Here is a 71,037-nt window from a genome sequence, read left to right as displayed (position 1 = left end):
AATCCACTTGTCTAAATCTCATTGGCCCTTTACCAGGCAAATCTATGGATGTACAGCAAATCAGCGAGATTAGGAACCACTTAACTGCTTGACTTTACCTCCAAGTTACCTCAACAGCTGTGTTAGCAATTCCCTATATTAATTCCCCTCTGTTGAAATACCAGTGTGGTTTCCCTTTTCCCAACTGCACCCTGACTGGCATACCAGGCATACTGGCATACCAGGCCTGAGCTCTACATTGACACAAAACGCTCAGTCTATCCACCTATCCCATAAAGTCAACTGAGTGCCAGCTACCTGGCCAGTGAGGATGGGACCCGTCATGGGCCCAAGCTCAGAAGCACACAGTGCAGCTCCTGCTTATGTACCTTCAGGGAGGTGAGTGAGCCCTGAGCAATGACCCACAAGGCGGATGCCCTGCTGAGCACGGTCAGGAATGGGTCCAGCAAAAGTCAAGAGTGGTGTTTTCATATCGTGGGTCAACATCCATCGGGTAAATCAACTGAACGCAGAATGTTCAAGCATTTTTGAAAATGAAATCAAGGAGAACAAAATAGCATAGAATAGAAAATAGCAAAGTGCACTGCACATAGTAAATGTGAGTTTTATTTTACCAAACTTTTGTATCAAGTGTGAGTGTGTGCGTGAGAGAGAGGTTATACTACACTGGGTTATAGTATAGAATGCTTACATTTTTTTTTTTGTTTTAGATAGTGATCAAAGAGTTTGAACAAACCACTGGTCTAGAGATCTTCACTTATTATCTTTTCTTCTGGAGACGTGGGTAAAGTCCTAGCTGAATGTAAGTATATTTTATTCTGTTAGTCAAATAAGCATGCACTAAGCAGCTGTTACTGTTTGCTGTTCAGAAGAAGCGGGGCCTGTCCCTGAGGAGTCTATGCTGGGGCGGGGACACAAACCAACAGAGGAGGCTCTATGAGAAAGGGGGTGCCCTGTGGAAGGGCAAGAGTGAGGCTGGATGAGAAGCAAGATGTTTTGATGTGGCCATTCTGATGCTACTTTCTTGACACTTTGATAGGTTATGTACAAGTGTAAAACACTTTCTTAGAATCATTCATCAATGTGTAAAACAGACTCTTATAACTCTTACTCCATTCCTGACTCACCCCACCCAAGGGGTGAGGCTCAAGAGCTGGATAGGGACGTCTGTGTACTTGGTCTATTTTTTTTAAGCCTAAAGATTAATGGTTGGGTTTTAGGCTGAGTCAAAACTGCCCCGCGTCAAAACAACTGTGTGTTTAACAGCTGCTGCAGTCACAGTCAAAATGGCTGCAGGAAAATTCCATGGCCCTTCCCTGTGGGATCCCCTCACACAAACTCTTATTTTTCCACCCTGCCAATTTAAGGTCAGTATGGCTTAAAAGGATGGCATTTGTGTCAGCCAGGCCTGGCCTCCCAGGCAAGAGCTGGGTAAACAGAAGTCCTGGGGAAGACCATTTCTTCACCAGGGCCCGTGGTGGACTTTTCCAAGGGAATGAAAGGTTGCCATTGTACAGAGGAGAGGGGAACGAGAATCTGCTATTCCATGGCCGCCTGTTCTCCATGACCTCATCAGTGTTGGCTCTCTCACCATTTCATCTCTCTTGGAGCTAAGGAGAAGGCCGGGAGGAGACTGGTGAAGGGCACCACCCTACTATGGAGATTGGTCAGGGAAGGGAGCAGGGTGTCAGTGACAGCGCCCCTTCAACCCCCCAGACAAGGGGCGGAAGGAAGGGAGGGGGCAGTAGTGAGCCCCTGACTGTCTTGCCTTGGACCAGATGTGCCCGAGTTTCAAATGCCTACCAGCCAGACCTGATTTTTCTGGCCTGTATTATTCTTCTCAGGAGGAAGCAGCATGGACCTGACACTTGCCCTGTAATTTAGGCACTTCCTGGAAAGCCGTAATTACCTATCACATTGTAATTACCCAGCCGCTGGTAATTACCTATCACATTGTAATTACCCTGCCTGCTCTCTTCCGTTTGGAACCCTTGCTTCCGTGAGTTCTATTCTTAAATTCCTCCTCCGCCCTGAGAAACAAGACAAAGCACTTTAAATGGTTTCTTGATGAACATTTTTCTCCTCTGAGAACCTTTACATATTCCATGCTATCCTTTGAACGTCTGTTTTCATTTTCATTGGCAATAAGATTATTTTTCTAAGTGACTGAAAGGAAAGGAGTAAAGAGTTATTTTCCACAACCAGCAAAGAATAGAACTGAATGCCATCTCTTTTTTTGCTTCTTCAGGAAGAGCCAGCCTGGTAGGCAGAAGGACATGCTACCGTCCAGGTGTTCGACCTTGCATGAGACACCCATCTTTCCTGGGGTTGATTTTCCAGTTGGAGAAATGAAGATTAGACTAAATCAGCATTTGCCCAAGTGCTGGAGCTGTGACACGAGGGAATTTAGGTGGCACAAGAGCAGAGCATCAGATGAGACTTAAGCAGGCACTGAAAGAATTCTTTGCAGTTATCTTTCGGTTCTTTAATACCGGAACATAGAAAGTCTCAGTTTGGTGCTGGTGGGCCTTTAACACCTCTCTAATAACTTTAATCTTCCTTTATTACAGGTTGAGCTTGAGCCTTGGGTCCAAGCCATCTGCTGGCAGTAGCAGCTGGAGTTATATAACTTCATTTTGATTTTACTATTTTAATTTTTTATGCTACCTTCTATTTATTTTAACTGTAACTAGTTTTCTACTTATGGTGAAAATATAGATTCCTTTTCAGTTTTTTTTTTTTCCATTAAAAAGGGCTTTGCATTTTACATTGTAGGGAGGAAAGCAGGGGTTGGGCTAGGGAGTGTGCTTTAAGTAAACCTGTTGGGATTAACCTTTCTAAATATTAGAACGGACCAAGGAAAATCTAAGGCATTAGCAAATTGAATTAAAGATGATCAATTCAAGCATATACCCTGCAAATGACAACTCTGACTTACACTGCTTTGTTATCTATCCAGATACTCAGCAGAAATAAACTAGGTGTAGATAAACACGTCTGACTATTAGCAGGGACAAAAGCCTTTTTCTTTCTTTCCCGTTTTACTTTTTTATTTGAAAAATCATGCTAGTTTTCTTTCTTTATTTATTTCATTCATAAAAGGACTTTGGCACTGTTTGCTCCACAAAAATGTAATCATGTTGTATATGCTGTCCTGCATTTTGCTTTACTTATTTAAAACTACCTCTTAGGGGCTTCCCTGGTGGCACAGTGGTTGAGAGTCCGCCTGCCGATGCAGGGGACACGGGTTCGTGACCCGGTCTGGGAAGACCCCACATGCCACGGAGCGGCTGGGCCCGTGAACCATGGCCGCTGAGCCTGCGCGTCCTGAGCCTGTGCTCTGCAACGCGAGAGGCCACAATAGTGAGAGGCCCACGCACCGCAAAAAAAAAAAAAAAAAAAAAACACTACCTCTTGGAAATTCCTCCAAGTCCACTGCTATAGCCCTAATCCATTCTTTTAGAAGCTGTATGTACCATGTATATTCTATGGCATGGATGTGTCCCAATTCTTTCAACCATTCGCCCACTGATGAACATTCACACTGATTCTGATTCTTGCCCTTCGTAAACAACGCTGCTATAAACATCCTTGTATATGTGTCTTCATATATCCATGGTTTAATAACTAAGGAGAAGACCCTCAGGAGTGAGGTTGCGGGTCAAAGAGGAGCTATATTTTTATTTTAGTAGATGTTGTATTCCCCAAAACTCACATTTCCACCAGGGCTGTATGATAGTACCTCCTTCCTGAATCTCCTCCAGCAATCAATGCTGTACCTTTAAAATTTTTCTTGTCAAATAAACGAAAAGTATTATTTCATTTTTAGTTTAATTTGCAGTCCCTTGATGGCTGGTATTTTGAGTATGTTCTTTTTGCTTCTTGGACATTCTAAACTTCCTTTTCATAACCTTTGCCCTTGTTTAAAACAATTAGGTCATCTTTTACTTATCAATTTGTAAGAGCTGTTATAATATTATAGATATTAACCTTCTGGCCAATTCTCAGGCATTATACTATTCTTCATAATCATTACAATAATTTTATCCAATTCAAAAATTACTATGGAAATTTAAAGTTTTTAATTTACATATTAATTTTGGAAGAATTGATAGTTTATAATATTGCCTTCTCAACTAAGAATGTCTTTAAATAAGATTTCAGATTTTCCTATAAATAGACCTTGTGCTTGTCATGCTAAATTTATTCTAGGCACCATATATCTTTTGCCACCCTTGTACTGAAATTTTTTTTCTACTTCTATATCTATGTGTTTATTGCCAAAATAAAGAAAGGCTATTCTGACATATATATCACCTACTAAAACACTTTCCAAATTATCCTATTAATTCCAGCAGGTTTTTTCCTAGTCTTTGGATTTTCTGGGTGAACTATAACATAAACAGAAAGAAAAAAAGATAGTTTTAATTCTCCTTTTCTAATTGTTTATAGCAATTATTTCATATTCTTGTATTATTGCATTTGTTAGAATCTCCAAAGCAATGTTGGATAGCAATGATGATAGTAGGCACCCCTGCCAAGTTTCTCATTTTAATTGAAATTATCTCAGTGTTTCACTACTTAGAATAGCATTTCCTATTGGATTTTGGTGAATAGTCTGTTGAAATATGTAAGCAGTTTCTTTCTATTTCGAGTTTATTATGAAAATTTTTTAGAACGGTTGTTGAATTTTACCAGACCTTTAATCTATTAATATGAGCCTACAATTTTTCCCCTTTAACCTGCTGATATAATAAATTATGTTGAATGGAATTCCTGATATTTATTCCTAGAAAAAAAATCTACTTGGTCAAAATACATTATTCTTTTGATATTTTGGTGGAATCTATTTGTTACTTTATTTCATTATCCGTAGCAAATACTTATGGATAGCTTACCATGTCAAGGGCATTTTTTAGATCCACGGCAACAAACAAAACACAAAATCTCTGACCTCATGAAGCTTTACCTTTTAGGAAGCTGTTTAAAAAAATTCAGTGACCATCAATAACAAACCATTTATTCTTTGCTCATAGGTCTGTAGGTTGCCTGGTCTTGTGTTTAATTTTCTAGTACACACTCAGGTTTTTTATTGAAGAATATCACACTTACAAAAAAGAGCACAGGGCTTCCCTGGTGGCACAGTGGTTGAGAGTCCGCCTGCCGATGCAGGGGACACGGGTTCGTGCCCTGGTCCGGGAAGATCCCACATGCTGCAGAGCGGCTGGGCCCATGGACCATGGCCGCTGGGCCTGCGTGTCCGGAGCCTGTGCTCCGCAACGGGAGAGGCCACAGCAGTGAGAGGTCCACGTAGTGCAAAAAAAAAAAAACAAAAAGAGCACAAATCCTAAGTGAATAGCTCAAATAATTACATACCCACCACTCAGGTCAAGGTAGAGATATTTTTATTATTTGCTAATATTTTATTTAGAGCTTTTGCATTTATATTAAAAAGTAAAGTTTGGGGGACTTCCCTGGAGGTCCAGTGGTTAAGACACCGTGCTTCCACTGCAGGGGCCGTGGGTTAGATCCCTCGTCTTGGAACTAAGATACCACATGCCACGGCCAAAATAAAATAAAATAAAATAGTAAAGTTTGGTATTCAACTTATACTGGCAAGTAAATAGTACCATTTGTACACAGTTCTCCCCTTCCACCTCCCCCACCACCTTTGCCAAGGCTTCAGTGAGGATGGAGTAGACATGGTCACCCCATTACCGTTAGCCATGTGAGTAGCTTTGACAAGTGAAATGTGAGCAAACACAGCATATGCCACATTCATCCCTGGTTTGACTTGCCTCCTTCCCATGCTATCCTCCTCCTTGAGAAAAACGTTTCCCTGGGAATCATTCATCCCAGAATCAGAAAACATATGGACCAGAACTAAACCCAGACTGTAGCCTGAAGCCAAGCCTAACCAAGCCCAGCCAACCCATAGCTGACCCACAGACCTTAGCCTGTGTTGGAAGCCACTGAGATTTTTAAAAACTTGTTATGCAGCATTATTGCAGCAGAACCTGACTAATACAACTTACTTTATTAAATGAATTAGAAACATTCCAACTTTTTCTATGGCCTGGTTTTCCTTAAAGGTAAGAAAAAACTCAGCCATCAACCTATCTGCTACTAGAGTGCTTTTCAGTAGTAAGTCTTTTATCACATTTCCCATCATGTATGGTAATTGGCCTTTCTACTTCTTCTATAGGGCCAATTTGGGAAATTTATGTTTCCAGAGAAACAGCCATTTTCTGTAAGTTTTCAAATTTGTTGTTAAAAGACTTGCATGTAGTATTCTTTATAATTATTTTTAATCTCATCTGTAATTATGTCTCCTTTCTCATTCTTAATCATGTTTTTTTTTACCCTTTCTCTCCCTTTGGACTAAGGATTAAGATCAAGTGGGTGGAGAGTTTATCTATTTCATTCATCTTTTCAAAAAAACTATTCTGAGGTTTATTTTTCCTTTGACATATTTGTTGTTGTTTCTATATCATTAACTTCAGTTTTTATCTTTTTTAGATTCCCTTTTCTTGATTCCTTTCTTTTATTTTTTAAACTAGAATCTAGTATCTGACTTTTTCTGGTTTATTTGTTTTTCTCATTTGTAAGATGAATACTCAGTTTCTTTATTTTTCAGTTTTTCATTGCTTTTTAGACAGTTTGTTATATATCTTTGATCTTTTTAATCCAAGATAGATGGATAGTTATTTTTTAGAGCAGTTTTAGGTTCACAGCAAATCTGAGTGGAAAGTACAGAGAGTTTCCATATTCCCCCAGGGCCCCTACACACAGCCTCCCTACTATCAACAACTGGTACCAGAGTGCTGCCTTTGCTACGATTGCTACAACTGATGCACCTACAATGACACATCACTGTCACCAACATCCATAGTTTACATTAGGGTTCACTCTTGGTGCGTATTCTGTGGGTTTTGACAAATGTAAAATGACATATATCCATCATTACAGTATCGTGTAGACTAGTTTCACCTCCCTTCCGTCCCTTCCCCCATCCCCTCAGAATTACTGATCTTTTTACTGTCTCCATTGTTTGCCTTTTCCAGAATGTCACATAGCTGGAATCATACAGTATGATCCCTTTCCTATTGGCTTCTTTCAATTAGTAATATGCTTTAAGGTACTTCCATGTCTTTTCATGGCTTGATGGTTAATTTCTTTTTAGTGCTGAATAATACGCCATTTTATGGATGAACCACAGTTAATTTTATCCATTTGTCTACTCAAGGAAATTCGTCTACTTAGTTGCTTCCAAATTTTGGCAATTATGAATAAAGCTGCTATGAACACCCATGTGCAGGTTTTTATGTAAAAATAAGCTTTCAACTCATTTGGGTAAATTCCAAGGAGGGCAATTGCTAGATCGTATGATAAGAGCATGTATAACTGTGTAAGAAACTGCCAAACTACCTTCCACAGTAGTTGTACGTTTTGCATTTCCTATACACATTGTACTTTGCAAAATTGATTTTGGGGTTACAAAGAAAGTTTAGCAAGTATGTGAATTTGCAAATATAGCATCCTAGAATAATGAGAATAGACAGTAATTAGCAGCCTAAGGGATGGGCGTTCTATTGGTGGAAAACAGGGGAAAGAGCTCTGTCCTAATCAAGGCAGCACAGACGCAGGCATACTGCCCATCTCCTGTGGGGGTACCTGGAAGATGCTTTCCTGGTCTGGGTTCCTTGGCATCTCCAGACTCAGGAACAAGGGAATTAAGTCCACTGGTTCAACAACTTCTTAGTTGCTGGCATGAGGGGTCCAGGTGTCTTCATCTGACCCAATGTCAGCCTTCCTCTGGACATCCACAGATCTCTGGGGTGCAAACTCTCGCCAGGCTCCACCTTTTCTTGGACATTTCAAGGCTCCCCAGTATTTGACGAACTGACTGGGGAGAACACCTATCCCTCATTCTTTCCACTGGTACCTACAACTGTTTAGCTTGAGAGAGAGAGATAAATTCATTTGGAAATGGATGGAAAGGGAACCACATTCAAGTTACCGTGTCCCCAGAATCACCTGTAAAATATCCTTTTAAAATGAATTTAGTTTAAAAAGCAGAAGAATTTACAGAAACCTCTTAAGTATATAATATTATGGGCAATACATGCTATGACAGAAATCACAAAGGTGGTGTGTGAACAACAAAGCCTGGGAAATACTACACCAGAAAAATGTTGAATTTTCCTTTCACAGCAGAACTCTACATGACAGAATTACCAGAGTGTTCTTCTAACAAGGTGTTATGTGTTGTTTTAAAGGAAAAAAAAAGCTCACAATCAGAACTAAACTAGTAAAATGACTTCTCCATGGTTAGATAAGCCATACATACAGATATATATACACACTGTGTATGTATCAATATGTATAACATACACATAGACAGAACTTAGGACAGACACAGATAGTTCAAGAAAGCAAGGGGGCAGACTTTATAATGTTTTAGATATAATAGCTGCAAGGACACAGAACCCTGGGGCTATTAGAGAAAGGCTGGACAGCAGTTGTAACCATCACAAGGTACTTCCTCTCTCATCGGGGACCCCCTCCATAGAGGGGTCTGGGCTACTGAGGACCTCAAAGCCCAATATGCCTTTACTACAGGGAGGAATTCCTTCCAAAGTAGGTGCCTCACGTGTTTCTTTTGTTGTGTAATGTTTATTAATACTTGTCCACAAGGCGTGGGGGAGGGAGGGAGGGAGGTCATGGTGGCACCTTTAAGAGGCCCTGCTGGGACACACCACACCCCTCTCAAAGTCTCTCTCTCTCACACAAACACACCCCTTAAACTTTCACCGACCCACATCACCAGGCTGCTGTGAGCTCCTCAACAACAAAGGGTCCTGGCTCATCCTGCGCTGGGTCCTGCCTCCATCTGCGATGGACTTGCCCAACTGCTCAGTGTCTCCTGAGGATTTGGGAGACAACACCCCCCGACCCCCACCCCCACCCCCCCCCCCCCGCCCCGCCAAGGACCTAACACTCCACTTAGCTCACAAAGTGCTTCACCGACCTCAAGAAAGCTTCGCGCCTGAGGAGATGGACAGAAAGGGCTGCTGTGGGTTACCTGCCTTGGCGGGTTCAGGTTCCCTTTTTTTAGGAAGGAGCACAAAGCACAGAGAGGGGAGGGGCGTGTAACAGTAGCTGCCAAGGCCTGCGGGCGAGAGCGGAGAGGGGCGAGGCGAACGCATGAGAAGGTGCTCTGCGAGCCCACGACTTGGCCCCTCCGCGAGGCAGAGCCAGGGCCAGGCTGCGGGCCTCCCAACTCCGATTCGGGGCCCTCTGTGTCGCTGCCCTGTCTGATCTACCAGCCCCGTGGCTTCTGATACTGAGCTCGGCACTCAAGCCAATCGTCGCTTCTCTCTGAGGTCGACGTGCGTGCCAGGGAAGAAAGCCACTGTGCTCTCGGCACTGGCATCGCTACACCTGCGACCTCTGCAAGCACTCACAGACCCAGAGCCCCGCGTGAGCGTGTGTGTGTTTGTGTGTGTGTGTGTGTGTCCATGCGTGCACGTGTACCCCAGCGCATACGAGGCGCTGGCCCTTACGCCGGCCCACCGGGAGCTCCGGGCTCACAGGGATGGACGAGGCCGGCTGGCGCGTGGCCGAGCCCGGGGTCGGGGTGCTCCGAGAATTCGGTTACTGTTGTCGGGGCTGGGCTGGGGGGCGCCTGCAGCCGGCGGGCTGCAGTCCATTGAGAGCTCAGCGGGGCGGCTGGCGCAGTGGTGGCGCGTCCCCCCTCCCCCGCCCTTTGCCCCGCGCACCTGCCAGCGCCGCCCCCCCCGCCCCGCCCCGCCCGGCGCGCCATCTGTCGTCTGAGCGCAATTGTAAGCCGCCGCGCCTGGCGTCCTGGAAGACACCCAAGGGGACCCGGGGCTTAGCCCGGGCGAGAGGCAAACAAGGAGGGTTTATTCCAATCCCGTTTGGAGGTGACCTTGAGCCAAATAGCCAAACCCGGGGACATTCGCCGGCACCCTCCCACTCCAGCTCTGGGCACAGGGCTTCTTTGGGGGCCCCTCCTGCACCCGGACACCCAGGGTCCGCCATCTGAGCCGGAGCCCTCTGATTGGGCTTTCTGGGATATTATCGGACCCGCAGGAGCCCGTCAGCTGGCAGATCGCGCCGGAAGCCTTCCTGAAGAGCCCCTGCGATCCCGTTTCAAATGCAGATGCAGGTTTTGTCTGCAAGTCTGAACCTCCTAGTTTACCCCAATTGTCCAGGCCTCTTGGGACACAGGCTTGAAAGAAGAGTTTCTCTTTTCTGCAACTGCAAATGCGGCCCGTTCCCGTCCCACCTGCCAGCCTGCTGCCCCAGCAGTCTTCTCTTCAGCCACATGTGTTTAATAGCTCACGTCTTCCTTTAAGTTACTGGAAGTTTCAAATACTTTGGCATATCCCGACCAAAACCAAACCAAACCAAACAGACAAACAAAAGCAAAGCTATGGCCGTTGTGAACTCACCTTTTCAAACTACTCACCTTTTCTACTGTTACAACTACTGCCGTGTCCCCCAAAGATTCTAATCATCCACCCTCCCTCCTAGGCACCTCTCAGGCTGCAGCTTGTGGAGCTCACCCTTCTCCCACTCAACCCCACTCCCTTCTCCCCCACACAACCAACACATCACCCCTTTTCATAGATGGAAAACCAAAGATTAAGAGACAGAGGAAACTGTGGACAGATGTGGTCTTTATGGATTTAAAAACAAAAGCACCCACACTCAATTTGGGTTGCTATTACTAGCAGGCATATCCATGCAAAGAGGGGTGTCAGGGCTCAAGGGGGGAGATTTGGGGCTGATCTCTCAGGTGGGGTCTCTCCAGGTTGATACCTTAGTAGGTGTCAGTCTCCTGACCCTGCGGCCAGGAAAGGAGAGTGCCAGCACCCCAAAAGTTTCAGATCCCCAGGAAGCATGTTCACACAAGGCAGGGCAGAATTGCATTTAGAGTGAGGCTGTTCTCCAGAACTTTCAATGCTTCCAGCTCCTAATTCTCCATCCAAAGGAAGGCCTGGAGGGGTGGAATCAGAACTGGAAGTAGAGAGGCGTCTGTGGGATATTACACCTCAGATCTCCTCCCTTGGACAGAACTGGAAATAAAAATTGTGCTTCCCCCTTTCCCATCCCCCAAAACAAATGGATTTTTTAAAGTGTGTTAAGATTGCTGATTATTCCTGGGCTGTGTGTATATGCACGTGCATGTGTTTGTGTGTGTGTGTGTGTGTGTGTGTGTGTGTGTGTAGATAATGTATGCATGTGGCACAGAATTCCAAAGGAACAAATGGTTATTCAGCGAAAAACAATTCTCTCCTCCACCCTGTTCCCAGAATGTCAGTGTTTGATTTCTGCTTGGCCCCAGGAAAGCTTCCGTCTCAGCTGCTGGGCTCCTGTCTTGCCTCCAGCTGTGGGACCGAGTGCAAGACTCTCCTCTCTGAACCTTGGCTGCCTCCTCAGCAAGATGACGGCAAGAACATCTGCCACATGAGGTTGTTAGGACCAAATGAGAATGTGTAAAAAGTGCTCCAGGCCTGCGGGAGTGCTGAGTGCTGGCAAGTCATGACTACTAGAAACAAAGCACTATTCTCACCCCCTCACCTTGTTGAGCAAAGTCCAAGGGGATAGGATTTGAAGATCTTGGATGAGAACAGGAAAGATTTGGCAGCTGGGAGGTTATAGGCTATTCCAATGTGGAGGAGAGCTGGAGTTAATTAAAAATGGGCACGAGAGGCTGAAGGGAGGTGTGTCAGGTAGCTTACACTGCATAACAAACAACCACAAAATACTTATGGCATTTCTTATAAGCATTTCTTTCTTCCTCAGCACTTGCAGGCCAGCTGCAGTTCTGCTTGAGGTTGTAAACTGTGGGCCAGTTCTGTTCCATGTGTCTTATCCTGAGGCTAGGCTGAGGTGTCCTACTCCCTAGGGTATGTTCTTCTGGCAATGACAGAAATATGACGTCCAAGCCAAACTACAAAAGCATAATATCTGCTGACATCTTATTGGCCAAAATAAGTCACATGGCCCAAAGTCAAGGGGGGTTATATTCATGATGAAATAGTGGCAATGGTATGTATTACCATGGAGCAAAGAATTGGGAGCAACATTTCAATCTCTTCTCTCTACATTCCCTTCCTAAGGAACACCCATCCCCACAGCCTTAAATGCTATGCATTTGCTAAGGATTCTTAACTTACCTTTCAGTCCCCAGTCGTCCCCTATGTTCAAACCCCCCCTGAGTTCCCACAACCCATCTCGCCCCAGCATCTCCACTTGCAGATCCCACACATTCTCCAACTGGGACTCCGGGTTCCCTGCCTCCACCCCAAACCTGACTCCAGCAGTGGTCCCCTCTTCTACCCTCTTGCTCAGACAAAAGGCAGAGGATCGCCTTTCACCCACTTTCTCCCTTACCCCCTCTTCACCGCACTCAGCCCATCAACATGATAAACATGCCTCTCCCTGGTCTAAACCCTCAGCATCCTTCACCTGCATGACTGCCATAGCTCACAACTGCTCTCCCTGCTCTGCCTTTGCCCCCTTCAGTCTTCTCTCAACACAGCAATGACAGTGATACTTACAAGTAGATCAGATCATGCCACCCTTCTGCTCCCAACCTCTGATGGCTCGCAGCTCAGAGCAAAGCAAAGTCCTTGTAATGGTCTACAAAGCTTTACATAACCTGCCCTCACTTCCCCACCTCTCCGACTTCACTCCCTAATACTCTGGCCCTCACACATTCTGCTCCAGCCACACTGCCCTCCTTACTGCTCTGCAAACCCTGTCAGGCACACAATGGCCTCGGGGCCTTTGCACTTGCTGCTCCCTCTACCTGGAATGCTGCTCCCCAAAACTCCTACAGCTAATCCCCTTGCTTCACCTTCCTAGGAAAACTTCCCCTGGCCACGTTATCCAAAACATCACCTCTTACCCAAACTTTCAGATCCCCTTTCTTATCACTATCAAACCAGAGATACAATTTACTCATCTGTTTGCTTATTTTTCATCTCTAGTGGGGATAGTGTATTCTGTGTATCATGGCCATCCCAGTTTGCCTAGGACTGTCCCTATTTTAGCACTGAAGTGACCATGCCCCAGGAAGTCCCTGGAAAACTGGATGGTGGTCATTCACAAGGGCAAGGATTGTCCTCTGTTTTGTTCACTGCTTTATTTCTATTCTTGACATATAGCACATTGCCTGGCACTCAATAAATAGTGCTTGAATGAGTGACTGAATGAATGAGCAGCCAGAGTGATCAGTTAAAAACTTAGATCACTTCCCTCCCATCCTAAAAACTTATGTTTAAAATGAAATCTTAAAATGATTGCACTTAAAATGAAATCTACACTCCTTACCATGGCTGAGGAAGGGTCAGCTTCTGGCTGAGGGTCAGCTCTGGGTAGTCTGACCCTCTTCCAGCCTCCTCAAGTCCACCAACCCTTTCAAATCTCTAGAACTTTGCTGTTGCTGCTTTCTTGGCCTGGAATAAATACACTTGCCTTGGAGGCTCCAGCTCATCCTTGAAGCCTCAGTTCAAATGGGGTCCTCAGAGAGGCCTTCCCAGGCTGTCTCATCCAAGAGGCTTCCTCCAAGCCCTGCAGCTTTCCACTCTATTTCCTGTGTACCACTCATCACTAACTGTAATCACCCTTGTTTGTTTATTTGTTTTTTTATTGCCTGTTTCCCATGAGGGCTGGAGCTGTCTGCCTTGTTCTCTGTGACAACACCACTGCCTAGAACATGCCGAATGCTCTTAAATATCTGTTACAACAATACCTTGTGGTCAGGAGAGGAGGACAGAGAGTAGGAAAGATTTCATGCCCAGAGGGAGGAGTTAATTTCACTGGGGACCAAATGGCTTTTATGAGCAATGAAGGAATTCTTTGGACCTTGTCAAGGATGATAATAATTGTAATGAAAATAATATATACTGGGACTTCCCTGGCGGTCCAGTGGTTGAGACTTCACGCTTCCACTGCTGGGGGCACGGATTTGATCCCTGGTTGGGGAACTAGGATCCCGCATGCCACTCAGCGCGGCAGAACGATAATAAAAATAATAATATACCTTTTATTAAGCACTTAACATGGGCCAGGCGCTAAGCACCTTGTACACATCACCTCATCTAATCCCACAACAACTTCATTATTATCTCCATTTTCAGGTAAGAAAACTAAGCGTAAAAGGCACTGTCCATTGCCTACCTAATATCCATTCTCCTAATATCCTAATATCTTCTCTGACACTAGAACTCCAGCTTTTTGTAGGGTGAGAATGTGTCCAGTCCTAGTGATGGATGACACAAATTCTATTCCCTGCAGAACCAGACTCCCTTGCAGCTAAGGGTGGCCATGTAAGCCTATTCTCAGCAATGTAAAATAAGCAGGAGTCTACTGGGGGAGGAAGTGTTCTGAGAAAATTTCTACTTTTCCCACATCCTTCTTCCTGCCTTAAAGTGAAGTGTGGTCTGGAGCCCTGGCAGCCATCTTATGACCACGAGAAAACAGCTCAAGTGTGAAAGCTTTCAGATTAAACATGGCAGATCAGAAAGAGGGAAGCCCTCTGGTTTTCCAGTCACATTGTTTACCATCTGAACCAATGCAAGCAACCTCCTACCTCCAGTCTTTTTGTTACTTGAGTGAAATAAACCCCTATTTGTTTAAACCATCATTAACCAAATTCACTGTTACTTGCAACTGAACACATTCCTAACTAATAGGCTAGAGCTCAGAACTTTGGAGAGGATCAAACTTAGAGAGGAAGAATTCCGTCAAGAGTTTGACTGTGGAAGTTAACAGATTAATGGCTGGAGCTTAAGCTCAGATTTTGTCTTGGTGATTCAAACTAAACAGATCCTGAATACATTGTTTCTGAGGCCACTTAAAAGAGAGAAGGATAAAAAAAAAAAATCACATTCACGTCAGTATGCATATATAGTGAAATTTCCAAAAATGACAGAAGGAATTCTACAAGGAAGGTTAGGAGTAAAAGATGCAAGGCTTTGTCATATTATAAGGTATAAAAGAACTGACATCTCTTAGTTCTATTATGCTCCAGGAACTGTGTCAGAAGTTTTACAGTATTAGCCCATATGGACCTCCCAACTGCTTTGCAAGGCAGGAATTATCATCTCCACATCACAGAGGAGGAAACTGAAGCCCCGGGAGGAAGTAAAGTTAAAACATCTAAGAGCTGTAGATACAAACAACCCAAGTCAGAAATTTGACATGCATTTTAAAGAATATAAATTCACAAGCTGATCCTAAAATCCATATGGAAATACAAACAACCTAGAATACCTAAAACCACCCTGAAAAAGAGATTAAAAGTCGGAGGACTACTGGCAGGTGCATGCCTAATTTTTTATTTTGCGGTACGCAGGCCTCTCCCATTTCAGAGCACAGGCTCCGGGCGCGCAGGCCCAGCGGCCATGGCTCACGGGCCCAGCCACTCCACGGCATGTGGTATCTTACCGGACCGGGGCACGAACCCACGTCCCCTGCATCAGCAGGCGGACTCTCAACCACTGCGCCACCAGGGAAGCCTTATGCTTAATTTTTTTTTTTTTTGCGGTACACGGGCCTCTCACTGTTGTGGCCTCTCCCGTTGTGGAGCACAGGCTCTGGATGCGCAGGCTCTGGATGCTTAATTTTTAAAGAAGCTGCCAAACTGTTTCCCAAAGTGGTTGTATATTTAACTTTCTTATCCACAGTGAAAACACCTGATTTCAGAAATTATTACAAAGCTGTAGTAACAAAAACAACATAGTATTTGTGCAAAGATAAACAAATAAACCAATGGTACAGAATAAAGAATCCAGAATCCAGAAATATACCTATGCATAAATGAACAACCTATTTTTGACAAAGGACAAAATAACGCAGTGGAGAAAGGACAGCCTTTTCAACAAATAATGCTGGAACAATTGGATTTATACATAGACAAAATGAAGACTCAGAAGAGGAGAAGAAGGGGCGCTGGCGAAGGAAAGTCACTCCTTGCACCATTAATAAAAATTAACTCAAAATGGATCATAGACCTTAATATAAGAGCTAAAACTACACAACTCTTAGAGGAAAGCTAGGAGTAAATATACGAGTAAATCTTCATGACTTTGTGCTGGTCATTGGTTTCTTAGGTATAACACCAAAGCACAATCCATAAAAAAATAAGTGGATAAATTGGACTTTATCAAAATTAAAAACTTCTGCTCTTCAAAAGACACTGTTAAGAGCAGGAAAAGACAAGCCACAGACTGGAAGAAAACACTGGCCAAGCATATGTCTGATAAAGCACTTGTATCCAGAATAGGGAATTCCCTGGTGGTCCAGTCTTTAGGACTCTGCGCTTTCACTGCCAAGAATCCGAGTTCAATCCCTGGTCGGGAAACTAAGATCCCATAAGCCAAAAAAATAAATGAATACATAAATAAAAACGAATACAGAATATATAAAGAAACCTCAAATGCAATAATAAACAAAGAACCCAATTTAAAAGGGGGAGAAGGCAATATATTTGAACAGACACTTCACAAGAAGAAATACAGTTGGCAAATAAACACATGAAAAGATGCTCAACTTCAATAGCCATGAAGGAAATTCAAATGAAAACCACAATGAGATATCACTACATGCCTATTAAATGGCTACACTTAGAAAGACCTGCCACACCAACCTTGGTGAGTCTGTAGAGGAAATTACACTCTCATACACTGTGGGTGAGAAAGTTAAATAGTACAACCACTTTGGAAACCAATGTGGCAGCTTCTTTAAAAATTAGGCATATACCTGCCAGATTAACCCGCCACTCCTCTCCTAGGTGACTACCCAGGAGGAAAGGGAATATATGTTTATACAAACACTTGGACACAAATGTTCATAACAGCTTTATTTATTTATTTTTATTTTTTTGCGGGACACAGGCCTCTCGCTGCTGTGGCCTCTCCCACTGCAGAGCACAGGCTCCGGACGTGCAGGCTCAGCGGCCATGGCTCATGGGCCCAACCGCTCCGCGGCATGTGGGATCTTCCCGGACCGGGGCACGAACCCGTGTCCCCTGCATCGGCAGGTGGACTCTCAACCACTGCGCCACCAGGGAAGCCCATAACAGCTTTATTTATAATACCCAAGAGCTGGGGGAAAAACAAAAGTCCATCAAAAGATGAAAAGATAAACAAATCATGGTATATCCCATACAATGGAATACAACCTAGAATAAAAGAAAATGAACTATTGAGACACACAACAGCTGGATGAATCTCAAAGGAATGATGCTGAGTGAAAGAAACCAGACAAGAAAGGGTCTCAGATCAGTGGTTGCCAGGGAGGAGCGGGTGCTGTAAAGTGCACAAGGAAACCTTGGGGGTGATAGATATGTTCACTCCCTTGATGGTGGTGATGATTTCGTGGTTCGTATAGTCAGTCAAAATTTAACACCTTGTTCAGTGTAGTTTATCATATGCCAATGAGATCTCAACGAAACTGTTCTTTTTTTTAGAAAAATTTATTTATTTATTTATTTATATTTTTGGTTGTGTTGGGCCTTCGTTGCTGGGCGCGGGCTTTCTCTAGTTGTGGAGAGCGGGGGCCACTCTTCATTGCGGTGCGCGGGCCTCTCACTGTCGTGGCCTCTCTTGTTGCAGAGCACAGGCTCCAGGCACGCAGACTCAGTAGTTGTGGCTCACGGGCCCAGTTGCTCCGTGGCATGTGGGATCTTCCCAGATCAGGGCTCGAACCCGTGTCCCCTGCATTGGCAGGCAGACTCTCAACCACTGTGCCACCAGGGAAGCCCCAAAACTGTTCTTTAAAAGCACTCAAGAGTGAGCACAGGGTCAGCAGAGAAGCCCTCACCGGATCTCTAGGGCTCCCGCGAGCTCACCCCACCCCCACTGCTGCCCCCAGATGACCAAAGTCTGTTGGCAGGAGTTATGTGTGCGAAAACGATGGCTAGAATAGCTGGAATTCTTCATATAAATTCCAGGAAATCCAGGGACTTCTGGGCACCATATGAAAACATAAGAGGGAAAAAATGGCTCATTTTCTGAGAAAAACGAAGCATATTTTATGGGGTCATGGAGCCTCTGAAATACCACCACCAACCATTTCTCCTGATGCTTGTTGGTGCTGGGGTTGGATGTGGGGAAGAGAAAACCCCAGTTCTGCCTGTCCTTTCCAGCCAGGGTCTCACGCAGAGGTGGTCCTGGCACCCGTCGAGGCTGACGGGAGGGGACCGAGGAGATGGGACTCCTACGGGCATCCGGGGAGGGAGGGCAGGCTGGTGCAGGCCTCCAGGCCAGCAGATGCCCCAAACTCAGACGTGTGGGAAATTAGGCTGTTGGGGGCAGTTAAAGCATGGGGACCCCAGTGTGACCCTGGCGGAGACTGTGTCACCTGCGGCTTTCCCGGGTGCCCAGACCAAGGTGGGGGCTGATCCCAGCAAGGGCAAGCTCTTCTCTGCAGGTGGAGACGCACACGTATGCCCGTGCAGCTGCCCCGGCTGTGGGCAAGGAGCAGACCCCACCACCCCTGTCCTCCAGACCAGATCAAGCTATAATAGCCCAGCTTTCACTTTGTAACAAGTTCTCTTCCATTCAACAGATATTAATTGAGTGTCTACCACGTGCCAGGTGCTCTGGTCTCTGGTAATCCCAGCCCTCATGGAGCTTACATTCCAGTGGGGAAAACAGACCAAATACAAGACAAATAAATAAACACACAGTGTGTCAGATGGCTGTAAGTGCAGTGAAGAAAAATAAAGCAGAGACAGGAGAGGAGGCAAGGGTAGAAGAATGGGTGGTGGGTGGAGCTGGGAGGGAAGAGGTGGAGTCACATGGCATGACCCGCCCTTTTCTCACCTGTGATGGGTTTTCCCCCTGGTCTTAGAGCAGACAAGGAATCAGGGTGAACTTTGTTGTTCCCTCGGCAGCTGTATCCAAGGCCCGCTTGTATTCTCAGCAGCTTCTCCTGGACAGGAGGAGGGCATCATGGCAGCCCCCCTCTCCCCACTGCCCCATCACAGCCATTCCTGGGGCTGCCCGTCCCTGGGCCCAGTGATGAGCTAATTACCCCCAAAACTGAGTACTTTCCTCATCTCTCTACCAAGACTCCTCCCACTAATCCCACCTCCTAAACTCAGAAAAGTCATGGCCCGCAGTCTCTCATTATTTTCTGAGTCGTTACCATGTACCTTCCATTTATTCAGGCCTGTTTCTCTGCCCATGATCATGACACACCAATTCCTATTTCTGTGCCTTTTCTCCCATGCTGCTCCTCACCTGGAATGCCCTCCTCCTATTCACACATTTTTCATACTCAAAGGTAAAGCTGTAACCCACATATTTCTAGAACCCCTCCCTGCCCACATCAGCCCTATGAAGCCCCTCTTCTTGAGCTCTAAGAGCACACAGCATCTGAGCCTCATAAATGAGGCAATAAGATCTCTGCGTTCCACTGTTACCCCCTGCTGTTAGTCTGGTCCCATCCTGGGTGTTCCTCCTTGAGAGTCAAGATCAAGCTGAGCACACAAAAGGTACACCACGGATATAGCTGATTTCTCCCTAAAAACAAGGCTTTGTTTCCTCCAAATTTTCCCCTCTCCATCTGAGAAATGGAAATGGTTTGGAAAATTCCAACATGGGAGTGTTCAGACTTATTTGAGTTGTGCAAGTGGGAAAAAATGTGCTTTTCCCAAAATTAACAAATTCCCCCAGCCTTTCCTCTGAAAGCAATTCACGAACCTCTGAGCCCAGTGTGTAAGCTCGCCAGTTTCTTTTCTTCATCTCTCTGAAGAATGAATTGCCCTCCTGTTTGTATGTTGTATGCACACATGTATTTGTGAGTAAATGAGGAGGATGGAATCAGAGTAGAAATTAACTGATCTTGAAAATGTAGCAAGTGACAAGTGGAGACTGGCGAGCCCTTTGATGCACAGGTCCCTGGCTTTCCAGTGTGCTCAAGAGACAAGTTCTTAACACCAGTATGCTCCCACCCGTCTCTATGCTCCCTCTGCATGTATCCAAATTCATTCATTCATCCATTCAACAAACAGTAATTGAAAATCAAATGTGGTTGGCAGTTTCTAAAATGGCTCCCAATGGTCCCATTTCCTGGTAACTATATTCTTGTGTAATCCCCTCCCCTTGAGTGTGCACTGGACCTAGCGACTTGCTTCTAATGAACAGAATGCAGCAAAAGTGATGGGACATCACATCCAACATTAGTTTACAAAAGACAGTAGCTTCCACCTTGCTTGCACTCTCTGTGGTTCTCCTTGTTTACTCATTCTGGTGAGGTCAGCTGCCCCATTGTGAGATGTCCTATGAGGGTGGACTCTGGCCAACAGCGAGAAGTGGAGGCCCTCAGTCTAACAGCCTGCAAGACACTGAATCCTGCCAGCAACCCTGTGAGCCGGAAGCAGATCCTCCCCACTCAGTTCTTCAGATGAGATTGCAGCCACGGACATGTTGATGGCAGCCTAGTGAGAGATGCTGAGCCAGAGGATCCAGTAAAGTTGCATCCAGGTTCCTGACCACAGTAGTTATAAGACAGTAAACGTTGTCATTTTAAGCCATTAAATTTGCGGGTAATTTGTTACGAAGCAATGCATGATTCATACACCAACAATGTGTCAAGCATTGTTCTTGGTCCTGGGACATAGCAGAGGACAAAACATACACACAACCCTGCCCTCATGTAGCTGACAGCCTAGTGAGGGGAGGCAGATGATAAACAAAGCCTGGTGAAGGGGAATGGGAAATTGCCAGGGTTTCGGGTAAGCAGTAACTGGGGTTGACAGTAGCTGTAGGGTATTTGGAAAGGCCTCCCTGAGAAGGTAGCATCTGAGCAGAGACCAGCAGTGAAAGCGTGGGCCATGGGCTATCTAAGCGGAAAGTGTTCCTTACAGAAGGAATGGTCTAGAATACATTTTTGTTTTGCTTGGCAAAATAACATTTAGAGAAGGAAAGGCTTCTGGCTTCTCGTTTTAGCCTGTAGGAAAAATAACCAAACCCAGGCAGCCCACCAGAAATGCATTCCAACTTTCCTCCTGCTCCAGAGAGAGCTCTGGGTCCAGACAGAGGTAAGCTGTGTTTCTGTTTTGTTTGCTTCCTGTGTCCCCAATATAGGCAGTTACTCACCTTGGCAGGTGGGGCTTCTGTGATTTTAAGAGAGGGAAGGACGCCGCCTAATGCCTCTCCATCCCGCCCTCTGCCCTGGAGTGGCTTTCTTACTTGATACAGAGTATAGGATGTAGGGATTGGGTGGCTGGGATCCCAGGCCAGAGGGATACCATCTGGAGAAGACTTGAACGGTCCCATTCACTTTGAAATCCCTGGGGTGAGCTACCAATTCACATTGGGCCAGACCCCCTGAGGGTCTAAGACATCTATCCAGAGCCACTCCAGCGGCTGAGAGCTGGCTGGAGACAGGGGCACTGATGACCACTCACTTCCATCCGCACAGCCCTTAGGCTTATCTGAGGAATTCAAGGGAAGACCAGTTTACAAAATGTTTTTTACTTGCCCTGTGAAGGAAGTAAGCCAGATAAAGTTGTCCTATTGTGTGTGAAAGTGGACGTCTGGGTGCACTCAGTGATTCTCCTTCCCACCCCACCTGCCCAGAGTGAGGCTGGACACCAGAGCTGCTCAGTGGAGATGGTGATTTGTGAGAGGAGGTGCCAAGAGCAGCTCTCCTGCCAAAATCTGACCTGAGCCAGATCTGATCCCTTGGTCCAAGTCAGAATCAAATGCCTGCCTCTGACTTCTGTCCGACACTGGCTTTGCTTGATGCCTCTCACATCCTAGAAAGAAGGGGTGGACTTTCTCTCCAGCCTGTGGTATCCAGGACAGCCTGGCTCTACAAGGGCCCCACCTTGGCAGCCAAGAGTGCTCTGTTTCTCCAGACAGGAGGCAAGGACAAAATAAAGACCAAATTCCAACCAATAAAAACCCACATTAAGGGAACACTTAGAAAGCAAAAGGAAGATGACCCCGAGTAAAAGCATGGAGATGAAGGAAGGAATAGAGAACAATGAAAAGGGTAAATATATGGTAAAACTAAATGAATATTGATAATATATAAGAACATAATAATAATGCCTTGTGAGGTTTAAAATATATATGGAATTAAAATACATGACAACAAGAGCACAAAAGATGGGAGGGGAGTAATGGAGTTAATTAAAGTGTTCTAATATCTTTGCATTGTCCTGAAAATGGTAAAAATATTAATTTATATTAAACTTTAATAAGTCAAAGGTACATATTATAATCTCCAGAGTGACCACTAAAAAATAATAAAAGAATATGTAACTAATAAGTTAAATGGGATGGAATAATAAAAAGTGTTTAGAAAGCAAAAAAGGAGGAAAAAGAAAGCAAAAAACAAGTGAAACAAATAAAACACTAATAGTGAGATGCTGGATTTAAACTCAAAGATATTAGTAATTTTATTAAATATATTCAATAAATGGGCTAAATGCTCCAATTAAGATCAAAGATTATCAGATTATTTCAAAGGAAGGCTGACTTAGGGAGCATGCACCCTTTTGCCTTGCTCCCCTTAGCCTTAACCCTCTTAATTATTGGGAGACTGACTTGATTGCTGGAGCCTCAGTGGCCATCTTGCAACCACGAGGCTGAGTCTAGAATCTGTGGGCAGAGGATGGATGAGCAGAAAGAAAAAAATAGGCTGGGACACTAAAGATGCTGTGGAGCTACCATACCAGCCCTAGACAACACACCTCCAACTTCATGCTTTATGAAAGAAAAACAAATCCCTAACTTTTTAAAGTTTAAACCACTCTGTGTGTGGTGCCCAATGCTTGTGGCTAAGCACAATTCCTGATATACAAGGTTGAGGATATTACATCTGCAAAACCCTTTGAGTGTCAGATACTAACCTTAAACCAATTAAAACCACTGGGTTGTGTACCATGCAAAACCTCTAATGAGCACAATGTAACTTAGACCATTTGGACCAATCAGACTGCAGGGGAGTTTAGTGGATTGGGGCCAGCCACAGGAATGCCCCATAAGTGCCTATCTCTCATACTCAGAGGGATGTTGCTATGGGGGTATAAGCAACTTAAACGAGTTAGCGGGGGAAAGTGATTTCTTGTAGGCAGCCAACAATCACAAAACAACATGGATATTCCCATGGCAAAAACAAATGTCCATGAGTTCATTGCATCCATTTACCAAATATTTATAGAGCATCTTCTATGTGCCAAACATTGTTCTAGCCAGCAGGGATGCAGCAATGAACAAAACAGACAAAACTCCCTGGCTTCTTGCAGTTTACATTCTAGTGTGGGAGAGAAGCAATAAGCAAATACATAAGTGAAATCAATTGCGTATAGAACGGTAATAAGTTGATGGAGAGAAACAGTGGAGGAAAGAGAACAGGGAATGGGGTAGGTTGCAAATTTTTTAAAATTAATTTATTTTATTATTTATTTATTTTTGGCTGTGTTGGGTCTTCGTTGCTGCACGTGGGCTTTTTCTAGTTGTGGCAGGCAGGGGCTACTCTTCGTTGTGGTACACGTGCTTCTCATTGCGGTGGCTTCTCTTGCTGCAGAGATGGGGTCAAAGTGCGCAGGCTTCAGTAGTTGTGGCTCGCGGGCTCTAGAGTGCAGGCTCAGTAGTTGTAGCGCACGGGCTTAGTTGCTCCGCAGCACGTGGGATTTTCCCAGATCCAGGGCTCGAGCCCATGTCCCCTGCATTGGCAGGCAGATTCTGTGCCACCAGGGAAGTCCAGGTTGCAACTTAAATAATGATTATTCGGTATGATTAGGGAAGGTCATACTGAGAGGTGATGTTTGATAAAAGATCTGAATGGAGAAAGTAGGAGACAAAAGACATGGGCAAAATGTTTCAACCCACTCATGGCAAAGCAAGAGGAAAGATTCCAGAAAAATACAACTTGTCTTCATGGATGGCTTTGGCTGAGGGTGCTGCTTGCTTCGGAACTGCCCTTAAGTCTTAGGGAGGGGCAATCGAGCATATGGGAGGTCCCATTGCAAAGTAGTGTAAGGTGAGAATTTACAGAACTGCTCTGTGGTGAGGGTAATTATTACACGCATTCTGGATGCCATTAGAAAGATCATTCCATTTAATGCTCAGAACAACCCTATGTATGAGATGGGTTCTATTGTGATGCTCGTTTTACACAAGACGAGAAGGAGGTTCATCTTTTGGCCAAAGGTGGCAAAGCTAGTAAATGGGGAGGGAAGCTTCCCTCGTTGATGCCCTCAGCACCTCAGAAACCCACTCATCCTATTTCCAGGGCCGACATCAGGCCGACATTGGGGGAAGGGCCAGGGCTACAGAGAATGCAGAAGAAGTAAAGATAAGGGAATACTAAGAAGTCTTGGCCCCCCTTGGAAGCCTGAACTGAGCGTTTCTCTCCTCCTCTGACTGAAGCATTGAAATGGGTTCTGTGGTTCCAGGGGCCCGGTGACAGCGCAGGTGCAGGGGACAAAGGGCCAGGTCTTAGCATTAAGGGCTTCGCAGCTGCAGAGACCAGGGGCTCTGCCCTCACCTAGGCCCCATCCCACCCCTCGACCCCATTGCCCCACCCAGCTGCTCCCCTGGACCTTCCTTGCTAGGCCCTTATTCCTCATGGAAATGAGGCTGAGGGGCAGACACTTTCTTGGTGGCACTTTTATAGGCCCCGACTCAAAGGGAGGGGTCTGGAATGTGCAGGGGACATTAGCTCTCCTGGGGAACCCCAGCTGGAGCCTGCTCAGTCCCTCTAATCTGCTCGTTGTAAACAGGACATCTCAGCCACCAGGAGTTGGACGCCAGTGTGTGCCAGGACATGAAGATGTCTGAGCCACGGGACGCTCCTCAGGGCTCCACTCCCCCGAATGGAGATAGAGTTCCCAAGTGAATACGCGTGAGAGGAGACCCAAAGTTCTCTCTTTTTTCTCTCCCTCCTGTTTATCAAGTGGTTGGTCCTCACCACAGCCCAGTGAGGGAAACTCCATTTCATAGAGGAGGGGGCTGAGACAGAAATGAGATGGTCACACGCTCAAGATTCTGCTGATGCAAAGCCCTGGTTCTTTTCTCTTTTTTTTTTTTTTTTTTTTTTTTGGCCGCACTGCACGGCTTGCAGAATCTCAGTTCCCTGAGATTGAACCCGGGCCCTCGGCAGTGAAAGCACGGAGTCCTAACCACTGGACCGCCAGGGAATTCCCAGCCCTGGCTCTCAGTCACTGTGATGTGGTCTTTCTCTCCCCTCCCCTCTCCCCAGTTTTCTCTTTCTGATCTTTTAGTCCTCGCTCTGTCTTCTTCCCTTCTTCTTTTCCTCTTTCCCTTTCTTCTTCGTATGCATTGATCCAATAAATATTTATAATTCAACTATTTTTTGCCAGGCACTGTGCTTGGCACTGACAATAAAGCAGTGAAGAAAGACAATCCTTCCTCATCAGGTTTACTTGTCACTGGGGGAAGACTGACAATGAGGAAACAATCTAACGCACAAAATATTAGGTGGTAAGGGAATCGCTGGTTCCATTGTGAAGAGAATAAGAAGCAAGATGTGCTGGAAAGCATGGCAGGTAGGGGTGTTTTCAGTAGTGTGGTCAGGGACAGCCTCTCTGAGGAGGTGACATTTGAGATCAGACATGAAGGAAGAGAAGGGACCAGCCACGGGCAGAGGTGGAGCAGAAGCATTCCAGGTGGTGGGAGCTGCAGGCTCAAAGATCCCAGCGTGAGGGATAAAAGGCCAGGGCGGCTGGAGCACTGTGAGCTCCAGGGAGACGGGGCAGCAGAGCCGAGAGGGGCCACGCAGAAAAGACTCTGATGTCATTCCGAATGCCTGACCAAGTTTTTCAGGAAAGGAGCTACTGTGATCTAAGTCGTGTTTCTAAAAGATCACCCCAATTGTGATGGGGAGAATAGTTTGAAGGGGGCAGTCGTGGAAGCAGGGAAATGAGTGAGGACACGATTGCAGAGCCAGGAGAGAGAGGGCAGTGGTGTGGACTAGGGTAAAATTAGTAGCGCTGGAGAGAAATGGGCATTTACTAGGCACCTCCTAAGTGCCAGGTGCCAAGACCTGAGTAAGACCCGTGTCTCTGCCTTTGTAAGGTGTCCAGTGAGAAGATGGTCATGGGAACAAGCTCACTGGCTGCTCTTCTGAGTGTGGAGAGAGAGGTCTGTACAGGTACAGGGGACCAGGTAGGAGGGGCCAACTCCACCTCAATGGGGATAGGAGGCTATGGAGAGAGCTCAGGGGGCTCTTCCAAACCTGCACCTACTCAGATGCAGATGACAATGCCTGCAGCTGAGCTCAAGGCCGTGCCGGTGGATCGCACTCATGACACCAGTGGTGCCTGTAGAAGGAAAGTAATGGCACAAAGTGTTCAGACATGTCAATGTAAAAGCTGGCAGTGAAGCTATTTAGAAACTTAAAGAATGGAATCCCTCCCAGTAGGCAGTTGACTTTTTCAAGAAGTCGGTAGACCTCCTCCCAGTAATCACCAAGCTGAGTCCTTAAGGATACATTGGGTCTCCCAGGCAAAGAAAGGAGATACTCAGGGCATCCCCAGGAGATGCATGTTCAAAGGAGAGACCAAGAGGAGAGGGTCTGAGGACTTGGGTCGCCGACTTGCTACCCATGCGAGTGAGCCACCTTGGGAGTCGATTCTCCAGCCCCAGTCAATACCTCAGAGGACTTCAGCCCCACCAGTGTCTTGGCTGCAACCTCACGAGAGACCCTGTGCAGCCAAACCACTCTCCCACAGATAAGATTTCGTTAAACTCTCACAAAAAAAAAAAACAACATGAGGTGAATATTATCCCCAGACAGTGTCCAGCACATAGTAGATTTGTGTATTACTGTGGACTAGGCAGCAATAATAAATAAACCCCAAGTTGCAGCAATTTAAAAACCAAGAAGTTTATTCTTTTCTCACAAAAATCCCAGGGCAGGTTGTGTGTAATCTGAAAATCCAATGAATATAACATTGGCTACTGTATTAGTCAGGGTTCTCCAGAAAAACAGAACCTATAAGATGTGTGTGTGGAGGGAGAGAGTGAGAGAGAGAGAGAGAGAGGGAGAGAGATTGATTGATTGTAAGGAATTGGCTCACACAATTGTGGAGGCTGCCAAGTCCAAAATCTGTAGGGTAGGCAGGTTGGAAATTCCAGTAAGATTTGATGTTGCCCCTTGAGTCTGAAGGTAGTCTGGAAGCAGAATTCCTTCCTTTTCTGAGGTTCTCAATCTTTTCTCTTAAGGTCTTCAGCTGATTGGATGAGGCCCACCCACATTATGGAGGGCAGTCTGCTTTACTCCAAGTTTACTGATTTCAATGTTAATCACATCTTCAAAATACCCTCACAGCAACATCTAGACTGGTGTCTGACCAGACAGCTGGGCACAACAGCCTAGGCAAGTGAACACATAAAATTAACCACCACAGCTACCTTTCTCTTAAAAAAAAGCTACTTAGATTAAGTTGCCTTTTATATCAGTGAATTCAATTCAATATGAATTCTTTTTCTATGCATAAAAAACAAACATTTCGGGCTTCCCTGGTGGTGCAGTGGTTGAGAGTCCGCCTGCCGATGCAGGGGACATGGGTTCGTGCCCCAGCCCGGGAAGATCCCACATGCCGCGGAGCGGCTGGGCCTGTGAGCCATGGCCGCTGAGCCTGCACGTCGGGAGCCTGTGCTCCGCAACGGGAGAGGCCACAACAGAGAGAGGCCCGCGTACCGCAAAAACAAAAAACATTTCTGGGGGGAAAATGTGTTGCCATTTGCTTTGCTGAGGAGGCAACATTGATAAAATACGCCAAGCATTTTATTGTGTATTATTTATTTATCCTGCTTGTGTGTTACTGGTCTATTGCCTCCTTATAGACACCTCATACCCCACACTCATGCCCCACTCACCTCCAGACACACACTCACCCTATGCATCAGATGTCTGCATCATTGGCCTGGGACACAGGCCAAACAGGCCTCTGTGTAGCCTACATTGGCATGCTGCAAACTGGTGCACATTCCCGGGGTGTCTATGGACTTGCCAAGGACTATGAGGGCACCAGTGTTTTAACAGAACCGGTTTCCTGATCTTCAGTTTACTTGTACAACCTCTTAAAACTGGCCTACCTGGGAGTCCTGTGATAGAGGTGTCCTGCTGGACTCCTTCCCATCCCCACTCTCAGCCTCACCCTCTCCACAGGGCAAAGCAGTCTCACTCACGTGCATTGCCCCACCCAGGGCCAGAATCCCAAACAAGAGGACATTTAACACACACCCCATCCATATCATTGAGCAATAGATTTCCAACAAAACGATACTTTGTTTAATAATTATTTTTCAAAATGTGTAATATGTTTTGTTTTGATCAATTGTGCACTAATAATAATTGCAATAATAACTCAATTCAGGATAGAAATGTTTAATTCCTAGAGCCTTACAATCACAGACAAGTTTTAAATGTTTCAAATTATTTTTGGAAATTTTTTTATTGAAGTATAGTTGGTTTCCAATGTTTCAGGTGTACAGCAAAGTGATTCAGTTATTCATATATACATATTCTTTATCAGATTCTTTTCCATTATAGGCTATTACAATATACTGAATATAGTTCCCTGTGTTATACAGTAGGTTCTTGTTGTTTATTTTATATATAGTAGTGTGTGTCTGTTAATCCCAAATTCCTACTTTATCCCTTCAATAAAAATATAATCTTTTTAAAGTTTAATTTATATTTTTATTGAAGAGAGGAACAAGGAGGGATCATTAAAAGACTTTCTAGCATAAAAATATACTAGAAGAGAAAAATTTCTGTGGAAAAGAGAATAGAAATACGATTTCAAGAAGAAAAGAACTAACTAGAATTTCTGATTTTTTAAAAAAAGATCTTTCATGTAATTTTATTTCCCTAAAGCATATTGGTGAGTATCAAATTGTGATAATATTTAGAGCCCATATGATACATTTAAAAGAGCAATTGAGCAGTCTTATTTTTAAATATCATTTTTACTGAAAATCACATCAGTTGGAACTATTTAAACTTCTGCTATAAATTTAAGTGTTAACTTAAAAGCATGCTAGAGAGCAAAAAATGTTCAAAAGTGCTTGGTGTATGTGAGAAAATATTTCAAGGCCACTGGCCTAGAGTATCCCTACACATACCAGATGGAGCCCACCCAGCCTCTCCTAGGCCCACAATCATGTAGCCTGGCACCAGGTCATCTGTCAAGTTTACTAGCGGTGGCCATGGGTATCTCTACGGTGGTTGTCACCTCATCTTCATGCTTGGAAGAGCAAGTTTCCCCTGGAAACAATAGCCCACTTTGTCCCAGGCAGTGCCTGGGAGACTTCTTATCTTACTATGAATTAATTCTCATAACAAATTTATGGTTAAATACCATTTTTATTCTTATTTTACACATGAGGAAACCAAGGCTTAGAGAAGTTAAGTCACTTGCCCAAGGTTACCCAGAGAGTTTATGGTCCATCTCCAGCTCAAAAGGAAAGGCAAGCCACAGGCAAAACATTTGAACAGACACCTCATAAAAGAAGATGTATGAGTGCCAAATAAGCATATGAAAAGATGCTCATCATCACTATTCATCAGAGAGTTGCAAACTAAAACCATGATGAGACACCATCATGGACCCACTAGAATGGGTAAAATTTTAAAGGCTGATAATAACAAGTGTAGACAGATGTGGAGCAACTGGATGTCTCATACATTCGTGGTGGGTATGTAAAATGGTTCAGCACTTTGGAAAACAGTGTGGTGGTATCTTATCAAGATACACACACTTTCCACATACCCAGCAATTTCATTCCTAGCTGGTCACCCTAGGGAAATAAAAATGTGTGTCCACACAAAGACTTGTATGTGAATATTCATAGCAGCTTTATTTATAATAACCGAAAACTGGAAACTACCCAAATGTCCACCAACTGATGAAAGGACAAACAAACTGTGATACATGCCCACTCTGGAATATTGCTCATTGATTTAAAAAAAGGAACAGAATACTAATACAGGCAACAAGTTGAAAGAATCTAAAAAGAATAATGCTAAGTGAAAGAAATTAAGCTACATGCCAAAGACTGCTGCTGTATGATTAATGATTCTATTTATATAAAATTCTATGGGAATTCCCTGGCGGTCCAGTGGTTAAGACTCCGTGCTTTCACTGACTAGGGCGTGGGTTCAATCCCTGGTCAGGGAACTAAGATCCTGCAAGCCACGCAGGGCAGCTAAAAAAAATTTTTTTAATTAAATGAAAATAAAATTCTAGAAAAGGCAAAACTGTAGTGACAGAAAGCAGACCCGCAGTTTTTGGGGCTTGGGGATCAAGGGAGGAAACTTCCTGCAAAGCAGTGCAAGGAAACTCTTTAAAGAGATAGAAAAACTCTAAATCTTTATTGTGATTGTGGTTATACCACCGTACACAACTATCAAACTCCATCAAACTGTACGTTAAAAAGGTCGAATTTTGTTATATATTATATATATTCTTATATACGTTATATTACATTGTATCTTACTAAGATATAAGATCTTGTCCAGAAATAATGATAACTGACCTGCCTGACCCACGACCCTGCCTCTCCCTCTTTCTACCATCTCCTCCTCACGGCTGATGTCCTTTTGTTTCTGCTGACCTCAGAGGAAGCACTCTCCCTGTACCCCTCCAAGATCTCTTCTTTGTCCTAGGGCCAGATTCCGTGTCTCTTCCAGCACCAGCCATTTGGATTTGGGCTGCTTTGGGGAGGAGTTTGCCAAAAGGGTCTGAAAAAGCAGGCCAGAAAGCCAAGACCCACTGGGCTTTCAGGAGAGTTTAGCAAAGGACTGGCCTAAATATGGGCTACATTCTTCACTGTCTCCAACTCTGCGGCCACCTTAGTTTCCACCAGGATGATACACTGGACACTCCCAATTGTCTACTGCCTGATACCTTTTCAGACAGTGTAATTTCTTTCAGCCTGTCCTCACCCATGTGGGTGCCTTAAACAAAGATATGGTTTCTTTCCTGCAGATGTTTTTCAGACTCCACACAGGTTGATGCCATCGTGGATCTCTAAGGAAGGAATACTGTTTATGGAGTCTCCCTGGCACAGCTGACTGCTCGTGGAGCACCCCACAGGGCCAGTACCCACACAACACACCCTGAGAGCCTCTTGCATGAACTAAGCCAGATATTGTGATGTTTCCCAAGTGACTCTCCATCCCCTACCCATTCGAACAACAGAACCTTTCCAACAGGGCTGAAAGGCCAGAGACTCGGCCCTCAGGAGGCAGCAAAGCTGCGCCTGGGAGAGGCGGTGTTCTCCCCACCACCCTCTCCCGTGAATGCACCAAGAGGAGAGGGGTCAGACGGGAAGCAAGGACAGCTCCAGGCCAGCCTTCGCCCAGAGACCCAAGTTCGGAAGACGAAGCGGTGTCTGAAGGAGAATCATCCGCTTCCTGGAGCTGCAGCTCTGAAACCCCAAGCCTCAAGTCTTCCTGTCCGATGTCCTAGCTGCAGCCGTACAGGGCCTGAGTGGCAGAGCCCCGGAGCGTGCGTCACGCAGACAGCTCGCGTCACGGAAGCACCCCCAGCCCGGCTTATCCTGGGCGGAGGTACGGGGACCCAGCCCACCACAGCAGGGAAAGCAAGCCCCGAAGTTGTAGAACTAGCTCAACAACCCTGAGCTTGCCAGCTTCCTGCCCCAAGTGCCCACACCAGTCCCGACATGGCGTGGAATGAGCCACCTCGGTGAGAAAAACCAGGAGGAGACCCAGTCCAGCCGAACTGGGAGGAAGCAGAGACCAGCACCTTCACCCTGGCTCCGCCCCAGGCCCCGCCTCCCGGACAGGACAGACTTGAAAGGGAAAAGCCTAACCCCTCAGCGAAAGAAGGCTGGGGAGGAGAGAGCAGGAGAGGAATGTCAACAAAATTCTGGAAAAGGGAAAGCAGATAGATGAGGTTTTAGCTTTCCCCGCACTGCTGAGTGTTCCGGGAGGGAAAGAAGCAAGGTCAGTGGAGCCTCAGACCGTCTTAGCAAACGGAGCCTCCAGCATCTAGAGACTGAAGGCTGTGGTCGGAGCCCTGGGGTCTGGCACAGCTCACTCCCCCAACCCCCTTCTGCTCCCTTTTCTTGTTCGGCTCTCCAAACACAGGAAGCCAGGCTTCCAGCCTCCAGCAGGAAATTCAGAGGATCCTTCACTGGGAAACTGACTGGTTCAAGGGAATCGACCTACATATTATGATATTTTGGGGTCCTCCACATCAGGGCCAAAACCGTATCCCATCCTTTATCTGTGAGACCCACCAAGAAACTGGCTCTGCATCCACATGGGGCTTCCCTCAGCTGTTAACCGCCTCCCTCTTAAATAGGACCAGACAGCCAAGAATCAAAGTCATTTGAGGGAAGCCTTAACTACGAAAAACACAGACCAAAGCAAACAAACAGAAAAAAATGAACTCCAAGGAAACAGAGATAATGTGGAGATGGCAATAAGAAAAACAATTTTCATTATAATCACCACTTCCAGAGGGATAAGAGAAGATCGTTAATTCATGTAACAAGAGGATGATGTTATAAAAGAGAACACTGGGTAAGGAACATCTCTTGAAAATTAGAAATGACAGCAAAATATGGAAGGGTTGAAATATAAAGGGGTGGAAATTTCCCAGAAAAATGAAGATAACAGGAAAAAACATTTAAAACTTAGAGAAGCATTTTGGGAGTTCTAACATCCAAACAACTGGTGTTCCAAAAAAGAGAACAGTTAAACTGCAGGAAAGTAACAACAAAATCATAAGAGAAAATTTCCCAGTGCTTAGGGACCTGAAGTGCCAGAATGATGGACCCATCAAGGGCCCAGAGCAAAGAAATATCCCTGGGAAATTTCAGGACAACGGACATGCTGAGAAAATGCTAAAAGCTTCCAGAGAGAAAACGGTTTCTATCCAGAGATCACTACTCAGAATCACATCATTTTCCTCAATGGCAACACTGGAAGCAAGAAGAAAATGAAGCAACACTGTCAAAATACAGAGGGAAAATTATTTCTAACCTAGGATTTTATACCCAGCCAACCATCAATAGTGTATGAGGGTAGAGTAGAGACACTTTGAGACATAAAATGGTTAAAAACATTTGCCTCCCACAGTTCTATTCTTAGGAAGATGAAGACAAGGGATCCAGAAAACAAGGAACCAAACAGAAGTGAGGGGAGGACCCATGGTGAAGATGAAGGGAGATCTCAGGATGAAAGCTGTTTGGTGGGACTAGAGAGCAGCCCACCCAACTCTCCAGGAGGGAGGACGCCAAGGCCAAAATGGACCTGATTGAACGCCAGTGGGTCTACCCTCACTGAGTAGAATTTTAGGGTTCTGTCTATCCCTTTGGGCACAAATCAATGCTAAATATATAGCATGCCAAGAAAATGAAAAAATGAGGCAAATATTTAACTCCAAGAAAAACAAGAGTTGTACAAGAAAGGAAGTGTACTCATGGCACAGTAGGTGATTCAGCTTTTAGCAATATTTACACAGTCACAATAACATAAACACTGAATAGTAATTTAACCAAACTGTCATGTTTCCATGTGAAGGATGGAGAAGTGTGTATGTGTTTAAGTGTCTGTGTGTGTATGCGGTGAGTAAGAAGTAGTAGGAAGTAGATAGGCAGTACCTAAAACAGAAACACCATGGAATAAAAGAAGATTTTTTAGAAATTTAGGTGTAAATAACAGAACATCTAAAAGACTTGAAAGTGGTTGTCTCTTGGGAATGAAATTTGGTGGGGAGAAGAGTACGACAGGGTGCTGCTTTTTACATTGTACTACTACTTGCCTTTTTAAAATGTTTTTCTTTTCTATGGAGTGTACTTGACTTATAATAAACCATGCTGGTTAAAAGTACACAATTCGATAAATTTGGGCCTACGCACACCATACTCCCCCAAAGTTTCCTTGTGTCCCTTTCTTTGTAGTCCCTCCCACCCAGGATCATTCCTGGACAGGGACCTATGGGTGACTGGAGGTCAGGAACCACCTGTGAATGGCTCAACACCTCCCCCTTCGGTCTGTGTTTCTAGTGCAGGTTCTCCAGATGCCAGGCTGGGGAAGACCTCACAGGCCATCTTGGCCTTTAGCGCTCGACCTGAGGAGCACCTCCTAGTAGAAGCCTGCCTAACTCCCTCCCTGTGCCTCCAGAACTTTCCGTTCTGCAGTGTACTGGCCTCTTTCTCTCCCGTGCCCAGTGATCCATGACCTCCACAAAGATGGAGACCCCCTTCAATTCAGAGGGCCTGGCTTAGAGCAGATGCTCAGGAAATATTTGTTGAATGAATACATGAAATAGAAGACAGAAGAGATGAACGGAAGGGTGAATGGGTGAGTAAATGAAAGGTATTTTCCCAATGATGTCAATGATGTCAGATTGTTTGTATTAAAGATGGCATCTCCTTAAAGAAAAAGGGAAAGCCCAGGAGAGGTTGAAATGCGAGGAAAACTCTGAAACACAATTGGAGCCATTAGTCCATTCTTGGAGGGACCTGGGAAATGCGTGTCCCTGGAATGAAACCTTGTCCAGAACATCCCTGCTGGCCGGCTCTGGGACCCCAGGTCCACCTTGGGAACCCTGGGTAGAGCTGTCCCCAGCAGCCAGGGATGTGTCTCACTAGGGGGCACTCTTCCATTACACTGGCCCTGCCCAAGCAGACACAGAAACCTGCCCCAGGCTCTTTTCTTCAAGGAACCCTGCAAACCCTGGGGCCTCCTCACATTCCCTGCGGCCTCTGGCCAAGAGCAGAGGTTCTTTCCAAGCAGCAGTGAGCATCCACCAAATCGGTACCCACTCAGTACAAAGTAGCTTTGCAGAAAAGACCGGTGTCTGGGGTTACGTTGATATTTCAAAATGATCTTCCCTCCTTTACTGCCTCAAATATGCCAGTTCTGAGATCTCCATCCCCATCACCTTCCCCAGCCTGAGGGCTGCTCAGATAAGAATAAATTGCAAAGTGGACTCCTGCAGTTTACCCGTTTATTCACAATATACACCGGATACACCTGTCGGCAGGGCTGGGCCAGTGGAAATTCTGGGCAGTTATAGACTCCAGAGCAGGGAGGGGAAATGGGAGCAGTGTTCAGAGATCCTGCCCCAGGGGGACTTCACTGCCCACAGGAATCATCCCAGCCTTGGGCCTGCAGAAACATCAGAAGCCAAGGGGCACGGATGGAGGCCAGGGGTTTGAGGGGCGTGTACAGTTTGGAAAGTTAGGACTCCTTCATTTTTTAGGATAACATCCTCTTACCTCAACCATTGTGGGGCCTAATTTCCAAAATGCTCCAACTCTGGAGGAATTAATCCCCCGAAAGACATAGACCCTGTGAAGCAGCCAGTGCCTGACGGAGATTCGGGCCTGATGCCTGGAATAGAAGGAGAGGTGGTGGTGGAAGGAGAGACTTAGGGGGAAACCTGGGGTGGGGGAGGGCCGAGAAGGGGGCAGAAAGTGGGCCACGGGGACTTGCAGAAGGACAAAGAGAAGAAGGTCCCCAGCTTGACTCTTGGAAGTGGAGATGGGAACTTCCATCCCAACGTCCAGGCTCTTCCTGTGAATTTGCTCCCTGCTCCAGATTCTGGTGGGCAGCCTGTGTCCCATAACCTGTCAAAGGAAGTGTCCAGGGGAAGCTGGAAGGGAGGATTTCACAACTAGCAGAGTCTTCCTTTGATGCTGCCCCCCTGAGCCCTGGAGCCCCTCCTTCGCCTATCAACCATTTGGGAAGTAAGGGGACCATTCCCTTCCCAGCTCCATGGGGGACCTGGGCTGCTAGAGTCTAGCTTAGAACTCGCCTTTATTTTTCCTGTTGGGTGCAGTGGGGAACAGTGGCAGGGTCAGACTGAGGCCACGTCACAGGCACAGACCCAGGCCGGAGCCCAGGCCCAGGCCCAGGCTAAGCAGGGATGAGGGTGTGGGTGCCTGGATCCCTTGCTAAGCCACGTACAGGCCTATGAGGCAGCCACACCCCTGGGAGCTGCACCCTCCTGAGCCAAGGCATCAAGCCTGGCTGACTCTGAGAACTGGGTCACCGCTGCATCTCTCCTGGGCAGGATTCCAGGTCCAGCCAGCCACACTCTCACCTGGGAAGAATCATTACCTGCAGGGAGAGGGGGCTAAGGGAGAGGGAGGCAGTGTGGACAGAGACGGACAAAGCTGGGAAGTAGAAAGCACTAGCTTACTAGGCGAGCCTCTCTTCCCCTGCTGTGTGCGTGTGTGTGTGTGTGTGTGTGTGTGTGTGTGTGTGTTAGCCGGCTGGCCAGCCCAGCGCCCACCTGTGCACACCTGCCTCTGGCACATCCGAGCTGTGATGACCCTCTTACCCAACCACCCTGCAGAGCCAGGCGGGTTCCACTGAGGCCCCTGGCCCTGCCCTGCCCTGCCTGCCTGGGAGGCCCTGCCCTCCATCCTTGCAGTGAGAAGGGAAAAAGAAGAAAAATGTGTGTAAATTTCCCATCCAGGTTTCAGGATCTCTCTCCCACTTCTGTCTCCGGAACACAGAGGTACACAATCAGGGGGTCCCTTTTAGGGCTGCAGCAGGCCTTCCCAATCCAAGATGTACCTCCTGACTCCAGCCATCTTGAGCCGGCCCCTTTCTGCAACCATCTCGAGGATGTTTGCCCAGCATTTTGTCCAGTGTCGCCACAAATGCCCCTGAAACACAGAGCTGTACCATGCGACCTTTTCCATGATTTTGCAACCGGAGTGCACATGCCCACACCCACTCTCACACTTCCACCAAGTGTTCCCAAGAAGAATGCTGTCCACAGGGTAAGAGGCCACCTGGGTACCTCTTCTCTGTTTCTTTTTATTTCTAAAATTCCTACCTATTGTATCTAGTCGGGACAGCGGCATCTTGGCCATAGCTCCTCTTGGTGAGGTGGTCCTTGGATGACCAAATATCCCCTAACTTGACACAAATGACTTATTTTCTCATTTGTCTTAGCCGATCACTTCAGGAATACCTTGAAGATACTGCAGGTTCAATTCCAGACCACCACAATAAAGTGAATATTGCAATAAAGCAAGTCACACAAATTTTTTAGTTTCCCAGTGCACATAAAAATTATGTTTCCAGTATACTGCAGTCTATTAAGTGTGCAATAGCATTATGTCTACAATAACAATGTACGTACCTTAATTAAAAAATACTCTATTTCTCATCATCTGAGCCTTCAGCAAGTCATAATCTTTGTGAAATAGTAACATCAAAAATCACACATTTCCATAACAAATATAATAAAAATGAAAAAAAATTGAAATATTGCTAGAATTACCAAAACGTGACACAGAGACAGAAAGTGCTCAAATGCGGCTGGAAACATGGTGTTGATTGATAGACTTGCTCAATGAAAGGTTACCACAAACCTTCAATCTGTGAAAAATGCAGTATCTGTGAAGTGCAGTAAAGCATAGCACATTGAAACGAGGTACTCCTGTGCTTGAAACACAATATTTGGCTTCCAAGTAAATCACACACACATACACACATTCTGGGGGAGGGTTTTATTAAAAATTAACAATGTCCCTGGCTAGTAAACAGCTCTTTGAACTTACCAAGTTTTTTGTCCCAGTCCCTTCCAGTGAATCTCGCAATTGCAAACTCCACCGTGAGGGGAGGTGCAGAGGACCCAGTCAGGGCTGGAAGTCAGCCCTCATTCTCAGGATGGACAGGGGCCTGGGCCTCACACATGGAGGTGTTGAGAGGCCCAGTGTGGTGAGGGTCCAGGAGGATCTGTCAGAGCAGGCTTTCAGAAATGGGGGTTTCCACCGGCACAGATGGACCAGCCTAGTGCAAAGGCTGGGGAGGAAGGGTCCCAGGGGCAGAGGCCAGAATTCCATCCAGAGGGGGAACAGCAGAAGCAGCAGAAGTGGACACAAGGGAGGGCTCCTGGCTGGCAGGGTTGTGGATGGAAATGAAGAAACCAGAACAGAGAGAGGGCAGATGAAGAGAGGAGGGCTCCCAGGGCCTTCCCTGTCCACCTAGGGAACCTGGATTCTGGTGGCTGCGGAAAAGTTCTGGGAATGAGAACCCACAGCCCGCTGGCTACCTGGCTTCATCACTTACTCTCTGTGTGACCCCTAATTTATAAAACACGGGTGATAACAGAAATCCCTGGGAGGATAACTGGAAGGGCTGGATGGGAGGACCAGGCCCAAGAAGCACGGTGCGCGCTTTCCGTAAAGGGCTGCTCCTTACTAACTTCTTCGGGAAGAACTGGACAAAGCGCCTGGCGGCGGGTGATTCAGCTAGTTAAGTGGATCAAATTAACCAGGTTTTTCAACCCAGATTCACCCTTCCTGAAGAGACAGATCCGAAAAGAGCTGGCGAAGGTGTTTGTAAACAAGAAAAGTGCAATTCGAAGGTTGCCGCCAGCGACAACCAGCGAGGCTTAGGGCTGGAAGCAAGAGTCATCTCTTCCCCGGGGGCAAGGTTCAAGCCGCGCAGATGGGGACATCTTTGCAGTCCTCCCTCCCCGTACACAACACACACACACACACACACACACACACACACACACACACACACACACACACACACACACACACACACACACACACACACACCCCCCAAGCCCCCTCACCCCCAACCACGTCCCGAAGCAACACCCAGAGTCCCTCGGGGACATGCGATGTATAGCCCTCTGTGTCGTCCGGCCAATGGAGCTGGCAGAGAGAGGAAGGCAGGGACGTGGTTGGAGGAGGTCAGGGGCCAAGTTGGACTCAGTCCCCAGCAGCTCCGAAGGCAGAGCAGGGGGGTGCAAGCCGGGAAGGGTCGCCGCGAGTCCAGGAGGCCGCGGCCTCCGGGTCCTCAGCGCCGCCTCCCCGGAGGAAGGCGGGGGCGGGGAGGAGGGGGTGGGAGGAGGCGGAGGGCGGAGGAGGGCGGCGCGCTGCGAGGTTATTTGTGGTTCGCTTTGATCCCGAGGGGGAACCTGAAACTCTCACATTCCTGGCATAGCAGCCGCCTCCGGCGCTGGCCGACCCTGGGGCTGCGTGCTGGGGCCCAAGCGGCCAGAGCGTCGGCGCCACGGCCGAGAGCACACCTCAGCCGCCGCGCTGAGCCGAGCCGGGCCAGGCCGGGTCGTCGGGTCTGACAGCGCCGAGCACCCGCGGGCCGCTGCGGTAAGGAAGGCCGCTCGGCGCTTTGGGGAGCGCGCGGGACCGCAGAGACTCGCCCCAGCCGAAGCCCGAGCCCCGCCGCAGCCTGGGCTTTTCCGGGAGCGGGAGCGGAGCGGACCCAGCGTCCTCCAAGGCACAGCGCGCCTTTCCCGGCAGCCGCGAAGCAGGGCAAGGACCGCTCCGCCCGGGGGTGTCTCTCGAAGGCGCGCGGGTCTGCTGGGGCTGGAGGAGGGGTGCAGCCTCTAGGGAGAACGTAGTGGGTGTTTGGGGTCGCGGGTCGGGAAGAGGGGATGCCAGGGGATGCGGATCTGGGCGGAAGACGCCGCTTGGAGCTCAGTTTGCAGCGCCCTGGGGGCTGATTTGGTTAGGTAGGGGTTACAGGTGTCTTTGCCCCCCAACTAGCCCAAGAATTCCTCTTTGTCTTCCTTGGAAAATCCTCTCTTGAGCCACGGTCCGGCTCTCACTTAGAAAGAATGCAGCTTGCCGTCCAGCCCGCTGACGTCAGCGCTGGAGCATTTGGAAAACAAAGAGGGCTCGGGAGGGAGGGAGGGAGGCGGCTCCACGACGCTTAAAGACCTCGCCGGACCACGGGCTACCGTCGTCCACCCAGCTCCCGGCGCAGCGGCGGCCACCGGGTGCTCGTAGTCAGCCAGGAGTCCGGGTAGGGCGGGATGAGGTGCGGTCTGACTAGAGACCCTCGCTTTGGTTCCTTAGGCGAGCGTGAGCCCAGGCAAAGGCCGGAGTTGCGTGCTTGCTTAGAAGAGGGTGTTTCAAAGACCTGGGCGCGCTAGTGCAGCAGGGGTGCACGGCCCGGGTCGCGGGCGCAGATTTTAGTAACGGCTCAGCTGAAAGGATGTGCATCCGAGGGTCTTGACCGGGACAAACGCGGGATGAGAGGCGCGGGAGGTGTTCCCTGCACCCAGGCACACTGTTGGTGGGGAGAGGGCCTGGAATCTGTCTGGAAAGCAGCATTCTCCGGTCCTCCTCGGCTGCAGTCAGCCCAGACAGTGATTAACTTAGGAATGCCCGGTGGATGAAACGCTAGGGAGAATTGATTCAGGTTTGTTTTGCCTCGGGTAGCTCTAGAGTCTTGCATCTCCCCTCCTTGTGTGTTTGGGGCGGGGGGAATGAGGGGGTGCCAGGAAGGATGAATACAGAGTACCCTCCAGACGCATCTCCCTCTCCCCGGTTTTGGGCAGCTGGGAGGAGGGAGTGGAATGGCTGCTCTGCCAGTTGGCCAAGCCCTAACTTGAGCAGGGCACTGGGGCTAGTTTTGGGGCAGAGGAGGGGCTGCGTTCCTCCTACTGTCCTCCTCCCGTGCACACAGGACCTCCGGAGGTGTGGGTTTTGTTTGATCTTCCCTGAATCCCAGTTTGGAGGTCTGTGGTAGAGGAGGCTGTGGAAAGGAAGCTGGGTGAGGTGGGCAGCCTGCCAGGCCATGAGCCACTGGGAGCCCAGGCTCAGAAGGGAACACCTTCCGCAGGAGATACTATCTCCCTGCAGTTTAGGCGCAGAGCCCCCAGCCCCAGGTTCCTGCAGCCAAGAGCCTCCCCGCTCGCTCCCTTACTTCTTCAGTCGGCTCAAGTGGTGTTACCGATGTCAAGATGCTGATGGCCCATCATCCCCTGCGTGCCTAGAGGGCCATCAGGGCACATCCAAGGAGCAAGTGTGTGTGTAGCTGGGGGTGGTAATCATAAAATCGAAGACATCGTGCCACCCTTTCTTTTTACCTGGAGCACGTGTGAACTTACTGTCAGCGTACAGACTATGTGACTGGCCCACAAACCTTGATGGGTGGCACCTTTTTGCCTCATCTCACAAAACCATTGTCCTATTATAGTCTCTCTTCTTTCATCCCTTATTCACCAATCCAGATGCATTTCTTCCTTCTTCCTGTTCACCTTGCAGAGTGACTGCCATAACAGGGAGGGCTCAGCAGAGTAAAGGGTGGTGAGTTAGCTGTGCCAAGGCATGCTTCATCCTAGACGGTCCTGGGGGCTGTTTGCCTAGGGCGTCTACCAGGCTGGAATCATTCTTTATCACCTGCCAATAAACTGGGGCCCTGTCCACCCCTGGACTGGAAGGCTCAGTGGTTAGAGCTGAATTAGGCCTGCGCTAGAGTCACTCATCAGGCTCTTTGATGGGAAGCTGACTGCAGGAGGCCAAGGTTCCTGGTGTCTAGGTTATTGGTGTTTTTCTCTAGGCACAGTAAGTCTCCATGAATATGATTATAATGGCAGTCCTTTGCCAGGGATTTACAGTACACCAGGAGCTCAACAGCCATTGCCTGTTTTAATTCTCAACTCTGTGAGGCTAGCATTATTCTTTCATATTTCCGATGGAGAAACGGAGGCTCAGAAGTTAAGTGACTTGCCTTAATCAGTAGATGGCGGCATTGGCAGTTGAACCCAGGCTTGTGTGCCCCTCCATAGCCTTGCTCTTTACCATCATGCCTTTGACCAGACAGTAATGGAAAGTCCCCCCCTTTCCCATGTGCTCCCACTGAGTGGTCTTCTTTCTCTCCTCCCAGGTGCTCTGGGGCCAGGTGCTGCTGGCCTTTGTCCAGGCGGTTGTGTGCAAGCCCAGGAAGCATGAGGACACTGGAAGACTCCTCGGGTACGGTCCTGCACCGCCTCATCCAGGAGCAGCTGCGCTATGGCAACCTGACCGAGACCCGCACGCTGCTGGCCATCCAGCAGCAGGCCCTACGGGGTGGGGCTGGGGCTGGGGGCACAGGGAGCCCCCAGGCCCCCCTGGAGATCGTGGCCCCCGAGGACAGTCAGGTGCTGCAGCAGGCCACAAGGCAGGAGCCCCAGGGCCAGGAGCACCAGGGCACCGAGACCCACCTGGCAGAGAACAGCCTCTACCGGCTGTGCCCACAGCCTGGCAAGGGCGAGGAGCTGCCCACCTATGAGGAGGCCAAAGCCCACTCGCAGTACTATGCGGCCCAGCAGGCGGGGCCCCAGCCACATATGGGGGACCGGGATCCCCACGGGGCCCCGGGTGGCATTCGGAGGCAGGATGAGGCCCTGCGTGAGCTGAGGCACGGGCACGTGCGCTCCCTGAGCGAGCGGCTCCTGCAGCTGTCCCTGGAGAGGAACGGGGCCCGTACCCCCAGCCACATGAGCGCCTCCCACAGCTTCCCCCAGCTGGCCCGCAACCAGCAGGGACCCCTGCCCAGGGGCGCCCCTGCAGAGGGCCCGGAGCCCCGCGGACCTCCACCTCAGTACCCACACATCGTGCTAGCTCATGAGACCACCTCCGCTGTCACCGACCCGCGGTACCGCACCCGTGGCAGCCCGCACTTCCAGCATGCGGAAGTAAGGTAACTGCCCACCTCGGTCTTCAAGCTCTTGGCTTCCAGCGTAGTTCTCCCAGGGTGAAGAGCCTCCAGAATCCTGGCGAGCTCCAGAGGAAGGCCGATGATACCCTCTCCCTCCCGAGATGGGAGCTAATGCTGGAAGGAAAGAGGGATTTAGCCAGGGTCACATGAGAACTTAGCGGCATCCCTTGCTTTAATTTGGAGGTGGACACCATTGTCTAATTGTCTGTAGCAGTTGAGTAACTAGGGTTTTCAGAGGCTATGAATTACAGCAGGGGGTTAAAGGTTGGGTTTCAGAAAGAACTTGCAAAGACAAGGGTTGGGAATCATTGCCAAGCTGTTTCCAAGTTAAGTGGGAAGAAGGTGGAACCTCCTTCTCTGGAGATTTCTAAGAACAAGTGGACATGTTTGCTTTCTGTGATTACTGGGAGGCATTCCTAACTGTAGGCAGGAAGAAAGGACCAGATGGCCTCCTTAGGGACCTCTCCCCGCTCCTGCACCAGGGCGGGAGCTGCCCTGTCCCTACCATTCATTTCCTTTCATGTTTTTCTGTGTGGTCCATGTGGCTGGAGCCTGGAGTAGGAGAGGATTCTTGGTCCAGGTGAGCCCCTTTCTGTGGAGGCTCCGGAGAGGCTGCTGGGGGGAGGGCTTAGTGTTTGATTCTCAGTGTGAAGGGAAGCCTTTAGAGGATGCGATTTGGCTTGCCTTTTTAAAACGGTTCCTCTGCTGCATGTAGAGAATGGATTCTAGAGGCTAGAATGGAAGCAGGGATTCCCGGGAGGGGCAGGACGCCCAGATAGTTGGCAGAAATAGGGTTCCTAGAAATGAGGCTATCGCTTGGCCCCGCACCTTCTCCTGAGAAGCTGACACACGCCCTTTTCACACGCCCTGCATCTCCCCCGCATAGGGGTCCAGGAAGCCCCACCAGAGGAGCCTGAAGGTTTGCAGACTCCCTCTTCCTCTGATGGCCCAAGGTCCAAGTCTGGTTCTTTTCGTGCCTGCTGAGTCCTCATTTAGTCACCCACTTTCCCACTGTGTGCCCTTTCCCGGGAAAGATGGCTTTCTTAGCTCTCGAGAAATGAGTGACGTGATAGCTTGGAATGAAGGGACCAGAAGATGGAGCCTGTGGGTTTTCGCCACCCTCCACCTCCCAGGCCCCCCTACCTTATCTCCTTTCTCAGGGCTCCGTCCTGGGAGTTTCGGAAGCTGAGTCGTGGTTTCTTCTCTTGGACCAGCCTTATTGAGCCCTGTCAGGAAAAGATAATATCGTGGAAAGGAAGTAGACTGTTTGCAGGAGAACAAAATAAGAGGGAGGGGGAGGGGCGAACAAGGGGAAGGGAGAGCAAGTGTGAAGGAAAGGAGGCTGTATTCTTTCTTGGAGCCAAGTCATCCCCAAAGAATGCCATTTGTGTCTGCCTGGCCCAGGGCAGGGGGAGCAAGTTCAAGAAGCAACCCCAAGATGCCACATTTAGCAGCACAGGGAGAGTTTGCACATTCCAATGGGGACTCTCAGCTCTCACTGGAAGCTCTACCTTGGGCAGTAAGAGAAATACATCTGCCAGCCTCTCCTTTGGCTGATCCGATGAGACTTGCTTTCTGGGAACTGGGGGCAGGGACTGTTCTTATAGCCTAGGGTCATAAGAGGGGCAGGGGAGCCCGGAGTCTGGAGGGGGAAGGATGAAGGGGAGGGATGAGGGGAAGGGCAGGCATAAGTGCTGAGGTGATGGACTCATGTGGGGCGTCTGGGACTTGGGAAAGTTCCTGGTGAAACTGAGGCCATCACCTCTTTTACACTTAGAGCCACAAGGCCCCAGAAAGGCTCTGTGACCCCACAGGCCTCTTACTCTGCTCCTTCCCTTGATGTGGGGCCCTAAGGCTGACGTTATACCAGTAGGACATTGTCCCTAAACTCAGGCTATTGTCATAGTCCTGAGGCAACCACTACGCCCCAGAAAATCCAGTGTTTGGGTCACATTTACTCTTTGAGCAGAGAGTACGCTGCGGTCTCCACTAGGAGAGACGGAGGATGGGCCGTCATTGTGGGAACGCCCACTGCAGGCCCAGCACTCTGCCAGGCAAATGTAGCCCTCACAAACCCCCTTGAGGCTGAGAACCTTACTTTCATGATTAAGTAGAGTCCTGCCGCACCATGGGCTTAAACACTGGAGCCGGAGTTTGAATGCCTATTTTGTCAGACTCTGGAGCCCAGACTCTACCCCTGACATCTGTCTCGCCGCTCTAACCTTAGCCGCAGTCTTCTAAAAATGTTTCTTCAAGGGGTGACGGGACCCAAAATAGGAGGGAGAAGAAGTGCGTGTGAGCGCAGGGCCTGACACCAGGGGCCAGAACAGACACCAAGTGGCCCAGGGGCCTGGAAGTTTGTGTGTTCAGTCATGATGGATGTGACCTCCACACTCAGAAAGAGCCTTCTATTGATGAGAAGGGTCAGGAGTGCACTTTTCAAGATCTCTTCTTTAGCTCGGGTTGCTAGGACTGCTCAGGCTGATCCCCAGGGCCTCGGCCACAGTGAGGCTGGGCATGAAATAAACATGCTCATGTTAATCCCCTCCAGCCCTGCTCCCCTGGCCCTTGAAGGTCTTGGGGACGCCATGTGGAAAGGCCTTCCCCACCAGTCGCTGCCTCACGCTGTGGGGAGGCTGTCTGCCCAAGAAGGCTGGGGCGACTCGGGGTGGCTTCTCGGTCTCTGAGCACCTACTCTTCTGTTCCCCAGGATCCTGCAGGCCCAGGTGCCCCCTGTGTTCCTCCAGCAGCGGCAGCAGTACCAGTACCTGCAGCAGCCCCAGGAGCACCCCCCGCCCCCATCCCCGGCTCCCCTCAGCCAGGGCCTGCTAGGCTCCCTCAGCCTACCAGGGTTGGAGGCCCCAGCAAGCACCCAGGCCTCCTCGGGCAGTGCCCACCTGGCCCAGATGGAGACTGTGCTGAGGGAGAATGCCAGGCTGCAGAGGGACAACGAGAGGCTGAAGAGGGAGCTGGAGAGCTCGGCGGAGAAGGCCGGCCGCATCGAGAAGGTAGGCCCTGCTGGGGCCTCGGAGGGGCAGGGGGAAGAAGGGACCCCGACGGGGCTGGCCTGGCTGGGCTTCTCAGCCGTCCCTCAGCCCCCGCCCCCATCCCTCGTGCACCCTCCCTGGCTGACTCCAGACAGCTGGGGAGCAGCTGGCACAGCAGGCCTGGAGCATGAGCTGTTGCTGCCCAATGGTGATTAGAAAGAGCCCATTCACGGCTCCCTCACACTCACACCCTTCCCCTGCACACACCCCCTCCCATGGACACCTCCCACAGAGAGCCCTTTGTATCCCCCACACAACAGCAAGTCTGTTCCAGGCCAGCCCTGGCCACAGAGGAAGCCCCTCCTCTTGGAAAAAACGAGCGACTTATTGGAATCACAGGCCAGCGAAGAGCACGTGCGGAACCTGCCAGCCGCCAAGTGGGAGGGGCAGCCAGGGCCAGGCTGGCCCTCTGGGGTGGATGGCGGTGGCTGGAGAGGCAAATCCTCCAAGCAGGGGCGGCTCAGGCTGGGGTCTGGTGCTCCCTTCTTAGTGAAGGGTTACCAGCTGTGCGCTCAGCCTTAGCAGGTGGCCCCAGGCCTCCCGAGGCCATCCTGTGGTGTCCAAGATAAGTCCACCCTCCAGACCGTGGTTGGAGTCTGAGTGCCCACTCCTGGGCCCATTGTGCTCAGATTTCTCAGTAGAAGCCAGACAAAAGGAAGATGCTTCTTTCTGGACAGTGGGCCCCAGAAAGCTGCACTTAGTCACGCTGCAGGCAGCCACTTCCAGAGAACCTGGCCTTGGGTTTGCTCAGGACCTTGGGACAGTTGAAGGGACCCTCGCTTGCCTGTTCCAGCAGTCTGGTCCACCTCTAGAGGCTACAGGCTGCAGCCCGTCCCACCAGAACTAGGTGATTTTTTTGCTGTGGCTTTTGATCCTCTTCTCTCTCACCCTTTCTGATGGAGAATAGCAGATCAGCCGGGGTCTGTGGAGGGGACCTTGATGCCACTCCCTCCCTGGGAGCTATCCCCTTCCTTCAGCTCTGCTGTCTGCCTCTTGCAGCTGGAGAGCGAAATCCAGCGGCTCTCTGAGGCCCACGAGAGCCTGACGAGGGCCTCTTCCAAGCGGGAGGCCCTGGAGAAGACTATGCGGAACAAGATGGACAGTGAGATGAGACGGCTGCAGGACTTCAACCGGGATCTGAGAGGTGAGGACGGCTTACCCAGGTGGAGGGGTGGGGAGTGCCTGCGGACAGCTTGATCCCGCTGTTCTAGGGAATAATTCAGAATCTGTCCTCTGCAATAATAGTGTAAATCGACTCAAAGGAGACTAGGCTGAGACTCCTTGGGGAGTCTTGTCTCTGTGTTCTAGACCTTAGGGCCCCTCATGGAGCTCCCACCCATGCAGCCCAGGATGACCTGGAGCTTCCCTATGAGCCCACCCCCAACTTGGAGAATGCAGCCCGACAGATAGGACCGAGGGGACACCCCAGCAGGCGGCTTCACCTGTATTCAAACATTTTTCCTTAAAACCTCTTTTCTTTATTTGAAACAGAGAGATTGGAATCTGCAAACCGGCGCCTGGCAAGCAAGACACAGGAAGCGCAGGCAGGCAGTCAGGACATGGTGGCCAAGTTGCTGGCTCAAAGTGAGTAGGGGTCCCACTCAGGAGCCTGGCCAGAGGTGTGGCCAGGACAGCCCCTCAGCACAGGGAGGATCGGCCTCCTCTATCAAAGCAGTGCTTGGAGCTTGGGTTTACTGAATGTCTACTACACACCCAGCAGTGGACTAGACCTGGGGGAGGGGTAGTTTCTGAAGAGGAAAAAGATCTGGTTCTCTGTGTATTGGGGAAATCAGTGGATCCAGAGGGATAGCTGGGGAGCTGTGGTTTGCTGAGCTGTGGTGCTGACCATCGGTTCGGTGTCCTTCAGAAGCATGGGGGAGGCCAGAGAGCCTTGGAGACAGGTGAGATGAGAGAGGAGGAAGAGCCTGAGTCTCCCAGGGGGTGCCCGGAGGAATGCGGGAAGCTGGAGAGCATGGTGAGGCTGGGCCATAACAGGTGGAGGCACCAGCCAAAAATGGGGCGTAACCAACAGGGCAGCCCAAAGAAGGGGCTCAGGAGGCTCCCCTAAAGAGGGTGGTCAGAGGCTTCTTGAAGAACAGATGAGCTCATTGTTGACTCATCCGTTCAGTCACTCATTTGTTCACTAGCACGGCTGTGCTGAGCCCCTGGCCGGCGTGGAGCACAGCAGGAACAGGTCAGGAAGGTGCCAGGGCAGGGAGGTCAAGAGAGGCAGTGAGCTTGAGGAAGGAGCAGGGTCTTCCCACCCCGGGTTTCAGGCAACAAGGGTGGCCTGGCCCCAGAGGCGAGATGAGGAGAGGTCCCCAGCAGCCTGAGAGAGGGGCTCTGTGGGGTAGCAGGGTGGGGAGCAGGCCACAGGTGAAGAAGCAGCAGGATAGCTCAAGTGGAGGTTCGAGCAGGGAGTTTGGGGGAAGGGGGAGGACAAAGGGAGCCCCGAGCTCAGCAGTAAGAAGAAGCTGCAGCAGTCAGAAGAGACAGAGAGGCAGTTATTTATTAAACTCCTCCTGTATGCTCTTACTACGTGCTATAGTGGTGTTAGGGTGTTTGCAAAGGAGTGGAGTGGGGGCGGCTGGTGTCCGGGCGAGGGTGGCTTCGAGGAAGGAGGAACACAATCAGAAAGCCTGCTGTTATGAAGCTGGATACTTAGGGGGTGTCCAGAAGTGGAGGAGCAGCTTGAGGGCTGAGCTCTGCTGGCAGCACCTCCCTCCTCAAGGAGGGCTCGGCCCTGGACAGGGCCGACCGGAGCCCAGCACTGAAGGGCTGGGGGGTAGGGGTGGGCAGGGGGCAGGCGGGGCTGTACTGGCGGGAGGCGATGACTTAGGGTCTCTGGGAGGTGGGGAGGGGACGGCCCCGGGGGTCCCGTTTGGAGTCCGGGGAGGGCGGGTTTCTGGAAGGGGGCAGAATGGGGCGCCCATTGCAGAGGGCCGACTTTGGGGGCCGGGCTCTGCCAAAGAAAGGAAGTCACCGGCGGGTTTCTGGGAGCGGACAGGGGAGGGGCGAAGGGGGAGACCGGCCTGGAGGCGTTTCCGCTCCCCGGGGAGCGAGCGCCAGGCTGTTCTTGGCTCCGGGCTGGAGCCATTAATCTGGCAGCGGCGGGTGACCTGGATGCCAGGCATTCCTGAGCCCGGGCTGTTCCGCTGCGCCCCGCCCCGCCCCCGCCGCCCCCGCCGCCGCCGCCGCCGCTGCCGCCGCCGCCGCTCCCTCCCGCGCCCCGCCCGCCCGCACTGCGGGAGGAGGGAGGACACTGGGACAAAGGGACTGGGACCTGCCGGTGGGGCCTCGCTTTCCCAGGGGAAAAGGCCTTCTGCTCCCTCCACTGCTCGCTCGCCCTTGGCCCCTCGCCCTGTCTCCCTGATACGCGGCCACCCCGCCTGGGAGCGCCCCCGCCCCCTGCCCGCCAGACAGGCCCAGGGTTTTATCCTGGTGGCTGGGGATGGCCAAGGTCTCAGACTTCCCAGCCCCTGCCGGGGCCTTAGAGGTGTGGGAGGTGGCAGGAACTTCTGGAAGCCAAAGGCTGGGTCCTGGGGATCCTCCCCAAGGGCTGAGGGAAGCCATGCAGCCCTTCCTTGCTCCCAATAGCCATGGGGAAACCAGAACTCCCAGAGAAGATGCCTCTGGTTGATCTCACCTTTTTTCTGGAGTCAGTCAACACTAGTAGGGAAGTGTGGCCACTATCGCCAGTGCCATCTGCTTTTCCTACTAGGCAAGCCATACAGACCTCCAGCTCAGGTCAGGCCCTGTCCTCCCTGGGGAGCTGACCTTGAGTCCTGAGGCCTGGTTGTCCCAGCCCTGTCCCCCTTGGGCAGTTTCTTCCCACTGAGCCTCAGATTCTGAGGCTGTAAGATGGGGGCATCATAGACTGGGATGAGATGCAAACTCTGTAAGCTGTTGGGCTCTGTGAAGCCTCCCAGGATGGGGTCACTACCTCCAGGTCCAAAGTCCCAGTCAGCACTCCCGCCTGCCCCCTCCACTCCATCAGGGGTCAGGCCAGCTTGGGATGAAAGGCTCAATTTCAGTGTTACTGAGCTCTGCCATCTTTTCCCTCCACCCCAAAGAATGAGGCCAGCCTGGACCCAGCCTTCTGAAATCCAGCGTGAACCAGAGCTGACCTGGGTCAGTCGCCTGTGTCCTCCCTCTCTGCCCCAGGGCCCTGAGTAAATGAATCCTCCCTTCTGCCTGCCAGGTCCCAAGCCTTCACTCGTCTGTTCCAGAGCTTGTACTGTCCTATGTGATAGGTATAAAGATTAAAGATGGCTCAAAGATCAAAATTAATTAAAATTAAATAAAATGAAGAATTCGGCTCTTCCCTCACACTAGCCACGCTTCCAGTGCTCAGTAGCCCCGCATGCCTAGTGGCTACTGCACTGGCGGGCACGGTGTAGGACCAGCCCGTTACGACAGGAAACTCCACCGTGCTGATAGTGCTGCCCTAGAGAGTGCCTTTGAGTCCACCAGGCAGGCCCCAGAGCCTCTGCCCTCCAGCAAGGCGGGCAGCCCACACACTCTGCGGGTAGGGGCACCTGGGTCCACAGAGTGAGCCCTGGAGCCCACTTCGGCAGCCCTCTAGGTGTGAGGGCCTCACACCACAGCCAAGCAGCCTAATCCGTCAGAGGCAGGCTGACTTGGGTCCCCATCCTGGCAGCACCATTCACCTCCTATGTTTCCTCCCCTTTAAGTTGAGGGGTCACAAATCCTGCCTCAAGGGACTGTTACTGGAGGCTTTGGTGGAATAAGATGTATAAGTGCCTGGCTCCTGGGGCAGCACACGGTGGTGTCTTCCCCTCTTCTTGATTCTTCCACTTGAATGATGACCACACGACAGTCCACCTGAGCCTCCGTTTTTCTCATCTGCAAATGGGCGTCACAGTTCCTACCGGGTCCAGTCTCTAGTGTCACCGTGAGGCTCGAGGGGAACTGTGAATGTGTTTTGGAAATGGTGACACCTGGCACAAGTGGGCAGTGTTTGGGGCTCTCTCTTGGCAAGACCATATCCCAGCAGAGGAGCAGTGTAGCCCAGTGACTACTGCAAGGGCCCCGGCCTGGCACTCTCATTTACTCATGACTTAACCTGAGCCTCAGTTTCCTGGCCCATGCAATGGGGTTAATAAGGGTACCTAACTCGTAGGTTGTGGGGAGGATAAGATGCAGTCGTGCTGCTGCAGTGGTCAGCCCAGAGCCCAGTACGTGGGGGGCGCTCCGTGGGGCCAGCGAGGCGGCTGCCGTCACTGACCAGGCCCCCCCTCTCCATCCCTGCAGGCTACGAGCAGCAGCAGGAGCAGGAGAAGCTGGAGCGGGAGGTGGCACTGCTGCGCGGAGCCATCGAGGACCAGCGGCGACGGGCCGAGCTGCTGGAGCAGGCTCTGAGCAATGCCCAGGGCCGGGCGGCACGAGCCGAGGAGGAGCTGCGGAAGAAGCAGGCCTACGTGGAGAAGGTGGAGCGGCTGCAGCAGGCCCTGGGGCAGCTGCAGGCTGCCTGCGAGAAGCGTGAGCAGCTGGAGCTACGGCTGCGGACGCGCCTGGAGCAGGAACTCAAGGCCCTGCGTGCGCAGCAGGTGAGCTGGGAAGACCCACGGAGGTGGCAGAACTGGAGCAGCATCAGAGGAGGCCAGCTTGGGAGCCCCTGCTGAGATCCAGGCCAAGCCCCCTTGGAAAGCCAGGGTGATCTGTGCCGGCCTTGCTGAAGGCCCCTCCCAGCCACCAGTCTTAGCAGAGGCTTTGCCACGGGGCCGTGTGCCGACCTCGGGGACTCAAGACTTGGGCCTCTGTCCTCAGCAGCAGCACAGGTTGGCACACTTGGTCTCTAGAGAAAGTCACTCAGGAGCATTGATGGAGGAGACTAGCCACCTCTTGTGTGTCTCCTCAGGATCCTGGGAGAAGATAGTCGCCCAGATCCTGAGTCTTTATCCTCACTTTGGACTGTGTGAATAGCTCTTGTGTTTACAGACCAGATAGGGTTCTGTCTCCACTCCCAACCTTACCCTTCCCACAGAGATAGGGTGACCAGACCTCCTGGATTGCCCAGTTCTGCCCTAGTTTACACCAGTTGTCCCAGTGTCATTGAGTTGCACCCCTTTCCCGGATTGGAAGATAATTTATGTGGTCGCTATGCAAAGGCAGACCTGATCTTCTCACACCCTTGGCCGCAGGATTTGGGGCGGGGGTTCAGGGACCCACGCCTCCCCTTTGTCTCTGGGTGGAAGCGGGCTGCGAAGAGTGTACGGGGAGGCTGACCAAGCCCAAGGCTCGGTGAGAGTCCTCCTGTGGAGGCAAAGACCTGTGGCCGACACGCCCCAGCTGCCGCCCCTGACCACGGTGCTCCTCTCTCTGCAGAGACAGGCAGGCAGCCCCGGTGGTGGTAGCGGCGGTGGGTCCCCGGAGCTCAGTGCCCTGCGGCTGTCGGAGCAGCTACGAGAGAAGGAGGAGCAGGTCCTGGCACTGGAGGCCGACATGACCAAGTGGGAGCAGAAGTATTTGGAGGAACGTGCCATGAGGCAGTTTGCCATGGATGCGGCCGCCACGGCTGCCGCCCAGCGCGACACCACTCTCATCCGGCACTCCCCCCAGCCCTCACCCAGCAGCAGCTTCAACGAGGGCCTGCTCACCGGCGGCCACAGGCATCAGGAGATGGAAAGCAGGTTGGGCATTACAGGCCGGGCACCTGGGTGGGGGTAGCGGGGTGGCGATGTCAAGTCCCTGCCCCGTCCTTAATCCGTGATAAACACCCCTCGCCCCACCTGGCCTAACAATCCCTCCTACTTCTGAGCTGACCCCCGTGCTTTTGGCATAGCTGGCATCATACACGTATTCTTTCCCAGAGGTACCAACCAAGTCCTTGGTCTGCCCAGGAGACCCCACTGTTGGATGCCATCCAAGGCTCTGGGACTCTATCCCCTCCCCCTCCCCCTCCCCCATGTAAATCAGAGAGCAAGACTTTCCTACTGAGTCCACACCATGTACCACCCCCAGAAGGAATGTGGCCGAGGCCTCCGGCCTGGGGGTAGCTAGTATTTTCTCTCCAAAAACAATTTCAGAGGCCCCACAAGATTTCCATTTAACCTATACCTGGCTCAAAAGCACAAGCACGTTGACTGAGCCCGTTTGGTCAACAGCCCTGGGGGTGGTCCTCCAGGACAGGGATTGTACCATTGCTGTTATTGGATGAACCCAGAACCTGCCCTTTGATGACCTGCCTTTGCTGGTGTGAGAAGGGCTTGCTGGTGTGAGAAGGGCCCAGCACTTCACGCATGGGCAATTTTCAGAGCATCCAGTTCCGGAGCTGTGATGGCATTTCTGAAGGCCCCCTCCTGCCCCTGCTGCAAGGCCAGGAGAGCCCAGCCTGGTTGTAGGAAAGGCTTTCCCTCCAACGTCTACAAGGCGGGAAGGACGGGGGCTGTTGGATCTGTAGGTCCGAAGATGCAAGCATGACCTCTCACCCCTCAGGTTAAAGGTGCTCCATGCCCAGATCCTGGAGAAGGATGCGGTGATCAAGGTCCTTCAGCAGCGCTCCAGGAAGGATCCTGGCAAGGCCACCCAGGGCTCCCTGAGGCCCGCCAAGTCGGTGCCATCTATCTTCGTGGCTGCAGCAGCAGGGGCCCAGGGCTGGCAAGGGCTCTCCTCCAGCGAGCGGCAGGTGGATGCCCCTGCCCGGCTGGCTGCAGGTGAGAGGAGGCCGGTAAGCGGCAGAGGCAGAGGCTAGGGTGTCCTCAGGCCCTTCCTCAGAACTGAGGCTCAGAGGAGCCAGGGCGTCCCAGCCCCTCACCCAGGGAAGCTGGTTTATACTCTGGCTCCAGTGATCCTGCAGCCCACAGCTGTCCCCCTGGTGTGAAGAAGCAGGCTGTAGCCCCCATCTCTGGAAATTCCACCACCCTGGCCCCAGCCACTTACCATCTAAGTAAAAATAGAGCTCCCTGTACAGATGTACCTTCTGGGCCAGCCCTTCCACTCCCCCTTCTAAGCAGATGCCACAGAAATCTGAGAGTCCCTACTGGTTTTAAGATTTAATCTACACCCCTTTAAGAAAGCCTCTTCTACTCGAAGTTTTTGGAACCCAATCCAACCTGATAGGTATTCCCATTTGGAAACAGGAGCGTTTAGTTGTAATCGAAGTTCTTGCAAATCAAGAGCAATTCGCATCCCTAATAGGTACAGTTAAGTAGGGGTGTTCTTCCTGGGGGCTCCATCTTATGGACAAGGCAATAACTGTGAACCTCCTGCCTTTCCAGCAGACAGGGCCCCAGCGGAGGAGCCAGTGGCCGAGGCTCCCCTAGCTGCCCACGCCAAACATGGGAGCAGGGATGGGAGCACCCAGACTGACAGCCCCCCAGACAGCGCCGCCGCCTGCCTGGGCCTGGAGCCCGACGGCCTTCTGGGGTGCAGCAGTGGCCAGAGGACAGCCTTGCTGGGTAAGTCCCCTTCCCCCCCCCACCCCCCGACTTCTCTGCGGGGCTGAGGGCATGTTGGGGTGTGAATTGGGGCCCCTGACCCTTTATTCCCAGACCCGGCCCCACTCACTGCCCACACTCCACAGGGAGCCCTGCACAGGGATGGGTGAGCGGGGTGTGAGGCCCACCACAGTACATATGAGAGCTGGTTGGATGCATGAATAGGGGAACTGAAAACCCTGATTACAGACAGATCCACCTGGGAGGCTCTTTATCTTCTCTTTGGAAGTCGTCTTTTATTGCCAGTCTAAATATCTAAGATAATGGAGCTTGGTGAGTTACCCTTCCACTCAAGTTAGGAGACTTTGTTTAAAAAGAATCCGGGAAGGAGAAATTTGAGAAGATGCCATTACTGTGTTTGCTGCCTTCCACATTAGCCTTTGCGTATTTGCCTGGCCTCACCATCTCGGAAAACCACAGGCATGAAAAGAATGCGGCAGCCTCCCTCCCTCGGGGCTCTCCACCCTCCCTCCGAGCCCTCCGACCAGTTCCAAGTTGTAAACAACTGTGTCTTCCACGCTGGAGGCTGGTGGTCTGGACCGAGAGCCCAGAGGGAGCAGAGCTTTGTGCTTAGGTTGGCCAAGTTATGGCGACCTGGGCAGCTGAGTTGGGAAAAGTTGGTGGAGATAGATCCTATCTTTCAAACGTGGTAGGATTTAAAAGAGCAGTGTGGTAATGCTCGTTGGCATGTGCCTGTGTTCTTATCTCTCCAGATTCTGTTGCTACATCCAGAGTCCAGGACTTGTCGGACATGGTGGAGATACTGATCTGAAGGAGGTGGTGCCTTGGGGACTCCGAACCACTCCCTGCTCTCCTCCGCCCTCTGCCACGTGGCCATTCCAGCAGCCCCTCCAGAGGCTGCTTCACCGTCCCCCAGCCCAGCACTCATTCCCGTTGACCATCTGGTCCCAGGAGCTGAGGAAGGATGCTGCAGAGGAGAGGGGAGCTGTGAGCCGGCCCCCAGAAGACTCTGCTCCTTAGCCCCACATTCCTCCTGGGCCCACGTGGAATGAGGACTGGACCTTAACCTGCTTGCAGCCCAAGGCTTGCTGCCAGGGTAACAACCAAAAGCTCAGAAGGGAGTAGCCCCTTCTGCACCCCCAGTGGACACTCGGGCAGAGGGGGACAGGATATGTTGATTTGGGGGCTGATTGCCAAGGATGGCTGCCCGTGGACGCCAGGTGGGCTGGTTCACTAGTCAGGCCTGGCTCAGTGTGGTCCCTCCAACCTCCTCAGCCCCTCACCGCCTCCTTGGGCTCACCCACACTTGCATCTTGTGGGGCCCGTTGAGGCCACAGCCTCACCCCTTCACTTGGAAAGGACTGGGATGTGCTGTGTGGTTTGTATATAATTCCCTTCCTTGTGGAACAGAAGACTGAAGCGGGCTGCTTCAGATCTGTCCCCTCGTTCTGTGCTCCCATCTCTGCTGTCACGGTTCCGCCCAGTTATCTCCCCTTCTCAAGCCCTTGGCCCGTGATCCAGTTGGTCCACGGGATATTGGCTGTCTTTTTCCCCATCTTGAACCCTTTTTGAAATGCCCACGTGACCCTCCCCCACCACCACCATCACCAGCCTCTTGAAATGGCTCCACAGCTCCTGTCCTTGGGACATCCTGTCAGTTTGGTTATGAGCCCTGAGCCAGGTGAAGTGAGCTACCACACCAGTCTGCTGTGGTGGGGTTCCCAGCACCAGTTCTCCCAAAGGAAACTGGAGACATGGCCTTGTTCTCATCAGGGTCTCTGTCCACCCACCCTGGAGGGATTGGGAGACGTGACTCAGATAGTCCTCTGAATGGAACCCCCGTTACAGCATGGCGCCGTGAGGCTGGCTCCTCGAGCCACCCGTGCCCAGCGCCCTGAAGCAGGGCTGGCGCTTGAGAACTGGAGTGAAACATCCAATGGCAGCCTGCCAGTGGCCGTGACTTTGACTTCTGGTCTTAAAGAGTCCCCCAGCTCAGCCCCAGGAGCAATTGGTGGGTTTTAGCAGTTTGTCCTGACTGTTTTTAGTTCTCCTTGAATCTTTGTTTTTTTTTTTTTTTTTTCCTTTACCGTTTTAAGGTTTTATATGTGTTATTTTATTCCCATGGTTCCTCAAGTTTCCTTTTTAAACATTTGCATTTGCTGGACAATTGCATATTTTTTTAAATCTCCCTACCCCTCTTGAAAGCTGAAAAATGCATTTGGTTCATATGCATTGTTTACAAAGAAAAAAAGAAAAAAGAGAAAAAAAGGCAAAAAAATATTGTGGAAGAAAAAAAACAACTTAATATATTTTGGATTAATATTTGGTATTTCTTTTAAAGTATTTTTTTGTGCTGTGAACATTTTCTGCCAAAGACCATGATGTGTGTCTGTATGTTTAAGTTATCGTAAATATTTAAAATGTAAACATGGCTGTTTTGTTATGCCACCCTGTACCAGGATTGCTGCTGCATTCCACTGGGTATAACAGTATTTTAATAAAAAAAAAAAAAATTTATTAAAAGCGGTATCTTTGCACAGGTGAGAGACTACACTGAGAGGGAAAGGAGAGGGGGTAGGAACTTTGGGGGGGCCACCTGTGTCATAGTCCCCAACCACTCTCAGCACTGAGCTGGACCCCTACTCGTCCACCCCACGCTCCTGTATGCCTTGGTTCTTAAACACTGACCATAGCATGTCCATAAAGCACCAGCTCAGGGTGACTGCCATTTCTCATACAAGAGGAGTGAAGGCTGGTTTCCATTTTCTGATTGTGGGAAACCTTTGGGCAAGGCCGGTCCCTCCTTATCTGCAAGGCTAGGAGGCTATCCAGTGTAATTTCTTCTAGGATCCACAAGTCCTGGGAATTTGTGAGGCTGCATTTAAGGACAAGGTTGGAATGAGGATGTGGTTGGCTTTCCCCAGAGAACATTTCTCTCAGTCTGGGAGAGTCTGGCAGAGGGGCAGCCTCCCCAGGTAACTTTGTCCTAACTGACTTTGTTTGCCCACACGCTGTGGTTACTCCACAGTAGGAAGGGGTGTCCAAAGGTGGCTTTACCCTTCCTTCCCCCTCCCCAGCGTGGAGTTCCCGTCTGGGACCATCCAAGAGACAGGGAGCCGTGCTGCTTGGAGCCCTGCAGAGGGTCTTCATGTGTGCGGCAGGATCTTGGGCTCTGCCTCCCTCCCTGGCTGTGGCCTCAGCACCCCTGCCCAAGCTCCAGGAAAGCATATCACTCCAAACCACAAAAGAGAAGACATCTCAATCTCAGGGGTCCTTGTATCAGAAACAAAGCCCCTGCTGCCATGAGCCAGTCAGCACAGAGGTTCCCCGTCAGGCACAACCAGCCTCATCAGGCTGTCAGTCAGAAGCCAACCACCAGGCAGAGGGCGGCCAGACAGGCCCGTGATGGGAACGGTCACCTCCACGGCAGTGAGCCAAGTATTTTCAGGGCTGGTGTGGGGACTCAGCAGCCATGTTGATGGGTATCCGAGCAGGATCGTAGAGAGCTTCGCGAGCCGGCCGACCTGCCCACAAGAGATGGAGCCAGACAGGTGGAGGAATTGGGAACGTGCAAGGACCTTCTAGCAACTTTGCGATAGCGATGGGCCCCAGATTCCCCGGCCAGCACAATGCACCCCGTGGCCACGCCTCCACCCCAGCCCCCCCAGGCCACCTCCCACCACGTGGGCAGCATCGATGCCCATCTTCCCAGGCCCCGGACTGTGACTTGCTATGTGGACTGTGGCTAGGTTGCCCTCCTCAGATGCAGGCCTGGTCCTCGGAGGTGGCCCGAACAGTGGAGCTGCTGCTCCCATCTTCTTCCCTCGGCCACACCAGCGCACAGAGACGTTCGCTAAGATGTGGTGTCCAGACAAAACGACAGCGCCTGTGGCAGGGCGCTCCAAAGAAGAGCCTGGCCACGAGGCTCCTGTTCACCTCCACCTGCCCCCAAAAGAGCCCTGGAGGGCAGCTCAGACCCGGTGCTATAAGGCCTGACGAGGGCACCATCCCACCCCCAGGACCTGGGCCGGAGGCTTGCAAAGCATCTGTGCCTTTGGCAGGAGCCAGTCCATGAAGAGTCACTTTAATATTTCCTTGGCACGGACCAGGGGGTAGAAGAAACCAGTGTGCACAACACATACACATGCATGTGCATTTGTGTATGTGTATGTGCACGTGTGTGCCTGAGTGTGCCCCACAGAGAAAGACTGGAGGGGCACCGATATCTTCTGGCTGGTGTCCTTGCCGGGTCACCAGAGCGTCTAGAGACAGGGTCACCAGTGAGTATGAGGGGCCATGTCCTCTCAGAAAAGGGGTGAGTAGGCTTCTCAGTGCCATTTAACGTGCAGTCTAACTAACACAGCTCTGGGCTGGGGGCGTGCTGGGGGCTGGCCCTGGGGAGGGGAGTGTCTGCCCATGTACCCGGGCACCCGCGGTGAGGGGGCCTGGGCCATGAGAGGGCCAGTCCCTGGGTCCCACAGGTGGCTCTGCCGGGTGCTTGGAGGCCCAGTTCCTCTGTGAGGGACAGCTCTGCTCTGCCTGCCCTGCCCGCACCCAGTGCCTCCGCTAACAGGGCTGGGAGTGCGGCTCAGGAGGGGCCCCCACTGCCCCAGAGGGCGGGAAGGCAACCAGTGGGCGCTGTCCCAGCCCTTTCCTCTCTCTCACCTCCAGGTTAATGGTTAACTCTTCCCCTGGGCCCAGCAGAGCAGGTACCAGGCTCAGAGGGTTTGGTGAAAAATGCCAAGACGCAGGCAGCAAACTGGGGCCCAGTAGCCCAGGAGTGGCTGAAGCCCCTCCACGGGCCCCGGGAACCTGAGCTGGACGGGAACCTTGTTTGCAGTGCCACCGTCTTGTCTCCTAGCTCAGTGAGGACCAGGCCAGGACATAGTAGTCCCTGAACACTGGTCCCTGTGTGTGACCGATGCCTCAAGAAGCAGCCCAGAAGCCCCGGCACCAAGCAGTGCCTTCATGGGCCCGCCACATCTAGGTCCAAGCCGGGACCCAGCAACCCAGCTCCACAGCAACCCAGATCTCAGCCTTCTTTTTTTTTTTTTTTTTTTTTATTGAGATGTAATTCACATACCATAAAATCCACCCTTTTGAAGTGTACAATTCAGGGTATTTTATATCACAGCATCCATTTTAAGCCAGCGGCCAACCATGGGTTAGCACCAAACGCCCCGCCAGTAGGCCATATGGACATAATTAGAAGTGCTATTTGATCTGGTGTATTCACACTTGTCAGCTCCTTCTTCTCAAGATGAAGCTTTGATCTTCCTATAGCTGACGGTCTCCTTCTACTGGGCCTGCCCGACAGTTCCAGCACATCCACCCTGGGCCACAAAGAGGACACTGCCTGCTCTGAGCTGGAGCCCTCCACCATCTGACCCTCAGGCTGCTGGGGCAAAAGTCCTGGTCTGAGATTCAGGCAAGAGGCCCACAAGCGCTGAGCCACCAGGCACCCACTGTCTGCTCAAGATTTTACAGAGTCAAGGGGTGGGTTCAGTTTTGTGGGACCTGAAGTTTATATCATTTGAGGGGTCCCCCTTGAAGAAGAAGAATGCAAAATGGCAAATACAAAAGGAGGTCTAGAGTCTTGGAAGGGGCTTGTTCAAGGGAGCGCCTCAAGGCATAAGCTTCATTAACCTCCCAGTCCGTCTGCTTCTGGGCTTCCGGCATCGAGTATCCAAACGAACGGTGCCCTGGGAGGCACCATGATTCAATTTGGGCTCATTCTTCTTTCTCTCCGATGAGACTTGGAGCTGGGGATCAATGAAGCTGCAGTTACTCCAACCCAGGACACAAGGAGTGGCTACTCGGTACCCACCTGGGGTACCCAGCTCTTTCCCCTGGGGCAGAGGTGCCTACAACCAGGAGGCCTGGAGTCTGGCGGAGAGATGTCGCCACAGAGCCCGGACAATAGGCCTTGCAGAGGACCAGACCCATGGCTGGCCCATGTCCGCCCACTGCTCTCACCCACCGAGCAAAGCTCCAGCCCCCTAGCCAGAGTTTGGTGGGGCCATGGGGTTGGGGTGGGTGCGGGGACACACAGACATCTGACAGTCAGCTCCCCAGGTACCCTGGAGAGCCATGCCAACTTGATGGTGGCAGGGCCTGTCTGTCCGCTTTTGATTCTGAGCTGGCCAAATGTCACAAGCTGTCCTCAGATAAATGCCTCTTGAGAGTCCAAAGACTCCTACCTGCGGCCACATTCCAGGTGTGGTTGAGCAACAATGTGGACAGTTCCCTGCACTGCTTTGCCTCTTCTTGCATCAATTTGGCCTTCTTTTCCAGCTCCAGGAGGCCCTGCCCCATTTCTCCTCTACAGCTTTTGCTTGCTCAACACAATGTGCTGTGGAAATCCTCACAGCGAATTGCATCAGCAGCAAAAATACCAAAATCACAACCACGGAGTGATTAACTGAGGAAGCCACAGCCGAGGTTCACCCTGAAAACTACAGCAACCTTCTTTAATTTAGAATAAAGGGACTTCCCTTGGGACTTCCCTGGTGGCGCACTGGTTAAGAATCCACCTGCCGATGCAGTGGACACAGGTTCAATCCCTGGTCCAGGAAGATCCCACATGCCAGGGAGCAACTAAGCCCATGAGCCACAACTACTGAGCCTGCGCTTTAGAGCCTGTGCTCCTTAACAAGAGAAGCCACCGCGATGAGAAGTCCGCTCACGGCAACGAAGAGTAGCCACGGCTCACCGCAACTAGAGAAAGCCAGTGTGCAGCAACGAATACCCAACACAGCCAAGAGAGAAAGAGAGAGAGAAAGAAAAGAAGGAGGTGATCATATAAATAAACAAATAAATGAAAAATAAAATAAAGAAAAACAGCCCTCCTTCCCAGAAGCTCTTCTCTAAGGCTTGGGTTCTCTGACTCAGCAAGACTGACTTCTCTTTACTCCATCCTATTTCTCTGTAAGTGACTGGGCTATCTCTTCATTCATTCATTCATTTGCGTTACAGATGTTTATTGAGTGCCCACCATGTTCCCAGCACTGGGGCAGGCACTGAGGCTACAGTGATGAATAAGGCAAATTGTGTGTCCAAACACCTTTATGTTCCCACCATCTCTTTTACTGTTATACCCCATCCTGAGCCAAGCGCAGGGGTGGTCAAAGTGTTGACTAGGGCTTCCCTGGTGGCACAGTGGTTGAGAGTCCGCCTGCCGATGCAGGGGACATGGGTTCGTGCCCCGGTCCGGGAATATCCCACAGAGCGGCTGGGCCCATGAGCCATGGCCGCTGAGCCTGCGCGTCCAGAGCCTGTGCTCCGCAGCGGGAGAGGCCACAACAGTGAGAGGCCCGCGTACCGCAAAAAAAAAAAAAAAAAGAATATATAATTTCAATCACACAGAGGTTCCTCCTGTCCCCATGCTGGGGTCACAAGTGGCCCTGAACACTTCCTGGACAGTAGCTTCTTAGAATGTTTTGGCCAGAGGGCCGATGCCCCTCTCCTTAGCCAAACCCCCACCATTCTGGAGCTAAGGGAGGACGAAAGAGATTCTACGGGTGGAGTCTTGGGGTCAGAGAAGGAGAGGTTGAGCCCAAGGGCTTGGGCAGACGTGGAGGGGAGTAGCTGAGCAGGTGGCCATGGGTGTGTGAGCCCAGAACCGGCCCTGCAGGATGGCTGGCCCGTGAGGCAGGCCCAGGCACTGCAGGCCACGTGGGCCCCGGCCAGCCCCAGCCATGGGAATAGCTGGTAGAACCAAACTCCCTCTGCCTCCAAGACAGCCGCTCCCACCTGCCCCTGCCAGCCAAGGGCTCCCTCTGGGTAAGGGCAACATGGAATTCTTTGTATCAGGATGACAGTTCCCAGCCATGCCCTATGATACTTGAGTCCCAAGAACAACTCACAAGGCTTCAGACCAGAGCCCTGTGCCCACAGCCAGACCAGGCAGGAAGGGGCTCAGGGAGCATTTGCTGCCCTCCTACCCCATGTCGAGCTGATGATGTTTCACCCTCTCAGACCATCTCTGCCAGTTTGTGTATTCAACAAATATCAATTAAGCCCCCACTATGTGCCAGACTATTCTAGGTCCTAGGAGAACATGGAGGACAAAGCAGACAAAAATCCCTGCCTTGTGGAGCTTGCATTCAAGCAGCAGTGGGATGGTGGGGAGAAAAACAGGAAACTGAATTAATTTATAGGTGTATTAGAACAATGATTCTGTGGCAAAAAGCCAGTTTATTTTTTTCCAGTCTGCATTTGGATTTCAGGGCAATGTCAAATTGCCATAGATGCTGAAGTATCTATAGGTACTGTAGTACAGAAGTTTCTAAATGCTTACTCTCCATTTCTACACTCACGTCCTCTCCTGCTGCTGGTCCACATTGTGCGAGAAGATGAAAAGAGCTTTGGGAAAAACACGAGTGTAAGAGACATGAGGAGTTGAAAGTAAGGCAGCGGGGCTAAGGGGAGAGTTGCAGTTTTAAAGGGGTGGTTATTGAGAAGGTGACATTTGAGCAAAGATTTGAAGGAGGTAACAGAGAAAGTCACACATGTGTATGAAGATTAGACTTTGGTTGAAGCCTTCTTGAGGGAAAGGGGCAGGGCAGCAGGAAGTGAGGGAGCATTGTAAGGGGGGAAGAAATGGGGATCCCCCAGGATGATCTTTCTGAATCCTGCAGGGTCTGCAGCTCCCTGGGGTGGCTCTTCCCCCAGGGTGGGCCTGGGGTGATCCACACCCCCTTAAAGCATCCATCTCAAGCTAAGGCAGGGCCTCCCTGCTCAGTGCATCCACCTCCAGCTTTGCACAGAAGAGGTGCTTCCAGCTCAGGAGGTGATTTGAGCCCCATTCCTGTGCACATAGGTGCAGGGCCATGACTGCAGGGAAGGTTCCATCTGACGTTTTTCTGCATCCAAGCCCAGATATGTGGCACAGTGGACAGGCAGGAGTCTCTCCTCTTCTTGAACACACTTTCACATCCAGTTACATACACACACTTCCACACCAAACACACACCCAGACTTGAAATATACTTGCGGGCTTGGCCACGTGCACACCTGCCCACCAACATCTATGGTAAACCTTCAGGTACACTAAAATGGGTATGCACACTTTCACACACACACAAAACACACACACACACATAGCCTTGTGGGCCTACATCCATACCCATGCACACACCACATACAAACCCCCAGAGATGCACACATGCTCCTTACACATGGACTCACTCTTCCCAAGAGAGTTTCTACTAAGATAAAACATGTGGTATCTACATCAAGTGGCAGACAGAGAGATGGGACAAAGTTCACTCATGTGTTCAGTGACCAACACAGCCACACAGGAGTAAGCAGCAGGCTTGTCCCATCACCACCAGGCCTTCGGGAGGTCAATGCTGGGGTGGGATCAGTCTGGGGCAGGAATGTGTCAGAGCTCCCGGGAGCTGAATCAAGGCCAGGAGCAGACAGCCTTTTGCATTCCCAACAAGTAGGTCACCATGATGAGAAGTGCTTGCCTACATGCTGGGACCCAAGGTTGACTGGAACAGAACCGGGGAAAACCCAGCTGTCATGGAGCATCAGGTGTTAACTAGTTGTCTTTTATTCTAGCCCTTTGGTTAGGTCTTTGCAGCACTGGGGAGCTTGTGTCAGGGGCCTGAGCCTTTGCTGTGTGCAGTAATTTATTATTATTTATTAGTGTTTTTAGCATATTCCTTAGGATTTTCTATATACAAGATTATGTCATCTATAAATAGAGAGTCTTACTTTTTCCTTTCCAATATGAATGCCTTATATTTAATTTTCTTGCCTAATTGCTCTGGCTACAACTTCTAGTACAATACTGCATAGAAGTGGTAAGAGCATAGAGCATAGAGTGGAGAGATATCCTTGTCTTGATCTTAGGGGGAAAGCATTTAGTTTTTATCATTAAGTATGATACTAGCTGTGAGGTTTTGGAAATGCCCTTTAGCAAGTTCAGAAGTTCCCTTTTATTCCCGGTTTCTTGTGTGCTTTCATCACGAAAGAGTGTTGCGTTTTCTGCAACTATCAAAATGATCATGTGATTATTGTTATTAAATCTATTAATGTGGAGAATGACATTGATTTCTAGATGCTAAACTAAGCTTGCATCCCTAGGGTAAATCCCACTTGGTCATGGTATATAATCTTTTCTATATGGATTCACTGAGGATTTTCTCCACAGGAAAATAAGCCCAGGAAGGATGGGGCCACATCACTGCAGTATTCCCAGTCCCTCCAGCAGTGCCAGGTACAGTGAGTACTCACTGAGCCCCAAGAAATGAATGAAAAAAATGAATCTATAAAGCATAGGATCTCAAGAGCCTCTAAAGAGGCCATGTTAGAAATAGTGTCTATTTCATTATCACAAATGTCTGAGTATGCATGATCCTTGTAAAGCACAAAGTCAGGGGAGACTATGAAAAATCCAGAACTAGAATGAAGCCCTTCCCAGGGGAGGGGACACTGGGCAGCTTGTTCCGTCAGTCAAGGGTATTTCACCTGATGGCCCAGACTCAGGAGGCAGAAGCTTCTGGAGACTTGGAACCCTCCCTCCACAGGCAGCCCACCCCCACCCCCAAGCTGGGGAAACATGACAAGGCCCCAGGGTGGTGACATATGTTCTAGGGCCCCTGAGAGCAGACACAAGATAGATGAGTGGGTGTGTGGTGGACAGCGGAGTCTTGTCCACTGTGATCTGGGCGGAGATTTCTGGATGCTGTGGCCGCCAAGCCTGTCACCACTCACAGGCCTGGCCTTAATACAACTTCTGAATAGGTTTTTAATCTCATCCTGAACACAGGGCTGTTAATCTGAACCGCTGGAAGCTGGCATGAGGGTTAAGTGAGAAAATGTACGAAGAGCCCTTAGCATGATGTCTAGCATAGATTAGGTGTTCAGTAAATGGGGACATTATTATTTCTATGGTCATTTTTTAAACTTTGAAAATTATTCTGGAAGGAAGTCCACTGACAGCCAGACTCTCTTGTAGCTTTATTCTATTCATAACTTTAAAAATCCCCCAGTAGGTGCCACTTGGACCAATCTAAGACCCAGAGAACATGAGGTATCCCCCACCTCACCCGGACACAGATGAAGACTCCTTCAGGACAAGCCAGAAAGGAAATTTTCTCCTGTCTCCCCAGGTAGGAGCTTTAGGGGAAAGGAAAGCTGCCTTTCCTTTTGGCTCTCCCCCACACCATGTGTCAGCCTGGCTTTTGACTCACACAGTGAGAACTGCCCAGTCACAACGCCAAGGCACAAGGGGGCACAATTGGAAGAAACCTGATCATGGCCAGAGAGTTGGGGTGATGGGCCCTGCCTGCCAGCTCTAAGAATGGACCCCAGGTTCTTCCCTCCCCATGTGCTGGGAATTCCTCTCTGGATTCTGGCATCAGGCCTGAGCTCCTTATCTCCTCCATACCAGCCTTATCAGAGCAATTCAGTGAATCTACCAAGAATGTATTTGCTGCCCTTTCAGCAACCAGAGCTCTTGCAGAGCTGGCCTTGGGCCCTTCTCCTCCAGGAAGCAGAGCAGCAGAATGAGCCAGGCCAGAGCTCCGGCCTGAAATGCCCCTAAGACCAGGACCAGCAGTGCCCCTCTGCCCAGGTGAGATCTAAGCACCTTCAATGGGACCACATCCCAGATCGCCTCACAGACTCTACTAAGATGTGAACTCCAGGGTGGTCTCGGTCAACTCTGGCTTGAAGAAAAGTAGAGGGAGAATGGAGGCATCAGGCGCAGAGGGGTGGAGGAGAGCAGGCCTGGAAAAGCCCCGGGGTCTGGTGATGGAGAGGCCAGAGGTGATTATTCAGAGCAAACCTTCACAGCTAAAGAAGGTGCCAAGGTTGTCTGTACAAGGATGTTTATCATAGCGTTGTTTACAACAGTGAACAATTGATAATAAGTTCAAGGTCCAGCCATAGGAGAGAGATAAAGAAATTATGATTCAGCCATGCACAGGTAAAACCTGACAGCTGGGGGTGGGAGGGAAGGGAGAGGAACGGGATGAAGAGGCGGAACATGGGATTTTTAGGACAATGAACCACGCTGCATGATGCTATCATAGTAAATACAGGTCATCATACATTTGTCAAAACCCATAGAATGCGAATACCAAGAGCGAACCCTAATGTAAACTTGGGACTTAGGGTGATTATGATATGTCAGTGTATGTTCATCAGTTATAACAAATGTACCACTGTGGGGTGGGGTGTTGATAATGAGGAAGCTGTGTGGGGAGGTGGGGGCCAGGTGGCATATGGGACATCTCTGTACCTTCGCCTCAATCTTACTGTGAACCAAAAATTGCTCTAAAATAATAAAGTCTTAAAAAAAAAACCCAAGACCTTGACAGCTCGCAGGTTTCATTTGGCTTTTAAGGAGAATGAGATTATTTGCTGAAATTAAAAAGATTAAAAATTTTTATGGAAAAAAAAATCCAGATGTCCATCTTCTCTTGAACTCCAGAAATTCCGGCAATTCTAGGCCCTTATTTCCACCTGGCAAGGCTTTGGCTGGAGTAAGAAGCAGCTGCTCCTCTCAACTGAGGAAGCCCCTCCAGATGACCAAGGTTTCTACCTGGCCAAAGTCGATCACGCAGTTTCATGCAGTCTCCATCGGCTTTAGGTGTAGATCTCTTGTTCATGCTATTCCCTGTGCCTGGAACATTCTCCCCTGTGCCCCCAACCCTTTGCCCTGCTAAGTTGTTTTGATCCTGCAGGAATTTCTCAAATGTCACCTCCGCAGGCAAGACTTCCCCGACCACCCCGACTGAGTTAAGTCACTCTGTTTTCTGTTCTCATTGCATCCTTATAAAACTCTTCACTGCTGTCACAGAAGAAGTATTTGTGACAACTCTCCCTTACAGAAGAATTCTACTTACTAAATATAGAAGGAATGAGGAAATACAAAACTACCATTAGAACTCCAGATCTCTGCAGGCAAGGTCCACCCCTGGATGTTAATCTTAGTGGCAAAAATTAAAGAAGAAAAATGATATTTGCATAGTTTCAAAATACTTTCCCCAAACGAAATTTTTATTAATGACAAAAGGAAAAACGGCAACACTGGAGTGTAGAAACCTGGCAGATTTAAACTTAACGAAGTGACCAAGAGGTTAACATCGATAGTGATAAGACATATTGTGATCATGTACCTCCTGATACCATGCGCTGAGAAGGGCACACCACCCCTGTGGCATCCTTTCTGATCACATAACCTCAATCTAGTCATGAGAAAACATTGGACAAACCCAAGTTAAGAGACCTTCTAAAAAGTAACTGACCAGTACTTTAAGCCTCAAGGTCATGAAGGACTAAAGAACTGTCACAGATTGGAGGCGATTAAGGAAAAATAACAACTAAACATAACATGAGACACTGGTTTAAATCCTAGAACAGAAAAAATAACATTCTTGTGTGTGTGTGTGTGTGTGTGTGTGTATATATATATATATATATATATATATATGAGAAAATCTGTACTAGATAGTACTGCACCGATGTTAATTTCTTCGTCTTCAGAACTATAATATTAGTTGTGGGAGATGGTAATATCAGGGGAAGCTGAGCTAAGTGATGGGTATATGAGAACTCTACATCATTTTTTGCAAGTCTTCTGTAATTCTAAAATGGTCACAAAATAGAAAATCAAAAAAGTATTTGCATAATTATTTGCTTGATGGTTGTGTCCCCTGCTAGGCTATAAACTTCACGAGGACAGGGACTGTGAATGCAGTCATTTTCATCATTGCATTGTTTCATGCATCTGACACACAAGGGGTATTCAATAAACATGCACTGAGTAAACAGACTCGTGGTTACTGACACAGAAAAAGTCCATGGCATATTACTGAGTGAAAAACATAGGACGCAAAACAACACATATAGTATGCTAATACTTGTATAAACGAGGAGACTAAGGATTTACAAACCAATGCTGACTGTGGCTGTCTCTAGAAGATAAGTTATGGATAATTTTTCTTCTTTTTAATTTGTTATATTTTCTAAGCATATTTAAAGGCTCACAAAACTACTTTTATGTGCAGAAAAAAGTGTGCGCACACACACACACACACACACCCTGCATCTTCATTTCAAAGAAAGCCGTGAGCATGCCTGGCAGACCTGGAGCCAGGCCTCAAGGGCTAAGCAGGACATGCGTGTGCATGGGCAGTGGTGACCCAGCTACATGGTGACTGCAGCCAGTGCAGGGAAGAGGTGCCATAAGGATGGCTTCTGTGCTTCTGTGCTTCTCAGTTTCTCCATGCAGCCAGCCAGCACTCCCTGAGCAAAAGTGTTGAACTAGTGCATTCATTTCCTAGGGCCGCCGTAACAAATCACCACAAACTGGGGTGGCTTAAAACAACAGCAATGTATTCTTTCCCTGTTCTGGAGGCTGAAGGTCTGAAATCAAGGTGTCAGCAGGGCCATGCTCCCTCCAAAGGCACTAGGAGAGAATTCTTTTTTGCCTCTTTCTGGCTTCTGATGGCTCCCAGCGATCCTTGGCTTTCCTTGGTTTATAGCCGCATCACACCCCCAATCTCTGCCTCCATAGTCACATGGCCTTCTTCCCTGCGTTCCCTCTGTGTCTCTGTATCCAAATACCTCTCTCCTTTCCCTTATAAAGACAACAGCATTGGATTTAGGGTCCACTCTAATACAGTATGACCTCATCTTAACTTGGTTACATCAGCAAAGACCCTATTTCCAAATTACACAGGTACTGGGGATTCGGACCTGAACATGTTTTGGGGGGACACACAGTTCAACCCTCTACAACTACAAACTTCCCTGTACCCATTACCTATTACTGGGTAACACGCCACTTCAAAATTTAGCTGTCTACCACCATATTATTTGCTCACAATTCTATGAGTCAGCAGTTTGGCCTGGGCTCAGCTGGGAGATTCTTCTACTAGTGTCACCTGGATCACTAGTGTGACTACAGTCTTCTAGCGGCTTTACTGGGCCTGGAAGATCCAAGATGGCCTTATTAATACGTCCGGTTCTTGGTGCTGGTGGCAGTCAGTCTTGTGAGTCTCATCTGAGACGGTACTGCTCTTCTCCGCGTGTCTCTCATGCTCCAGGAGGCTAGCCCAAGCGTGTTCACACACAGCTGGCAGATTCTAAGAGTACAAGAGCAAAAGCTAGTCCTCCTGAGGAAGAGGCTGTTGCACCATAGTAGTCAAAGCAGATCACAGGCAAACCCAGATTCAAGGGGTAGGGAGACAGGCTCCACCTCTTCATGGAAAACGCAGCGGAGCCACATTGCAAAGGGCCATACACACAGCAATGAGAGGGGCTGTTGAAACTATCTTTGCAAACAATCTACCATAGGTCCCAAGTTCTGGAGGATAAGATGAGCAGATGCAGGTCTTGCCCTTAAGAAGCAAGGGCAGCAGATGATCGTGGTGCACTGGCGAATGAGCTGTGTGTTTAGATAAAGGCATGAGAGAAAGCACCATTCTTTGGTGTATGTAGAGGAAGATAGTATGAGGTTTAAACTCAGTAATCCTCTTGCTCTCTGATCCCCAGGTGAAGGGCCCTCTCATCTTTGGTTCTGGATAATGACCCACGTCTTGGGCCCTTATGGCTCTAGTCACAAGCTCAGATAATCATTGCTGGGGATCCTAGTCTAACCCTAAAGCAAGTATGGCATGATCTCAAATCTCCAAAGAAGCAGCTATATCCTCATGCACAATGCTGACGGAGGCAAGAGATTTTCAAACCAGGGAGTTGGTACAGAAATGGGTGGAATCCTGGATGTATTTATTCACTGTGTAAAATATGGGGTCACAGGCCTTTTGTAAGAACCAACAAGAATGATTTGCAAACTGTACCATCATCTGTAAAGATGTGTTTTGCTCCTGGTTCATTCATTTATTCATTCATTCTCTCATGCTATGTTTAACTTTGTTTTGTCTGTCCAGAAGAGAACCCTCCTCCTAGGATCTGCTCTTCACCCTTCTCCAAACACGTGCTTCGAATGGGAACTTCCATCTTCATCCAGGGTCACCCTTAGCTGGTGTTAGGTGCACCAGGTGAGGCCCAGGGGCTGGCAGGACCACTCACATGGTGTTCCACTTACAGCCTTCAACCTGAACATTGGGACACACACCTGGAGGTGGTCAGCAGGGGAGAATGGAGCTAGCCTCCTCCAGTGCTCTCATGTCTGGGTCCTGTTACCAAAACGATGAGAGCCAGCACCTCTGTACAGCCTGGCTGCCCCCTCAGCAGCAGGCACTGGCCAGCAGACCATCATGGTGGGCTGGTTTTGCTCTAGGTACCATGCCTCCTGCTCCCACAAAAACCTGGATCAGCTTGCCCTGACAGCAAACACATCTGCTCACAACCTCAACAAAAATGACAAGTGAAGCCTTTGGTTCAGATGGGAAGGAGGCAGAGGGACCTTTATGGAGGCCCCTCAGCTGGATAGGACTAGAGGGGTAGCTTCCTCCTAGGGATCAGAGCCTTTCCTTCCCCAAGTAGTCCCTAAGTGCAATTCTGCACACCCTCACTCCAGGGGCAGCCAAGAACTCAGCCCATGTGAAGCACATGATGGGGTCTCAAGAGCAGGTGGTCAGCTTAAGGCAATGGGACTGTCTGGACACGTACCCCCAAAGTTGTGATCAGAGATCAGCGAGCATCACAGAAGCCATTGGGAGGAGATGGTCTGAGCAGGTGAAGGGCAGAGGTCAAACGACCAGAGCCTGGAGAAGCTCAAATACATCTTCCTGGACTCTCTCCCAGTCATAACCCCGTTTGCCCACCAAGCTCCCAAGCACCTTGGTCGGCTCCTGCAGTAATGGCTCTATCTGATTCTGTAAACTGTCTGCCCAGCAGGCTGTGAGAGCCCTGATGACAGGGCCCGTTGTCCACACTGCAGACCCGGCTCCAGCCTAGGCCTGGCATGGGGTGGAGGCCGGCAGTGGGAGCTGTCAGTGGATAAGCGACCTCTTGAGCAGTTCCCATGAGGACCTTAGGGAGGGCTAGCAATGGGTGTCAGGGCCAGGACAGCCCCAGTGACTGGAGGGCAGGTCTCAGACAAGAGCAGCAGAGCACGCAGCAAGCTGAGACGAGCAAAACTTGATCTA

The 71,037-nt window shown here is 49.9% G+C and overlaps 1 protein-coding gene across 3 annotated transcripts; it reads left to right on the top strand.

Annotated features, from left to right (window-relative positions):
• Nucleotides 1-38,980: 38,980 nt before the first annotated feature.
• AMOTL2 (angiomotin like 2) lies at nt 38,981-54,773 on the top strand. 3 transcript variants are annotated; one of them, XM_065876249.1, is made up of 10 exons: nt 38,981-39,155; nt 41,683-42,477; nt 45,206-45,503; nt 46,542-46,686; nt 47,034-47,126; nt 50,817-51,112; nt 51,891-52,195; nt 53,001-53,218; nt 53,783-53,962; nt 54,715-54,773. In XM_065876249.1, exons 2-10 carry the CDS (start codon nt 41,744-41,746, stop codon nt 54,771-54,773), a joined length of 2,328 nt encoding a protein of 775 aa, XP_065732321.1. In that variant the 5' UTR covers nt 38,981-39,155; nt 41,683-41,743. The 3 variants fall into 3 exon arrangements, with proteins under 3 accessions (XP_065732321.1, XP_065732322.1, XP_065732320.1); XM_065876250.1 differs by having other exon boundaries at nt 39,056-39,155; nt 51,897-52,195; nt 53,786-53,962; XM_065876248.1 differs by lacking the exon at nt 38,981-39,155 and having other exon boundaries at nt 41,744-42,477; nt 53,786-53,962.
• The last annotated feature ends 16,264 nt before the right edge of the window (nt 54,774-71,037 follow it).

Source organism: Phocoena phocoena, chromosome 4, assembly GCF_963924675.1.
Source record: "Phocoena phocoena chromosome 4, mPhoPho1.1, whole genome shotgun sequence".
Lineage (NCBI taxonomy): Eukaryota > Metazoa > Chordata > Mammalia > Artiodactyla > Phocoenidae > Phocoena > Phocoena phocoena.
This window is presented reverse-complemented; position numbering and strand designations above follow the sequence as displayed.

Bases quoted from the DNA above. Each gene is read 5' to 3' on its own strand.
- AMOTL2 (XM_065876249.1), top strand. From the start codon at position 41,744: ATGAGGACACTGGAAGACTCCTCGGGTACGGTCCTGCACCGCCTCATC. The intron at 52,196-53,000 runs GTTGGGCATTAC...CTCACCCCTCAG, and splicing joins CATCAGGAGATGGAAAGCAG to GTTAAAGGTGCTCCATGCCC. The intron at 53,219-53,782 runs GTGAGAGGAGGC...CTGCCTTTCCAG, and splicing joins CCCTGCCCGGCTGGCTGCAG to CAGACAGGGCCCCAGCGGAG.